Source organism: Phacochoerus africanus, chromosome 12 (assembly GCF_016906955.1).
Source record: "Phacochoerus africanus isolate WHEZ1 chromosome 12, ROS_Pafr_v1, whole genome shotgun sequence".
NCBI classification, from domain to species: Eukaryota; Metazoa; Chordata; class Mammalia; order Artiodactyla; family Suidae; genus Phacochoerus; species Phacochoerus africanus.
This window is the reverse complement of record NC_062555.1, coordinates 19,756,165-19,826,648: the sequence shown is the minus strand read 5'-3', so window position 1 is coordinate 19,826,648 and position 70,484 is coordinate 19,756,165. Positions and strand designations below refer to the sequence as shown.

Below are 70,484 nucleotides of genomic sequence, written 5' to 3'. Positions count from 1 at the left end.
TGTGCCACGACGGGAACTCCTGTAGAGAATTTTAAACCAATAATAAAACCAACTAAAACTGAGTCTGCTTTTTGTTTTGTTTTGTTGTTCTGCTGCTTGTTTGTGGGGTTTTTTTTTGTGGGGGAGGGGGGGCTGTTGGGCTGCAGCTGTGGCATATGGAAGTTTCCAGGCTAGGGCTTGAATCAGAGCTACAGCTGTCGGCCGACACCACAGCCACAGCAAACACCAGATCCGAGCCTCGTCTGTGAACTATACCACAGTTCAAGAAAATGCCAGATCCCTGACCCTCTAAACAAGGCCAGGGATCAAACCTGCATCCTCAGGGATACTAGTCAGATTTGTTTCCACTGCACCACAATGGGAACTCCCTGAGTCTGTTTGTGGTTATCACCGGGCACCAGCTATTCTAAACAATGTCAGTGATAAAATACCCCTTTCCTCCAGACTGTTCCTAATGTTCTCCATCCTTGATACACCACTGCCTGAATCTAATCAAGTTTCTAGCCATAAAAAACAGCTTACAGAAAACAGAGGATATAGGAGAATAAGGAAATGACATCATAAGGAAGCATTCATGCCAAATCAGAATATGGAGCATTCTACCTGACAGATCACCCAGGTTCTCTAGCAAATCAAAAGGATGAAAGGTAGGGGAGAGAGCTGTTTAAATGAAAGAATGGACAAGGGAGTTCCCGTCGTGGCGCAGCAGAAATGAATCCAACTAGGAACCATGAGGTTGTGGGTTCGATCCAGGGCCTTGCTCATTGGGTTAAGGATCCAGCATTGCTGTGAGCTGTGGTGTAGGTTGAAGACTCAGCTCAGATCCTGCGTTGTTGCAGCTGTGGTGTAGGCTGGCAGCAACAGCTCCGATTGGACCCCTAGCCTCCCAACCTCCATATGCTGTGGGTACGGCCCTAAAAAGCAAAATAAATAAATAAATACATGTATAAAAAAAGAATGGACAAGACTAAATGAATGAATATGCAGAGCTTGTGTGGCCCCTGCTTTGGGCAAATCAACACGTTAAAGATAATTATAAAAAAGTTATTAACCCAGCTTTTATCCATGAGGCTGCAGGTTCGATCCCTGGCCTCACTGAGTGGATTAGGAATCCAGCGTTACCGTGAGCTGTGGTGTAGGAAACAGACGCGGCTGGGATCTGGCATTGCTATGACTGTGGTGTAGACCGGCAGCTACAGCTGTGATTTGACCCCTGGCCTGGGAACTTCCATATGCCACAAGTGTGGTCCTTAAAAAAAAAAAAAAAAGGACTGTGAAATGTGACATGAGGCTCTGCCATCGGGCTCTGCCCTCGCCTCTGTCATCTGAGTGCAGGGCTGACTGCCCTCCTCAGCTCTGACTTGATTTATTGTTTTGTCCCTGAAGTGCTCGGGCAGTAGAGTGGGTGTCCCAGAGCTGCCAGAGGTGTGAACGAAAGCTCACTTGGGAAGCCCATTCTGGTTCCTCTCCTCCCACTCACCCCCCGCTGCCTGCGCTGGGCTCCAAGGTCCTCTTCTTGGGGACAGAGGGGTCCCCGTGACAACGCCACCAGCCTCAGACACCCCTGTGCAAGCTGCTAAGGCTAATTCTTAGAGAAACCTTGGCATCTGCATTCCTCAGAGCTCCTTTAATTAGTTCCAAAGCTGCTAATTAAAGACCTGAGCTGCTGCGAACGAGGGTTCTCGGCGTGCCAGGATAAACCACGGCCAGGAGGGAAACCTGGAGTCGCAGCTGGCACTGGGGCGACTCTTCAGTGATGGGCCTGAGAAATAAATGAGCCTCCAATGGCCCTGAAAATTCTCGCGTTTAGTTGTTTGGCTGGACTGAAGCCTGGTGGTGATGTGCTGGGCCGTTTACAGACAAATGAGGGGCAGCCCATCCCGCTGGCTCTCCGGGGTGAGCTTCGGTCTGACATTAATTGGAGGCTAATTAATGTCAGAGAGGCTCTGAGACCTTCATGTGGTTGAAGGGTCACTCCAGTGGGCCGCTGAAATGCCCGTGCCGGCCTGCCTTTGGCCGTGACAGCGTTCACAGGCCCCTCAGGACACAGCCGATGGTTTGCTCAATGGTCCCCCTGGGAGTTAATACGCAGTACAGCCAGCCCCTGCTCCCGCCTGGAATGACACCCCTGGGACGCTGCACTCTTGGGACGGTGGAGTTGAGAGAACTGGAGGCTGGAGCGGGGAGTTGGGGGGGGGGGAATCGAAAGCAGGTTAATCGATCAACACAGTGGCCAGGAGCACCAAGCAGAGAGATCTTGTCCGCTGTTGGGACAAGCGCTTTTTTATAGTTAGGTTTCCTGGGATAGGTCTCAGAGTCTCAAGGAGAATGGGGAAGGGGGCTTGGGAAACACAGAAGGAGGATTTAAGTCTTAAGAGTGAATTTGGTTCATTGGTTTGTCTTTTTAGGGCCGAACCCATGGCATATGGAATTTTCCAGGCTAGGGGTCGAATCAGAGGTGCAGCTGCGGCCTACACCACAGCCACAGCAATGCTGGATCCTTAACCCACTGAGCAAGGCCAGGGATCGAACCGGTGTCCTCATGGATGCCAGTCTAGTTTTGTAATCGCTGAGCCATGATGGGAACTCCAGGAAGGGGCTTTAGAGAGAAGAGGCAGGGCCTAAAACTGAGGAAAGTAAAGGCAGGAGGGGAGAGAACCGGGAAAGGTCCTCTGGTCCGATGGGGGAGGTGTGTTGCCAGAACTCAGCCTCTGTCCACCTGCTGCAAATAGAAACTAGGAGACTGTTTGGGGTGAAGGAGAAAAAGATAGCTTTATTGCTTTGCCAGGCAAAGGAGGGTTACAGCAGGCTCACGCCCTAAAGACTGTACCGCTCTTTGGGAGAGATTAGGAGGTGGTTTTACAGTTTTGGGAGTAGAAAATACTGCTGGCCGCAGATAAGGATCAGGGTGAGGCAAGCCTGCACTGTTTTTAAAGCTAGTGTTTAGTGGCCCCAGGACTGGTTTTGAGAGTCAGCATTTCTGGAGTGAAAAATGCTTCAAGTACCTAACATCTTCCATTTGGTGGGGGTTTCGGTTCTGCAGAAAGGCTCAAAGATATTGTTCTGTATCTTCCTTAAGGAGGAACCAGGACCCTGCCCCAAGGCTGCACTATTGTGTCTTGACTGCTCCTCCCCGGTCTCTGCATCCCCTCCCTTCCTGATGAGCAACTGCTCTTTGGAGCTCAGAGAAGGTCACGGAGGCTGAAGCTTATTCCCTAAAAACAAGAAAATGGGGGCCACAGAAAGGCTTGTGTGCCCGGGAGCCCCACAGGGCCGTGATCGGTTACAGGCTCATACCGACAACACCAGGCCATACCTCCCTGGGACTGTCCCACGGCACTGCCTCCCATCTCAGGGCAGCTGCAGCTCTCCAGGCAAGTGGCCTTGGGTGAGTCACCTCCCTTCCCTGGGCTCACTTCCCTCCTCCATTAAATGCCCGGTGGGCTCACTGGTTGTCCTCAAGTACTGACACCCCTGGGCTGGCTTGGAGGGCTTGGGTGAAGTAAGGTAACAGCTCCTTCACAGAGTGGAGGGCTCAGCTCGAACATCTGGCAGTTTCTTTTCCTGGCCCTGTGGGTAATGTCAATAAGGACCCCACACTGCCCATCAGGCAGCATCAAAACTTTGTAGCCAGGAGTTCCCGTTGTGGCTTAGCAGGTTAAGAACTCAACTAGATTCCATGAGGATGCGGGTTCAATCCCTGGCCCTGCTCAGTGGGTTAAGGATCTGGTGTTGTGATGTGCTGTGGTGTACATCACAGACGAGGCTCAGACCCAGAGTTGCTGTGGCTGTGGTGTAGGTCAGCACCTGTAGCTCTAATTCGACCTCTAGCCTGGGAACCTCCATGTGCCGGGGGTGCAGCCCTAAAAAAATAAAATAAAATAATTTTAAAAATAAACAAAAACTCTGCAGCTGACATCTGGTCCCCAGGGCCGTACCTCCCCTGTCCTCCGAACCACTTGCTGGGCTGGCAGAGCCCTGCGTGCCTGCTGTTCTCTCTGCCCAACTCTGCACTGATGTCCCCCTCCAAACTAGCCCCTACTCCCTTGTCTCCTTCGTCTTGTTTAATTTTTCTTTTCTTTTTTTTTTTTTAGGGCCACACCTGTGGTGTATGGACATTCCCAGGCTAGGGGTCCAGTCAGAGCTGTAGCTGCCGGACTACACCACAGCCACAGCAATGCCAGATCTGAGCCATGTCTGCAAACTACACCACAGCTCACGGTAACACTGGATCCTTAACCCACTGCGCGAGGCCAGGGATCGAACCTGTGTCCTCATGGATGCTAGTCAGATTTGTTTCCACTGAGTCACAACAGGAATTTTTCTTCAAAGCCTGCTTCACCACCAGATATCATCACATCTATAAGTTTGCTTTTCACCTGTCTCCCCCTCTCCCACGGCAGGAACACGGCCACCCTGTGTGTTCTCGACAGGTAGCTCCTCTGCTGCCCTCCCCCTCCCTCCAAGATCCAAGGTCATCACCTCTTCAAGTCTCCCCTCACCTGCCTCTGGGAGCCAGATCAGAGCCCCCCTTTGCCTTCACGCCTGAGGGACCAGGCTTCCCTGCGGGTCATGCAGCAGTGCTAGAGACTCGGGTGTGCTCAGCATGTCAGCCTCGGAGCCAGAGGTTCAGACATGATGGTTCAGACATGATGTTTCAGACAAAGAAAACCAAACGCCATGTACATAATTGGCACAGAAGAAAAAAAAATCTTCTCAAAACCTCCAGCCCACAGAATTCCTTCCACTTGTCCCTTCCGGGGACCACAGATGCTTAGTGACAGCTGAGATCTGTCTTCCAGAAGCAGGAACCAGGGAGTATTTCTGGCCCAATTAAGCTTGCGTGCTTGACAAGTAGAAAATGCAGTCTCACCTCTTTCCCTTCCTCATGCAAGAACCGCATGGGCTCCACATCCATCTGGGCCGTCTCGCTGTGCAGGTGTCACACCAAGGACACAGGTGGCCTTTCAGGCCATGATGAGGGCACTTCTGAAAGGATGTGGCAGCAGCCTCAGCCTCAGAGTACAAATACTGTTTTACAAAGTATCAAGGAGTTTCTGCTGTGGCACAATAGGATCGGAGGCCCCTTGGGAGCACTGGGACACAGGTTCAATCCCTGGCCTGGCACAGAGGCTTAATGATCCAGCGTTGCTGCAGCTGTAGCGTAGGTCGCAACTGTGGCTTAGATCTGATGCCTGGTCCAGGAGTTCTGTATGCGGCAGGACAGTGAAGAGAGGGAAAAAAAGAAAATCAAGCAATTATCTCTATTTCAAAATATGAGAATTCTTTTCTTCACTACTATTACCAGCAACATCAAGTTTATAAGTGCAAACAATGCTTCCAGCAATATGGTTCCTTTTTCTTCCTTTTTTTCTTTTAATGGCTGCCCCCATGGCATATGGAAGTTCCTGGGCCAAGGATCAATTCTGAGCTGCAGCTGTGACCTGAGCCGCTGCAGAGGCAACGCAGGAAGGGATAGGATTTCTATTCTTCTAGGTGTGTCCAATTTTACCCTGTCAGATTTAGCAGGGAGGCCAGATTTGAGTCGTGATCTCTAATTGAACCCTGGAGAGGTAGGTGGGAAGCCAGGTTACTCTATTTAAGTGCACACATCTGAAAAACTCTTAAAGAAACATATGAACCCTAACGTTAGTGCCCATTTGAAACAGGCCCCGTTCGGTGCAGGAAATGTCTGGTTCTCTTTCAGAAAGAACTATAGACAAGCCTCTTGTCCTCAGGGTGGAGAGAGCCTGCCAGCCCGCTCCCCAGACTGGTCTCCACACCGCGCTGAACACCAGAGGCTTGAACTTGGCCTGCACTCAGGGGTCCTGCTGTTCCACCCACTGCCTCCGCCATGCAGAGCCCCCTCCCCAGGGACTGGCCACCTCGGAGGACGTCAAAATCCCCTCCGTGTGGGCCCTGGCCCTGTGTGCACAGGTTCTACTCCCGATCAGCCTCTCTGTGGGAATTCAAGACCATAGACCGTTACAGGTAGGAACATCTTCATGCAAGAGAGGAGATGGGCTGGTGTAAGGGGAGGGAGGCGGTGAACTGCCAGAACCTCGTTCATTTATTTAAATTCCTCATAGGACTTAGTATGTAGCTGCGGTGTTCATTTCTGAAGCTCAGTGTCTAGCAGAGTGGATGGGACACGGGAAGCCCCCAGGAGCTGCCGAGGCAGAGCATAGGCACGGTCAAGTTGGCAAGGGGGAAATGGTCAGCTGGACCCATCAGAGTCCAACCAATTACCATGTGAGTTACTGTAACCGGGCAGGGCCTGTGGGGCTCCTGGGCACACAGCCTTGCCGAGTCCTCCATTTTCTTGTTTTTAGGGAATAACCCTCAGCCTCCAAGACCTTGCTGAGTTTCCAAGGGGCAGTTGCTCATCAGGGAAGGAAGGGAGTGCAGAAACCAGGGAGGAGCTGTCAAGAGACAATAGTGCAGGCTTAGGGCAGGGTCCAGGTTCCTCCTTAAGGAATATACAGAACAATATCTTTGAGCCTTTCCGCAGAACTAAAACCCCCAGCAAAAGAAAGAGCTACCTGATGAAGCTTCTTCATTCCAGGAAGAAGGAGGACCACCAGAGCCAGTCCTGGAGCCACTAAACACCAGCTTTGAAAGACAATGCAAGCTTGCCTCTCCTCTGACCCTTATCTACAGCCCTGATCCTTATTCCACTCCCCAAACAATAAAACCACCTCCTAACCCCTTCCAAGGGGGGCACAGTCTTTAAGGCATTAGCCTGCCATGACCCCCTTTGCCGGGCAAAGCAAAAAAGCTATTTCTTTCTCCTTCACCCAGAACCCTGTCTCCGAGTTTCTATTCAGCAACCGCAGACAGAGGCTGCGTTTCGGCAACATTACTATTAATTAAGTACTGACTCTACCAGGTACTTTACTGACTTTTAATGTAATGAACCCTTATGGGCCTCCAGGGAGAGAGATGGTAGTGGCCTCCTGTTTCACATGAGGAAACCAAGGCTCAGAGGGGTTAAGAAAACTCCCCAAGGTCACACTGTGGCAGGAAGGGGGACCCCTTCCAGGGCCCAAGCTTGGGCTCTTGTCTAACCCTCAGAATGTGGCTGAGAAAGCACGAGACCTTATTGGGAAGGGGCGCCCGGGCCCAGAGCAGCAGGTGAGGGAACCCAGGAGAACAGCTCTGCCATGAGACCCACAGCCTCAGGTTTTGTGGGAATGGGGTTAGTTTCCAGGTTGTCTCTGGCCAATTATCTTTTTTTTTTTTGTCTTTTTGTCTTTTGTTGTTGTTGTTGTTGTTGCTATTTCTTGGGTCGCTCCCGCGGCATATGGAGGTTCCCAGGCTAGGGGTTGAATCGGAGCTGTAGCCACCGGCCTACACCAGAGCCACAGCAACTCGGGATCCGAGCCGCGTCTGCAACCTACACCACAGCTCACGGCAACGCCGGATCATTAACCCACTGAGCAAGGGCAGGGAGCGAACCCGCAACCTCATGGTTCCTAGTCGGGTTCGTTAACCACTGCGCCACTATGGGAACTCCTGGCCAATTATCTTGCTCGCCTATGTTCAGTCTGGCTCAGGGTCCTTCCTGGTGGCAGGAATGATGCCAAAATTTGGCCTCTGTCTGCCAGTGTCAAATTGAAACGCAGAAACAGAGTTTTGTGTGAAGGAGAAAAAGGGCAGTTTTGGTGACATAGCTGTCAAACCCAGGATAGTCTGACCCCAGCAAGACTCCTTGACTGCTTGGTACTTCTCCCCTTCCCTCCCCTCCTCAGAAAGAGCAAACAAGAGCAGGACCAGAAACCTGAGGTCAGCAACCTGACCACTCCCTGGGGAGGCTTTGAGTGTATGCAGCGACCGTGGAGCCTTCAGACAAATCAGCTGCTTCCACAAAGGCCCCTTATAACTGAGGCCTGTTTTTTTACCCAGCTGTCATTCAGCGAAACCACCCAGGACTGCTAACCAGCTGGTGTGCCCCCAAACAGCTGTACCTGTTGGTGAAACATTGAAATACATTTGCGCACGTTGGCAGAGAGCTGCTGTCCTGATGTCCTCCTCTTGGGTCCCATCACTTTGATGGCCCAGGCACCCAGGAGCTTCCCCTGAGGCCACATCCCGCCCTGCACAGGGCCTCCTGGACCCTGCCATGGGGGAGGGCTGGGGCTTGGTCAGAGCTGGGTCCAATGCCCACTTTTTCATTATTTTGTCATTCTCCTTTGGGGCCCTCCCTCTTCTGGGAACTGCTGGTCTGAAAGGGCATCTCCCGCAGCTCCTGGGCCACTGGGATGAAAGAGTCCTCCTTGCTCAGACCCCCTAAGGAAGCAGCATCTGGGCCGGGTGTTGGGGGATCAGGCTCTGCCATCACAGAGAGGGTGTCCCCAGGGCAAGAAGCTGGCCAGGGCAGGCATCGGCCCTTCAGAGACCCCCATCACCAAGATGGACAACTCCCATGCATGCCTGAACTGACTGTGGGACTCTGTTGAACCAGAAGGGCTGGAAGAATGGTCCAGGGATAAGGTCTACAGCGGCCCAGAAGGGACCAAAAGCTCAGGAAGGCAACATTGGAGAATCAGCCGTAAGGATGGGTCTGTGGGATGGGGTTAAGCTGGAAATGATTCTCTGAGACAGACACTGGAAGAGTAAGAACAATTTGGTTCAAGGCCTGGGAGGTGGGTCGGAGCATTGATTTCATTCTAAAGATGTGACTGTTATCAGGTGCCTGAGGCCTGCTGCATGCCATGCTGGTTCATGGCCTTCAGGCTCCAAGACTGGGAAGGGGAGGCCTAGGACCTAGATACATGAAAAGCGATGAGGAGGGGGCTGTGACAGGAAAAGGACAGCACAGGAACCTCCTCCTGTCCCTTGCCAAGCCCCCAGCTAGTCCTGAGGGCGCCTCCCATTCCTGCATTCTGAGTCAAAAAATGTGATCAGGGAGTTCCCGTAGTGTCTCAGCGGGTTACGAACCCAACTAGTATCCATGAGGACACAGGTTCGATCCCTGGCCTCGTTCAGTGGGTTAGGGATCTGGTGTTGTTGTGAACTGCAGTGTAGGTTGCACATTCGGCTTGGATCCCGCGTAGCTGTGGCTGTGGTGTAGACTGGCAGCTTCAGCTCTGATTCACCCCCTAGCCTGGGAACCTCCATATGCTGTGGGTGGGGCCCTGAAAAACAAAACAAAACAAAAAAAAAGTGATCAGACTTTATGTACCAGAGCACATAAAATGACAAAGCCCTGCGGATTCCAGTCCTGCTGTTTGCTTCATAGCCTCCTATTGTGTTAGTGTACAGTTCAATAGATTTTTTATTACAGTTGAAATTAAATAACCGAAAGATGGATCCAGTGGGCTGAGGGAAAACAGAAGTTTAATCAAAGGAAATCACAGAGTCAGTCTGGTTCTAGAATGGCAGGCTGTACTGAGGGCCCAGCAGGGCCTGCCCATGGCATCCATCTCAGCCTTGCCCTTTGAGGCTCCCTCCCGCTGCTTGTGCCCGTGAGGGGGCTTCAGGGGTGACTCACCTCCACGGGCAGGAGAGGCAGGGGTGGGCCAGGCCCGGGCTCTCAGCATATTTTCAAGTTTCATCCCTGTTGTAGCATTATACCTAATTCGTAAAGCAGTCCATTCACTCCTCAACTCACTGGAACCTGGCTTCTGGACCCATCACTTTATTAAAATGACTTGTGTTGGTCACAAGTCATTTCCTTTTGTTTTTTTTTTTTTTTGGTCTTTTTGCCATTTCTTGGGCCACTCCCATGGCCTATGGAGGTTCCCAGGCTAGGGGTCTAATTGGAGCTGTAGTCGCTGGCCTATGCCACAGCCACAGCAACATAGGATCCAAGCCACGTCTGTAACCTACACCACAGCTCACTGCAACACCGGATCCTCAACCCACTGAGCAAGGCCAGGGATCGAACCCGCAACCTCAAGGTTCTTAGTCAGATTCTTTAACCACTGAGCCATGATGGGAACTCCGACCACAAGTCATTTCTTCAGTGTACAGTCTAGAGGCCATTTCTCAGGTTTCATTTTGACCTCATTCAGCACGAACATGGGTTGAACATTGACTGAGTGCCAGTTTCCATGGGCACCACTTATTTCTGTCTCCCCACCGTGCTCCTTCCTTAAGCTGCACAGCTCATGCTCAGTCTCCTGTTTCCCTGTCTAGGTCTTCTCTGGCTGCTTCCTTGGTTCTCCATTCCCTCCATCCTTCCCCTCCCCAAGGCTTGTCTTGGACATTTGTCCACTCCTCTGACATCCTTCCAATGAAATCCAGAGACTTCCAGGGAAATCCAGCCTATGCCACAGCCACAGCAACGCCAGATCCGAGCTGCATCTGCGACCTACACCACAGCTCACGGCAACACCGAGTCCTTTATCCCACTGAGCGAAGCCAGGGTTGGAACCTGCGTCCTCATGGATACTAGGCAGGTTCTTATCCCGCTGGGCCACAATTATTAACTTTTTTTTTTTTTTTTGCAGTTTAGTTACAACGTTCTGTCATTTTCTGCTGTAGAGCAAAGTGATCCAGTTATACATTTATATACATTCTTTTTTTCTCATTAGCCTCCACCATGTTCCATCACAAGTGGTTAGATATAGTTCCTCTAACTCTTCATCAGTGTTCTTCAAAATCCCTGTGCACCATACCTCCTGTTTCCTAGGGGACCCAGATTCGCACAGGAGGGCTGCCCTTTCTCATAGAGTACTCCGGAAGGCCTTTCAGATACTGTAACCCGGAAGCAATTACAGTATTGATTGAGAAAGTGGAGTGATTTGGGTGTTGGTCCTGGTACCCCCTCTCCCGTTCCCCCATCCCCATGCCTGGTAACCATCTCTCCCACATTTGATTTGCTGCGGTGCCAATCCCAGCTCTTTGGCATGTATCCAAAAAGCATTTGTTGCATTGTACAGAATCAGGACCATCTAATGCTTTTCTTCTGCTCTCTAAAACGTGTTCCTTGTTCCTATGAATTCCACTGATGCTCTTTCATTCTTCATTTGAATCATCTGCTGGGTCCATGCCCAGTGAGCCAGTGCTAACAGAAGCTGGTATAAAATCCTCCTACAAAAATTACAGTCCTCAAAAAAAAAAAAAAAAGACCGAAGTCTTCTTATAAAAATTGCTAGATTTGAGGCCAGAGTAGATAATTTACATAGATTGAGAAGATGAATTCAAAAGCCACTGCATCCAAGCGTGTGAAATAGAAATCAGCATAATTTGCCATAATTGTACTTAAATTCAACATGAAGGCCAAGTTGGTAGAATAGCATTCTGAAGTTACACCACCTTATAGTGCAAATACCACCAGTGTTCCTGCTGCCCGGTGGGCCTGGGTCTGAGAATATGATGTTCCTTACATGGTTCTGCCCGCTCCCCCTCCCCCCAGCTATCAATCCCACTGTGCCAAGGCAGGCTGGCTTCAAGAGGCCCATGTCAACCACACCCACTCCACCCACCTACCAAGTGGGCCCCTTGTGTCCTGCCCACCATCCCATTTGCAGAGGTGGTCAGCTTGGTAGGGAGAATGGGCTCTTTTTGGAGAGGATTAGGATTAGGGCTGGGATTTGGGTTGAGATGTATTTCTTTTTCTTTTTTTTTTTTTTAGGGCTTCACCCACAGCATATGGAAGTTCCCAGGCTAAGGGTCAAAATGGAGCTGCAGCTATGCCACAACCACAGCAATGCCAGATCCTTAACCAACTGAGCAACGCCAGAGATCAAACCGGCATCCTCATGGTCACTTGTCAGATTCATTTCCACTGTGCCGCAATGGGAACTCTGGACTTGTGTTGAGATTTGTGATGGTTAATTTTATGTGTCAACTTGGCTGGGCCTTCGTGCTCAGATATATGGTCAGATGTTACTCTGAATGTGTCTGTGAGGGTGTTTTTGCATGATATTACTGTTTAAATCACTGACTTTAAGTAAAACAGATTGCCCTCCATAATGTGAGTGGGCCTCATCTCATAAGGTGACGGGCTAAACAGAACAAGACTGAACGCCCCCCAAGAAACGGGGAATTCAGCCAACAGAAGCCGCTGGAACAGGACAAGCCAGGCAGACTTCCTGCAGAGCTGGGATTGAGGGTAAAGTGAGGGGAGCTGCCTCATTCTTAGGTGGTTGGCCCAAGACTTATGTCCAAGCAGTGTTCACATTCTGACTCCCAAGTGCTTGTGCAGAGACAGTAAACAACAATGGCGACAGTTATTATTACCAGGGCTTAAAATATGAAAAACCATTTTAAATGCGGTACCTGGATCATCTTATCTAATCTTTACAGTAGCCCTACGAAGTAGATGTTATTTTCCCTTTTTCACAGATGAGAAATGGAGGCACAGAGCTGTAGCTCCGAGTTGCCCCCTAGCCTGAGAACCTCCATAGGCCACAGGTGTGGCCCTAAAAAAAAGACAAAAAAGACAAGAAATTACTCATTTGGAGTTCCCTTTGTGGCTTAGCAGTTAACGAACACAGCTAGGATCCATGAGGATGCGGGTTTGATCCCTGACCTCGCTCAGTGGGTTAGGGATCCGGCGTTGACCTGAGCTGTGGTGTAGGTCGAAGTCGTGGCTTGAATCCTGAGTTGCTGGGTCTGTGGTGTAAACCAGCAGCTGAAGCCCTGATTTGACTCCTACCCTGGGGACTTCCATATGCCATGGGTGTGGCGTCAAAAAGACTATATATATATATATATACATGGTATGTATGTGTATACACGTATACACTAAGACCTAATATTTGTTCTCTGTGTTACTTAACATTTCATACTGACAAAGGACTTTGTTCTACATTAGCTCCCAAGCTCTACATGCTATATCAGGGATGGTGTGTGCTTGATGTGATAAGTGAAACAGAACAGGTGAACACCAGGGGCCGTTCCACTTCATCCGGCAGTTCCCAGGCAGCTCCCAGGGAGGGTTGTCAGCACATTCCTTCTTGTTCTACCTGCAGGAGAGGAAGATCTGGACTCCCTGAAGCACAGGCAAGCACACCTCACCCGAGAAGATATACAGATGGCAAATGAGTAAGTGAAGAGATGCTCTAACTCTTGTGCAGCCAGGTAAAGTGACACCACAGTGGGATGGCACCACACTTCTGTGAGAATGGCCCTCTCTGGAACCCCATCAACATCAAAGGCTGGAGAGAATGAAACAAGAGGAAGCCTCATTCACAGCTGGTGGCAATGCAAAGTGGTACTGCCACTTGGGAAGACAGCTTGGCTTCTTACAAAACTAAACATACTCTGACCATATGAGCCAGCAATCGTGCTCCTTGGTATTTACCCAAATGAGTTGAAAACTTATGTCCACACAAAAAACCTGTACGCTGTTTATAGCACTGTAAAGCTGTTTATAGCAGCCTGATTTATAATTGTCAAAACTTGGAAGCAACAAAGATGCCCTTCAGTAGGTGAATGGATAAATAAACTACTGTAGTACATCCAGACAATCGAATGTTATTCAACGCAAAAAAAAAAAGTTGCGTTCCCACTGTGGTACAGCAGAAACCAATCCAACTAGTATCCATAAGTATTCGGGTTCGATCCCTGGCCTCATAAGGATCCGGCATTGCCATGAGCTGTGGTGTAGGTCACAGACATGGCTCAGATCCCACATTGCCATGGCTGTGGGGTAGGCTGGCAGCTGCAGCTCCGATTTGACCCCTGGCCTGGGAACTTCCATATGCCACAAGTAGGGCCCTAAAAAAAAAAGAAAAAAAAAGCTATTGAGTGGTGAAAGGATGTGGAGGAATCTTTCTTAACTGTACATTACTAACTGAAAGAGCTAATCTTTGAAAAGGCTGCATACTGTATGATTGGAATTCTATGACATTCTGGGAAAGGCAAAACTCGAGGAGCCAGGGAAAAGATCAGTGGTGGTCAGGGGCTGGGGAAGAGGAGGATTTTAAGTCAGAGAAAATGCCCTGTATGATACCACACTGATGGCTACATTTGGCCAAACCCATAGGGCGCACACCACCAAAAATGAGCCCCAGTGCAAACTCGGGACTCCAGGTAATGATGCTGTGTCCATGGAGATTCATTGGCTGTAACAATGTACCACTCTGCTTTGGGATGTGGATAACCGGAGGTGGAACCTGTGTGGTGGCAGGTGGATAAGGGGACTTCCAGTACCTTCCTCTCAATTTTGCTGTGAACCTAAAACTGCTCTTAAAAAAAAAATCAATTGTGAAGATGATTGTACAACTATAAATATAATAAAATCCATTTTTAAAAAAAATTAAGTCTGGGAGTTCCCATTGTGGCTCAGTGGGTTATGAACCTGACTAGTATCCATGAGGATGCGGGTTCCATTCCTTGCCCCTTCTCCCCCTGCCTCCCACATCTCTCACGTCTCCCACATCTCCCTGTCTAGGGCCAGACACACTCAGCGGTGGGAGGGTATATGATGGTCATGAAGTCAGGGAGGGTATATGACGGTCATGAAGTCAGTGACCTGGGTGCCAAGGGTGGGTCAGGACAAGCCACATACTTGCCCAGCCGCTCTGCTAGGTTCCTGGCCTGTCAAGACACCTAGCTGTTCCTACCTTCTGAGGATCCAGGCCAAAAACAAAGCGCTGGAGTTCCCGTGGTGGCTCATCGAGTTAAGAACCTGACTAGTATCCATGAGTTTGCAGGTTTGATCCCTGGCCTCGCTCAGTGGGTTAAGGATCTGGCATTGCCATGAGCTGTGGTGTAGGTCACAGACACAGCTCAGATCCCGCAATGCTGTGGCTATGGTGTAAGCCGGCAGTTGCAGCACCGATTTAACCCCTAGCCTGGGAACTTCCATATGCCGCAAGTGCAGCCCTAAAAAGAAAATAAAAGAGAGAGAGAGAGAGCAAGAGAAAGGGCTGGCCCTGAGCCCTTGGTCAGCCGGGCTCTCAGACTGGGCTCCAGCCACAATTCAGACCCCTCTGAGCAGCCGAGGCGGAGGACGGGGGAGGAACAAGCCTGGAGGCTTCCCAAGAGAACTCTTCATTGCCCATTGAATTAATTTTCTCAGCATATGTCTCCCCAAGTTTTATGAAAACCTCCGTTTTGACCTGGGAGACATCAGTAAGGGAAGCTGATGCTCCCTGGGGCTCTGGCTCTGCGGGAGGGAGGGGACCGCCCCCCACATTCTCCCCAGCAGCTGCGCTGGCGCACGCTGCCAGCTGCCACTATTCGGTGTCTGGAGGGGTGGGAGTTCTCAGACCCCCTCCTTTCCTGTTACTGCAAATAGGTGCTGTTTGGTCTGCAGAGCTGGGGCCTGAGACTCGGTCAGACTTACTGTCAGGGACTCTGAGCCGCCTCTATCGCTCAGAAGGGTTAGTTTTCCCTAGGTCCCCCAGACAACACAGCCCCCCACCCAGGCCCCTCTCCAGCCCTGGGTCCCCAGTGTTCTTCCCTGTTACAAGCCCAAGATGACAGAAAACTCCACAGCTCTGTCCCAAGCTCCTGCTTGCTTCTCTGCTGGGAGTTTTTTCTTTTTTTGCTTTTTAGGGCTGCACATGCAGCATATGGAAGTTCCCAGGCTAGGCTTAACCTGGAGCTGCAGCTGCCAGCCTATGCCACAGCCACGCTGGATTTGAGCCACATCAGTGAGCTACACCACAACTCAAGGCAATGCTGGATCCTTAACCCACTGAGTGAGGCCATGGATCTTACCCGCATTCTCATGGATACTAGTCAGGTTCTTTACCACTGAGCCACAGTGGGAACTCCTCCAAGCTCCTGCTTGCCTCTCTGGAAGGAAGACACAGAGCCATGAGGCTCAGCTCCAGGGTTACAAATCTCCCACCCCCAGGATCCCCAGCCCAAAGGAAGATGTTGGGCACAGCCTGCCTTCGGTACCGGAGGAAATTCCAGCCCTGCTAGAAGTCAGCTGACAACGCCAAACCAGATCCTGGCCATCCTCCTATATGGATAACCTAATTTGGTCTCCATCCTTGGTCAGCACTGTCTCCAGCAGGGGCAGTGCCTTCATTAATATGGTGGAGTCTGGAGCCCACACTTGCCTGCCAAGCCTCCAGCTAATTGGAAATTGATGACGGCAGCCTGAGGTCCGCACCCTGGGCTGTGTTCCCCTGGCTTGGCACCTCCCATGGTCGACAGCGGGTTCATCCTTCCCGCCCCCCTTCCGATGGACACAGCATTGGGAACCCTTCCCAGAGTTTCAGGTGCCTGAACAGGGAGCAACCCAACCCCACCCTCCAGGCCCCCTGCCCCTCGCCCTCTGTGTGATTCCAGGATCTTCAGGGTAATGTTAAATCCTTGACCGGAGGATGCAGACAACCCACTTCCTCATTTAGAGCTGGAGGCGTATTTTTCACTTCCACTTATGTAAAGAATACGCTTTTAAATATGATGCAGGAGTTCCCATTGTTGTTCAGTAGTAATGAACCTAACAAGTATCCCTGAGGTTGTGAGTTCCATCCCTGGCCTCACTCAGTGGGTTAAGGCTCTGGTGTTGCCATGAGCCGTGGTATAGGTCACAGATGCGGTTCAAATCTGGCGTTGCTATGGCTGTGGCATAGGCTGGCAGCTGCAGCTCTGATTTGACCCCTAACCTGGGAACTTCCATATGCTGTGGGTACGGCCCTAAAAAGAAAAAAATATATATTTTTATATATATGATCCAATCAGGGCCGTGACTCAATTTAATAATTAGCCATCCCCAATTCTGGCAATTGTGCTGTGAAATTTTGAGTGCCATGGAAGGACCATCTAACCGAGTGTTTGTTCTGTCACTGGTGTCACAGAAACACACACACACATACCCTACCAAGATGCAACTGCAGTCATGTTGGGAGTCACACTGCCTTCCCAGGGTTGTCCAGAATCAGAACTGGAGACCCCAGAAGGGGTTGTCCTTGGGGTGTTAGGGCTTGAGGTCCTATTTTTGGGCATCTGACTCTCTGGTAAGTGGGAAAGGCCTGCCCAAGTCCCCTGGCCCATGGCACAGATGATGAGCTGCTGCCTAGGGACGCATTGGTGATGGAGCAACAGAGCGAGCAGGGCCAGGCAGCAGCCCCCTGCCTGGCTCACCACCACCACGCCTAACGGGCTCTCTCACCACATATCTTCGAGACCCCACGGACAGGATGGCCTCATGGGGGAATCTGCGGTCCTCAGCTGATGTCCCCGCTGGCAGTTTCTGGGCAAAGGCACAGATACTTGTTAAAGGAGAAAGAGAGCCACATTTAAAGATGCATCCCAGGGAGTTCCCATCCTGGCTCAGAGGTTAGCGAACCCGACTAGCATCCATGAGGACTCAGGTTCAGTCCCTGGCCTCACTCAGTGGGTTAAGGATCCCTCATTGCCGTGAGCTGTGGTGTAGGTCGCAGTCGTGGTGTTGCTGTGGCTGAGACGTAGGCCAACAGCTGTATCTCCGATCTGACCCCTAGCCTGGTAACCTCCATATGCTAAAAAAGCAAAATATATAAATCAACACCCTATTTTCATCTGCCCACCTTGAGAAGCCCCCAGTCTGCCCAACCCCTAAGCGATAGCCCCCCTGTGCCCTCCCTGCTGGGCTCTGGCCTCCACACCCCAGACAGGGGTCTCCTGCCCCAGCCTTCCAAAGACAGGACTCAAGGAAGGGGCCTCCTCGCTGGCCCCATTACCACGCCCACAGCACACTGACTGCCCTCTTCCCTCTGTCTCAGGGAGGCAGCCCTGGGAGCTCTCCACGCCCCCCCAACCCCCACCCCGTCATTCTCTCCAGGGGCTGAGAGTCTCTCTGGCCTTGGCTCTTGGCCGAATGATGGAACATTTATTGGCCAAGAGCTTCCTTGCAGCTCCCGCCTCAGCAACTCACACCGCAGCCATCTGCTGGAGTGGGTGTGATTCAGGGCTGAGAAGGCTCTGGGCTGAACTGCTGGAGAGGAAACTGCTGGGAGGGAGGCTTGGAGCAGATCAAAGCCGGCTGGCAAGAGGCCTCGTGGTGGAGGCCAGCTCAGGGCTTCTCTGTGCTGGCCGGGCCTTAGAATCACGGGAGGAGCCTTGAAACAACCAGGCTGCCTGAACTGTACCGCAGACCAATTAAAGAAAGCATCAGTAATTTTTCAAAGCTTCCCTGGTGATTCTAAAGTTCACCCAGAGATGAGATCAACATGCTCAGCTGTGGCTGATGGGAGTGGGGAGAGGAAGATACCCCCCCACACACTGGCTTCCCCACTCCCCCCAACCCTACCCCCTGAGAAGAGGTGTCAGGCCTGCTACACACCTCCCCCTCTAAGGTCAGAAGACAAGGGGACATGGGTGTGGACCCTGGGCGTGTGACCCGGGCCCTAATGGAGAAGGCTGGCCTTGTGTGTCTTGGCTGGAGGTGGAGTGGGGTCCCTGGTGCTCAGATGCCCCAGAGAGGACCCAGGGAAGGGGGCACTGAAGTAGCCAGGCCTCTTACAGTGTTTCCTTTCTTCCTGATCAACCCCATCCTGCCCCCTACACTCCAAATCCTCCACGTGCACAAAGGCCCAGCTCAAAGGGCACCTCCTATTCATTCAACATGCAAATATATAACACCTACTGTGTGCCAGGCCCCGATTTCTGGGATGGAAAGCAGAGCCCAAGCTTCTGCCTGAAGCTGCTCATAGCAGAGAGGGAATCACGGCTCTCCATAACCAGCAATAACAACCCAGGGAGCCGTGCAAGGTGGTTGAAGTTTTCTGGGGGAATGTGATAATTGGACCAAGGTTTGAGGGGCCCCAGGGTTCCCCGGAGGCTTTCTCAGACTCTCACGGCCTCAGTGAACATCCCTTTTCCTGGAGTTCCCGCTGCAGCTCAGCAGTGTCTTTGGAACGCTGGGATACAGGTTCGATTCCTGGCCTGGCACCATGCGTTAAGGATCTAGTGTTGCCGGAGCTGCCCCGTAGGTCACAGCTGAGACACAGCTCTGAGCCCTGGCCCAGGAACTCCATATCCCAAGGGGCCACCAAAAGAAAAATTCTTTGGGAAAAAAAATCCTTTTTCCCTGTGACCAATGCATGGGCACCTTTTCTCCTTTCATGGCTGCATTTGTGAACGGAGGCAAGGCGCTGGGGTGGGAGGAGGATGTCTGCTCACCGTGGTGACTCTGGGCCTGGCTCAGCGCGGGGTGTGCACGTGAACGGTGGTTGATCTGAATGCAGCTATGGGTCTCATTTTTGTTAGGGAGGGAGTAGCAAGCCAGCCTTTTGCCATGGCCGTATCCTCAGGCCTCTGTGGACCCAGAGCCACCCCCACCTATGTGCTCCAAGCACGGATTGGGGAGCTGTGTGGAGGCAGGGAGGGCGTGATCCGTGGAGGTTACCGCAGAAGGCCAGCAGCAGCAGCAGGGGTGAGGAGGTCCAGGTGCGAGGCTGTGGGCACCGAGGTGGAGTCCAGACACTGCCTCTGCGAGGAGGTCGGGATCCAGGCTGTGAGGACGGCCCCTCTGCAGAGCAACGAGTGGACAGGGCTCTTCACCTGACCGGACCAGGCCCGACATCTCAGATGTGCTCCAGGGCTGTGCACGGTTCACAGGAGGGATCGGGGACAGAGAGCAGAGTGGGAGCAGGGCCTGGAGGTGTGCTGGGAAGAAGAAATCAAGAAATGAGGAGAGGGCGTGTGTGGTGTGTGGCACACTGAAGGGCTGCGAAGGTCAAAGTGGAAGAGAGACACCTGGCCCAAGGCCACTGGGAGACCTTGACCGGAGGTTCTGCCAGGCGGGAGCCCCAAGTCCCCCTCATCGGACAAGCCTGCTTGGGCCTCAGCTGCTTCTCCCACCAGGGCCAGAAGGATTACCCCAGGGAGATTTTTCAAAATACACTGGCTCAGGCCCAGAGATTTTTGATCTTGGTGGGGCACCAAGGTGTAGATTTTGGGGGGAATAAGGGAAATCAGTACATAGTGCTTAGAGGGGCTCACAGAAATGCTTGAAAAATCTTAGCACTTTTATTCATTATTATCCAAATTGTTCAACATTATCTGTTGTGGCTCAGCAGAAATGAACCTGACTAGTATCCTTGAGGATGCAAGTTCGATCCATGGCCTCTCAGTGGGTTAAGGATCCAATGTTGCTGTGGTTGTGGTATAGGTCGGATCTGGCATGGCTCTGGCTGTGGTGTAGTCGGCAGCCAAAGCTCTGATTCCACCCAGAGCCTAGGAACTTCCCTAGGCCGCAGGTTTGGCCCTAAAAAGAAAAAAAGAAAAAAAAAAAAGTCTATGTATATTAAGTATCTACTCTGAGCTGCAATGAAAATATCAACACTGATAAGCCAACCCCTCTTCCATCTTGTAGAAAGAGAGATTGAAACTAGTAAATTCAAAGAGTACGAGCTATATCCAATCCTCCATTAAGGCCTGTCTTTCCTACCACCGGATCCATCCTCTTCTCTGCATCCCCATCACCCATGGCCATGGTCCAGGCCACCATTGCCTCCTACCTGGATGGCTTCAGACAGCCCCTATTTTTTTTCTCTGCCTCCTGGCTTATAACAGTGCAACTGGAGAGATTGTCTGAAGACATATCTTCCTCGTCTCCTGCCAGTTCCCAAATCTCTTCTAGAGCGTGTGGTCAGCCCACAAAGCAAGACACCCAACCTGGGATGGATTAGATCTGGTCGGTTCTTTCATTGATTGCATGCTTAGTTGTGCGATTCCAGTGATGTGTGTGCAGGGGTGTGTGTGTCTTGGACACCATCTAGTGGAAAGTAGGGCGACTTATTTCCAGCTGCAGGATGAACTCCCCAAGCCCTAGTCAAATTCCCTAATACCAAGGATTTAGTACATGGCCAGACTTTAAAAGCAAAGATTGCCCTTGACTCCACAGTGGGGTCAGTGTGGCCAAGGCGACTTAACAGCTTGCTTCAGGGCAGCTGCCTGGCAATAGGCGCAGGAAAGGGAAGAGTAGGGCTGTTCCACACAGACGGTGACCTGGCCTCCAAGGCCAGCAGTGCCACTGAACGCCTGATCATGAGCAGTTCTGGTGCCCAGGGCCTCTGCTGTCTCATTGGTAAGCAAGAGGCTTAGACTAGATGAGTCTGAAATCCCTTCCCACTCTAACAGCCTGTGGTTCTATGAAATCACACTCTTCCTGGAGTTCCCATGTTGACTCAGCAGGTTAAGAATCTGATTAGTATCCATGAGGATGCAGTCCGATCCCTGGCCTTGCTCAGTCAATTAAGGATCTGGTGTTGCTGTGAGATGCAGTGTAGGGTGAAGAGGAAGCTCAGATCCTGCATGGTTTGTGGCTGTGGCTTGTGGCGTAAGCCAGCAGCTGCAGCTCCAATTCGACCCCTAACCTGGGAACCTCCATATGCCACAGGTGCGGCCCTAAAAAAAAAAAAAAAAATTTGAGCCAGATACTACCTTTGTCCTCAAGGATTCACAGGTTCGATGGAAAAGTCTGCTATGTGAGCAGATTATTATAAAACAGAACTCCGAATGTGGTTGAGGAGAGTCCGTGAGTTTATTTCCTTTCTTTTTTCTTTTTTTTTTTCCTTTCTTTCTTTTTTTTTTTTTAGGACCGCACCTGCAGCTTATGGAAGTTCCCAGGCTAGGGATCAAATCACAGCTGTATCTGCGACCCACGCCACAGCTCATGGCAACGCCGGATCCTTAACCCACTGAGCGAGGCCAGGGATCGATCCCGCATCCTCATAGATACTTGTTGGGTTCCTTTCCACTGCACCACACTGGGAACTCCCCAGAATCCATGAGTTTAGACTTTGCGAGAAGGCTCTTTGGTTGTGTCCCCAGGGCACAGTGTCTGGGTCCGGAGAGGGCCCTTGCCCTCCTTGCCCCCTCTGAGGTAGAATCCAGGTAACCAAGCTGTCTGGGGTCGACCTGGCTCCCTGAGTCTGAATCATCACTGGTTTGCCCACTGCTGATCCCCCATGCACAGCCCACGCATCCATCTCTCAATAAGAGAAAGCTTCTTTCCAGAACACCAGCCCACAATCGTATAAATTAATCGTGCTCCTACTGGGGCAGAGTAGAGAAAGCAAGGGCCAGAACAGCTGTGTTCTGCCCCACTCAGTTGTCACTAGGTGGGTGACCTTTGGGAAATCACATTACCTCTGGCTTCAGCTGTGAATTGAGGGGACCAGACACAGCTCCAGGATCCCTGCCTGTTTAAAAAGTCTGGGGGTGGCCAGTGGGGGTGGTAGGTTGCTATTATTGTATCCTAGGGAATTAAATCCAACTCAGTTATTTCTCAGTATGTCAAATAACAAATCACACTACAATAGGGTTCTACCGTCATTCAAAACATCAAACTTAAAACATTAAATTATGTCTGTGTATTGAGTTCTAACTAAATTTTCTGCCCTCCAAAATTGTACAGAAGGGAGAACCACTGATTTTGATGCTATTAAAAAAAGAAGAGGAGTGATTGAACAATAAACCATAACAGTTGAAAAGTGTCTCTGTGGGAGTGCAGTTAGGAAATCTGTACTCTGATTAGAATTATGTAATTTCCAAAACAGCTCTGTTTCATAAACACAAAGGTCCCCCACTGCATCGTAAAGTAACTGCAGCTTGGTGAAGCTATTTCCTTCTTGAATTGGTGAGCTACCTGTGGCTTTATTTTCTCCCCTTTCCTTCTTTATGTTTTCTAAAAGAACAAAGGGGTAAACTAAGATCAGCCCAGTCACTGAGAGAGCAAGGACAGAGATCTTCAGACTAGGAGAGAGGGCATGAGAATGTCCATTACTGCGGCGTGGCTCTCCCTTGAGAAATGAGCTTGCATTTCAGTTCCTGCATCGGCCGGAGACCTACGGACGAAGCTGTGATTTCCTGGCAGCTCTTTCTAGAACATTTCAGTCCCTCGCCACAGAGCCCCATTCCTGACAGAAGATCAGCATCCAGGACAATTTTGAGGGCTCAGAAGGAAACATAATTTTCTCAAGCAACTGCGATTAGGTTCTTTACGTCAGACTCGTGGTTCAAAATAACTACACTTATTTGCTCTGTGATAAATGCACTCAGGAGAAACTGGCCAATGTGGGTGGCGAGGTGCGGCAGCGGCCCAGGCACAGCGCTGGGCACCAAACGAGACTCCACCTGCCCAATGAACTGAGCTTGTCACCACAGGGCTCTGCTCTTCACCAGGCCTTGCTGGACTTGCCCTTACTTCTGTAAAACAATTTTTTTGGCTGCACCACAGCATGAGGAAGTTCTCAGGCTAGGGACCGATCCAGCACCACAGCAATAACACTACCAGGTCCTTAACCCACTGAGTCACCAGGGAACTCCCTTGCCCCCACTTTTTGCTTGCTTGCTTCCTTGCTTGCATTTTAGGGCCACACTCGCAGCATATGGAAGTTCCCAGGCTAGGGGTCCAATTAGAACTGCAGCTGCTGGCCTACACCACAGCCTCACTGACATAGGATCTGAGTATCGTCTGTGACTTACTCCATAGCTCACAGCAACACTGGATTCCTGACCCACTGAGCGAAGCCAGGGATCAAACCCACATCCTCATGGACACTAATCAAATTCGTTTCCACTGTGCCACAATGGGAACTCCTGCCCCCACTTCTTCAATGGCAAGTCAAAAATATTTTTATATATGTATATATGTATCATTCATTCATTCAACAAATGTCTGCTAAGTGCCTACCATGGGCCCAGTGGGAGGCTAAGGGTTAAGAATACCAAAGAATTCATGTGTTCAATGAAATTATTTACAGAACAAAAATAGTCTCATTTTAATATATTTATAAATATATAAATATATTTACATATATTTTATATATGCATGTGAATCACTTTGCTATACAGTAGTCATTAATACAACATAGTAAATCAATGATCCTGCAATAAATTTAAAATTAAAAAAATTCATATGCTAAAACAGACCTATATTGCCAAGTAGGAATGCTATGTAGTTTACTCATTCATTCATTCACAGGGCACTGGAGGTGGAGTAAGGGTAAGACTCTCCAGGAGCAAGTGCCAGTCCTCAAAAAATGTAGAGTTCAGTAGGAAATGCAATTGTCATGATAAGGGTTATTGGGGGGGCTGCCTTCCTTCCATCCATCCATCCATCCATTCATTCCTAGGAAAGCTGTTTTATCTAAACTGCCTGTCCCAGGGGTCCCTTTGGAAGAGACTATGTTCCAGTGCCGATCACTCAAAAATCCCAGGCCCCCCAAGACTCCTTTGGAGGTGCGGCCTCCAAGGGGGTCCTGCTCAGTACTTGGCATGTAGATCTGGTTCTGGGAGGTGGGAGGAAACAAGACTGTAGGGGGCCAAGGAGACTCTTGGGAAAAATAGGCAGACCACCTGCTCACCAAAACGTCTCTGAAATGGTTCCATCTGAGGGCCACAGGCAACAATGGCCATGAGGGCCCAAAAGATGCCAGGGCTGACCATTAGGGGAGGGGTACTGGCTACAGCACAACTGTGGCCTGTATTTTGCCTTTTTTTTTTTTAGGCCTGCACCCACAGTATATAGAAGTTCCCAGGCTAGGGGTCGAATCAGAGCTGTAGCCGCCAGCCTACACCACAGCCACAGCAACGCCAGATCCAAGCCACACCTGCAACCTACTCCACAGCTCATGGCAACGGCTGGATCCATAACCCACTGCTCACGGCCAGGGATCAAACCTGCATCCTCATGGATACTAGTCGGATTCATTTCTGCTGCACCACAAGGGGAACTCCTGTGTCCTGTATTTTGAATTAAACAGCTAGATGCTCATGAACATTCCCCGTTTCCCACTGGGGGCCCCATAGAGGCTCTGGGCTCAAGGTGTTCCTTCAGCTCAAACTACACTCCTTCTTGTTGCACGAGGCCAAGGAGGCCATCCTGGGAGTGAGAGGGACCCCTGTAGTCATCCATGCCACCCCATTCATGCCAGGCACCTGCTCCAGGGCCAGGACACAGCAGTGAACAAGAACCAGACCCACAGAGGCCCACGGGCACGGCCTTCTAGGGCAGCCACCAAAGTGGTAACAAAACTGGAGTCTTGCATCCTTTCATCCGCAAAGTCATGTGGCTTTTTTGTGTTTCTACAGGTTGCATGCATTGCTTATATAATCGGGGAAAACAACAAGGCTGTTTATATTGTGCTTTTTAAAAAGGAAGACAAGAAAAGGAGGGCGAGGCCCCATGCGGTGGAGGCGGCCATGGAAACAGCCCCTCTCTGCCTCTTCCTGGCACAGATGCCTGGCTTCCACCGCCCACCACAGCCTCCCATCATCATTCCTTCCTCCTCCATCAGGCAGGAGCTTGTTTTTCTCCAGTCTCCCTCCATTAATAACCCAGCCAATATACTGTACAGTAAAGAGGATTTGGAAGTTAAGAACAAACAGGGCAATAAAGGAAGACATGTTTATATCATTTAAAGAGAACTGTGGGAGTTCCCATCATGGCGCAGTGGAAGCGAATCCGACTAGGAACCATGAGGTTGCACATTCGATCCCTGGCCTCACTCAGTGGGTTAAGGATCCAACGTTGCTGTGAGCTGTGGTGTAGGTCGCAGACTCAGCTTGGATCTGTGTTGCTGTGGCTGTGGTGTAGGCCAGCACTGGGAGCTCCAATTCGACCCCTAGCCTGGGAACCTCCATATACCACAGGTGCAGCCTCAAAAAGACAATAAATAAATATAAAAAGAACTATGACTCAGAGTAAAGAGTGTGGGGAATTTTTTTGTTTATTTGTTTGTTTTTTGTTTTTTTCAGGGCCGCACTGGTGGCATGTGGAGGTTCCAAGGCTAGGGGTCAAATCAGAGCTGACCTACACCACAGCTCAAGGCAATGCCGGATCCTCAACCCACTGAGTGAGGCCAGGGATCGAACCCGAAACCTCATGGTTCGTAATTGAATTCATTAACCGCTGAAACATGACGGGAACTCCTGGGAAATTTTTTTAATGGGCAAAAGGTAGAAGGAGAAATTCATAGATGAAGAAATTGAAATAGCCAATGAATCTAAAAAAGATACTCAATTTTCTTGGCAATCAAAAACTACATAAATAAAAATAATAAATATAAATAAAAATAATATTGGAGAGTTCCCAATGATGTTCCCTGATGGCATAGGGGTTAGGATTTGATGCTTTCACCAGGGTGGCTTGGGTTCAGTCCCTGATCTGGGAACTGAGATTTCCCATGAAGCTGCTGCATGCTTTGGCCTAAATAAATAAATAAATAATGAACCTATCTATAATGAACAGAAACAGACACTCAGACATGAAGAACAGACTTGTTGCCAAGGGGGAGCGGGGAGGGAGTGGGATGGATGGGGGTTCAGGGTTAGTAGATGCAAACTCTGACATTTAAAATGGATAAGCAATAAGGCCCTGCTGTACAGCACAGTCTCTTGGGCCAGAACATGATGGAAAATGATATAAGAAAGGGAATATATATGTACGTATGACTGGGTCCCTTTGCCGTGCAGCAGAAATTGGCATGACGTAAATCAATTATACTTTAATTTTAGAAAAAAGTAAAATAAATAAATAAATAATTTTTAAAAAATAAAAACAATACTACAAACTAGCAATAGTAAGTATTGGTGAAGGTGTAGAACTAATGGAACCCTCAGACACTGCTCTCGGGGGTGTAAATTGGAACAACCATGTTGGGAAACTGGCAGCGTTGACTCAAGTTAAACATATGTAAACCCTATGGTTTAGCAACCCCAGCCCTAGGTCTACCTCTAACATTGGTATAAAGGAGCATCAAAAGCTATGTGCCTTCCAAGGGATGGTAATAAGACTTGAACTAGCCAAAAACGTGGAAACAGCCTAAATATCCATCAACTAAAGAACCGAAGTATATTGAGATGAGGTCACTTGATGAAATAGTACACAGTGATCAGATGAACAAACCGTAAATGCACACAACCAGGGGGTGAATGTCCCAGACAGTGTCGAGTAAAAGCGATGAGCACGAACGAACACAGAGTGTGTGATTCCATGTGTGAAGCTCAAGAGCAAATCAAACTACAATCGGCTTTGGGCAGGAAGGAGCTCTCAGCAGGGGCCCCTGTGTCTTGTCACTAACCCTAAACCAGACACCCCCATGTTCGACTCTCCCGCCCTAGCACAGCTTTCAGATCTCTTGATCATACAATACCCTGCCTAGGGTGCTGGTTCTTTCTGCAGATCAAAGACATAGAAATGAAGAATAAGTCATTAACAGACGACCTGATCTCTTTCCTAGCTTCCCCTCAAGTAACCTCGCAAACAAACAAACTGTGTGAACCAGACAGCATCTAAAGAAAGATCACCAGTCAACAAGCCTAAACACAGTCGGGCTGGCAATGACCCTGACTCCTGTCTCAATGATTAACTAAGATGACTTCCCTTTCTCCCTTGAAAAACTTTCATGGCCCAGGTGAATCTTCGGAGGTGGTTTTTGGGAGGGACACTGAGTTCACCATCTCCCCAGATTGCCCGTATTATGATTAAAAGCAACTTTCCTTTCTACCAACATTGCCTCTTTCAAGTATTAATTTTTTTTTTTTGCCCCTTTTTTTGTCGGGGGGGGATGCTGATCCCACAGCATATGGAGATTCCCAGGCTAGGGGTCCAATAGGAGCTACAGCTACTGGCCTACACCACAGCCACAGCACTGCCAGATCCAAGTTGCATCTGCGACCTACACCACAGATCATAGCAACGCCGGATCCTTAACCCACTGAGCGAGGCCAGGGATTGAACATGCAACCTCATGGTTCCTAGTCCGATACATTTCCGATGCGCCACAACAGGAACTCCCCAAAAAGTTTTTTATTTTTTTAATTTTTTTTGTCTTTGTTGTTGTTGTTGTTGTTGTTGTTGTTGCTATTTCTTGGGCCGCATATGGAGGTTCCCAGGCTAGGGGTTGAATCGGAGCTGTAGCCACCAGCCTACACCAGAGCCACAGCAACGCAGGATCCGAGCCGCGTCTGCAACCTACACCACAGCTCACGGCAACACCGGATCGTTAACCCACTGAGCAAGGGCAGGGACCGAACCCGCAACCTCATGGTTCCTAGTCGGATTCGTTAACCACCGTGCCACGACGGGAACTCCCCAAAAAGTTTTAATACAGGAGTTTAACGGAGGGTTTTGAACAGGGTAGAAGTCACAAGCAAGGAGTTCCTGCTGTGGCGCAGCAGAAATGAATCTGACTAGTATCCACGAGGATGCGGGTTTGATCCCTGGCCTTGCTCAGTGGATGAGGGATCTGGCTGTGGTATAGGTCAAAGCTGTGGCTCAGATCCCGTGTTGCTGTGGCTGTGGTGTAGGCCAGCAGCTATAGTTCTGATTCGACCCCTAGCCTGGGAACTTCCATAATGCCTCAGGTGCAGCCCTAAAAAGAAGACGAAAAAAAAAAGGTCAGAGATTTCATTGCCCCCAAATAGCCTCCTATGGCCTCTTTTTCGAGCTCTGAGTACCAGCTGAAAACCAAAGGAGATCTTGGTCTCTTGGTCTGTCTACTGGCAATGATGCAAAGAAGCCAGGAGAGAGGTGAATGACAGTCCTGCAGATGGACAGTAGCCTGAAAAGAAGGCAGTGCAGAGGAAGGAAAAGTACCAAAAGGATCCTGCTGTATCCTGAGCCAAGGAACGCTCATGTGGCAGGGGGAAAAAAAAAAAAAAAAAGGATGCTGTCAAGGCTGATCCAAACAAGAAAAAAAGGGAGAGGAGAAAGACAAAGAAGGCAAGAAAGATAAGGAAGGGGACGTTAAAACAACAAAGTTGAAGATGATGCTGATGAATGAAGTGGTACAAGGACAAGAGTATTTTTTTCTTTCTTGTCTACGAAGGATTTAACCTTCCTGGACACAAGTAATTCATTTTAAATTAAAAAAAAAATTGAAATGTAAAGGTGTGTAAGATTTGTTTTTAAACTGCCTCTTTGGGAGGAGGCATTGTTAACAAGAATCCTCCAAGAACTTTTTAGAGCGTCCTGGTGGTATTTTCAACAGCTACTGACCTCATCAGGTATTGTGTACAGGTTACAAATCAGCCCAGGAATTCAAAGCAGGTTCTTGTCGGTACACAGTACAAATTAATTATATAGGTCATGGTCGCTTTTTCATTTGTCTGTCATGCAGCTTATATGAAAAAATTGTTGTTCTGTTACTGAATACTATTCTGTAATGGGGGAATTGCAATAGTGTTGTGACAGTGAATGTGTCTAAGTAAATATAATAGTTTATTCGTCTTTATTTTTTTTTACAGCCCTACTGCTATTTTATGGTATTATAATGAGGGGCAAACGAAATAATGTTTGGGAAAGTGCTTTGTAAAACATACAAATCTAAGCGTGAAAGAACATTATTATTAAACAGGTGGGCTGTGCAGAGAAAGTGCCAAAGTGGATTCATTCATTGAATACATTTGTTTTTTGGCTGCACCTGCAGCATATGGAAGTTTCTAGGCCAGAGATCGAATTCTAACCACAGCTGCAGCCCATGCCACAGCTGCGGCAATGCCAGATACTTAACCCACTGCAATGGACCAAGGGTTGAACCCACATCTCTGCAGCAACACGAGCCACTACAGTCAGGTCCTTAACCCACTGTGCCAGAAATTCTCAGCAAATCTACTGAGTGCTTGGCACTGTTCAGGCACTGAGGATATTATCAAGGAGTACAACAGATTAAAAAATCTCTGCCCTGGAGTTCCCATAGCGGTTCAGCGGTAACCAATCCGACTAGTATCCATGAGAATGTGGGTTCCATCCTGGCCTCCCTCAGTGGGTTAAGGATCCAGTGTTGGCTTGGATCTGGTGTGGCTGTGGCTGTGGTGTAGGCTAGCAGCTGTAGCTCTGATTCGACCCCTAGCCCGGGAATTTCCATATATCACAGGTGTGCCCCCCCAAAAAAAAAGACAGACATAGGAGCAAGTACACCTGGTCACAGATGTAGCTCCCCAATCAGCCTGCTGAACAGAAATTGATGGGTTGTTTGTTTTGTTTTGTTTTTTTGTTTTTTGTTTTTGTCTTTTTAGGGCTGCACTCACAGCATATGGAAGTTCCCAGGCTAGGGTGGATTGGAGCTGTAGCCACAGCCACAGCCACAGCCACAGCAACACCAGATTCCAGCCTCATCTGCAGCCTACACCATGGCTCAGGGCAACGCCAGATCCTTAACCCACTTGGCAAGGCCAGGGTTCGAACCTGCGTCCTCATGTATACTAGTCAGATTCGTTTCTGCTGAGCCATGACAGGAACTCCAGACACTGGTTTTACCTGCAGTTCTTGGGCAGAGGATATGGAAGCCATGGAACCACAGTGTCATCACCCATGACTGGCCTTTAGGGATGACATAATTGTCAACGCAGAGGTTGAATGATCATAGCCTTTGATTTGGTTACTAAAATTCTTTGATTTGTTCTATTACATACTTCACTTACTCTATTCGCCATCAACATATCTAACAGCTCACTACTTAAGATTCTTGCTGGAGTTCCCCTGTGGCATAGTGGGTTAAGGATGCGGCATTATCACTGCAGTGGCTCTGGTCACTGCTGTGGTGCGGTTTGATCCCTGGCCCTAGAAATTCCACATTCCAATTCCCATGGGCAAAAAAACACCCCAAAACAAAGCAAAACAGGTTCTTACCTATGTCTCACAACCTACTTGCTTAATCAATATCCATCTCTCATAAGCTACTAGCTTTCTTCTCTATTTAACAAGTTTGTTTCATCCTGTTTCTTTTTCTTGTCTCTATAGCAGAACTGAATATTCTCAAATACAACACACTCCATTATAATGATGTTTTAAATGAATAAAATAAAATGCATAGAACTTTAAAAGAAACTAGTTATATTAAAATATAATTCTCCATTAAGTAACAAGATCTAGCAGCAACAGGTTTTGTTTTTTATGGAAGTTCTGGCCCGGGATGGAATCCCAGTCGCAGCTGCCACCTATGCTGCAGCTGCAGCAACTCCTTAACAGACTGTGCCACAGTGGAAATAGGTAAGCAGGTCTCTTAACTACGGCAACTTAAGTGGTGATGAGCTTGATGTTGAGTGCTCTCCAACAATCATAAAGTGATATGAAAACGTCTTTGGGGAGTTACCATTATGGTGCAGTGGTTAACGAATTCGACTAGGAACCAAGAGGTTGTGGGTTCAATCCCTGGCCTCCCTCAGTGGGTTAAGGATCCGGCGTTGCAGTGAACTGTGGTGTAGGTCGCAGGCGCGGCTTGGATCCCGCGTTGCTGTGGCTCTGCCGTAGGCCGGTGGACCCCTAGCCTGGGAACCTCCATATGTACCGAGAGCGACCCAAGAAATCGCAAAAAGACCAAAAAAAAGTCTCTGATGATTGTTGCTGAGAAAGTCACAGGAGTCCCAGAATCTGTACTCATGCATTAAAATTCATAGTGAAAAATGCTAGATTTCAGTTAGTTTTCAGTACCCACGGCCTGCAGATTGCAGTTAGAACCTGCCCAGGTGGAACCAGCCCAGCGCCTCCCAGACCTGTTCGCCTCCAGGGAGAGAGGGCACACTTATTAAAAGGGGACAGGGGTGGGTTTAGTTATAAGAGCACGTAAGTGTTCCTGGGGACAAATGATTAAGAGCACTGCGGCCGGCCCCGCCAAAGAGCTACAGGCGGAGCTCCAGCCAGCCTGGACCCCCAGCAGCTCCGCCTCGCTCACGCGGCAGCAGCAAGCGCTAGGGAAATGCCGCCCCCAGCCCGCAGGGGGCGTGCGCGCCGGCGGCCCCGCCCCGTGAACGCGGGTGGCGGGGCGTGCCCCCCCGCCAGGCATCAGCAATCTATCGGGAGCGGCGGGTGGTCGGCGCGGCGTGCTTGGCGGCGGCGGCGGCGGCTCTGGGCACTGGGGCCCTGCTGGGAGGAGACGGGCAAGCAAGGCGGCGGCGGCGGCGGTTGCGGTTGCGTGTCTGCAGGTCGCAGCGTCAGGCTTCGGGAGCTGCATCGGCACAGGGAGGAGGATGGCGGAGTCATCGGACAAGCTCTATCGGGTCGAGTATGCTAAGAGTGGGCGCGCCTCCTGCAAGAAATGCAGCGAGAGCATCCCCAAGGACTCGCTCCGGATGGCCATCATGGTGCAGGTGCGGGCTGAGAGGCCGCTTTGTGCGCGGCGGGGGCTTCCACGCGTCCGGGGAGGGTTGGGGGAGGGCTGGCCCAGAGCCGCGGGCCAGGCCGGCCGCTCGGAGCCCGCGCTGGGCCTGCGGGCGCTGCTGCTGCCGCTCCACCCGGCGTGTGGCCCGCCGGGTGGACTCTTCCGGAAGGTTTTGCTGATGTTGCTGGAAAAGCCCGGGAAATACGGTGTGGAGCTGGTGGTGCCTTTTATTTTGTAAAAAATAAGGAGCTGCTTTTATCCTTATTCCGGGGTGGTGCTGTTCTTGTTTGTGTTATTGCTATTCGCCTTGGAAAGAAAATGTACGCGTGGTCTCTGGAAGTTAGTTTGGTTTTGACCTACATTGCGCTGGAAGATTTTTATCTTATATTCGTGGTGGCGACTGGCAAGTGAGGGGTTTTTTTTTTTTTTTTAAGCTATTTTTGACAATCTTCTACATTCGCTCACTCTCATTTTTTAAAATTATGCAAAGCTATGCAAGTCGGTGTCGTTTCAGTACGGTGCTCCCTCTTCGAGCTTAATTTGTGGTTTAAAATAACCTTTTCCCCAAACTTTCCAACTTCGCAGACTTGATGCACTTGCAGCTAATCCGATTTGAGTAAGAATGGCTCCAGGGGTTCCTTATCTGGATTTATTGGCTGATTAGGGAAATCCCTCTGGTGGTCCCCGAGGCCTCCAGAGATGGCCAGAGGCTGTTGGAATGAGGTGTTTATCTGGACCTCAAGGTCCCAGTAGCTTGATTTTTCCTTCCCTCCGAGAGGCAGTTTGTGTTGTTGTGTTCCCCCCCCCCCCCCGTATTTTTAGGGCCACATCCTTGACATATGGAAGTTCCCAGGCTAGGGGTGCAGCTTCCGGCCTACACCACAGCTCACAGCAACGCCAGATCCTTAACCCAGTGAGTGAGGCTAGGGATTGAACCTGTGTCCTCATGGATACTAGTCAGGTTCCTTATCCCTGAGCCATGACAGAACTCCCAATTTTCATGTTTTGTTTGTTTGTTTGTTGTTCTTTTTAGGGCTCCACCTGTGGCATATGAAGATTCCCAGACTAGGGGTGGAATCAGAGCTGTAGCCACCGGCCTACACCACAGCCACAGCAACACCAAATCCAAGCTGGTCTGCGACCTACACCACTGCTCACGGCAACGCCAGATCCTTAACCCACTGATCAAAGCCAAGGATCAAACCTGTGTCCTCACGGTTACCAGTCAGATTCCTTTTCGCTGAGCCACAGTGGGAACTCCCCAGTTCATTTTTAGAAACGACCAGAGAGCACTGCTGGCTTTGGGGTGGAGGGGAGTGGGTACCAAGTGTGCTTAGGCGATCTCATTTCATAACTGGGCAGGGACTGGGGTTGTCACCCTGGTGTCCTCAGGGCCACCTAGCTAAGTACCCGGCACACAATACTTCTTCATTCAGTAAATACTTGCTGAGCACCTGGTAGGTTCCAGGTGTTGTGTTAGGTACTAGGGGCAGAAGGAGAGACTCCACTCCTGGGAGCTTCCAGTTGGGTTACAGGGCTGAAGACTGGTAAATGTTGCTGTACAGGGGTAGGTGCCACCTGATGGAGCTGTGCACTAGGCGTCATATGCCCAGGGTGGGAGCTTTGCCACAGAAGTAACAGGAAGTTGAGGAAGGAAGAGGAGACAAGACCTATCATCTGAAGAGCTCTTATCTCCTATGGGGCGTCTTTTCATTTTACCCTAATGTTTGGGCCACTGATCTTAAGAAGCTCCCGATAGTGCAGGGGTTCTTTACCTAGAGTCTTTGGGATGGCAGGTAGAATTCAGGAAGTAAGTCCATGAGTTTAGATGAAAAAAAAAAGCATGTGCATCCCTGGCATCCCTGTAGTCTTTCATTACAATCCACTGCTTCCTCCAGTTAGGAACAGAAGCAACAGAGCAAAGGCGAATTAGCAGTACCTGGGGTTTTTGTCATCAAGGCTAGTTATTTTCATACAGCTGTTGGGGGTTTCTCAAAAATTTACCACCTACACTCATCATTAGAAAATTGCAGTAGTTATTAAAGTGGGTACTTAACTGTATTTTGTTGTTTGATGTTTGAAGCTCATGGATTATTATATCCCAGTAAACTTTTTTTAATGTTTTGATAATTATTTCAATGTAATCGATTTCCTCTGTGAGCCTGTGTATTTTATCGTGCATTTTGAAATGTTAGTCTGAGAAAGGGACATCCCTAAGGCTTCACCGACAGCCAGAGAAGCCCCTGTTCTATTGGGAAGGACAGACAGAAAGCCTCAGTCCAGCCAGTGTACCGAGGCAAGGATGCCAGTGAGGCATGAAGAGGAGGGTTGGCTCTGTCTCCTGAGTCATCATTTCCTGAACCAAATCAAATCTAGCAGCAGCCCAAGTAACCATAGCCTTGTAAATTAACTGTACTGCAATAAAAATTTTTAAAAAATGATAAAGTCGGGGTTTCTGGGCCCTCCTTCTGCTTACCTCAAAGAAAGAATTAGTATTCAGAGTTAATGTGGTGGAGCTCCTGCTGTGGCGCAAAGGATTGGTGGCCTCTTGGGAGTGCTAGGACACAGGTTTGATCCCCGACCTGGCACAGTGGGTTAAGGATCCAGCATTCCCGCAGCTTCAGCTCTAGCCTGGTCCCTGACCCACGAGTTCTATTTGTTGAGGGGTGGCTGAAAAGGGGGAGCTGGGGAGTTCGTGTGGTTTTTTTCTAATTGTAATGGGAGGTGGAGTTTTCATTCAGAATATAACTTTAGTCTTGGCTGAGCTGCTGAAGGCCAGAGAGAAAGAAAGAAGCCTTTCTTCACCACCCCCACCCCCACCCCCACCCCACTCCCCTGTGGATTGGAATTCCTTCTTTTACATTTGTATGGGCAGTTGGAGTCTGGAGTACCTGATACTTTAGCTGGCGGGCCCTGGGGCAGCCTCCAGGGAGGCTCTGTGCCTTCCAGCCTTTGGACTGGGAGGAGCTGTGATGGGCCCTTCTTGGGATGGCCTGAGGCAGGCAGACAGCCTGGTGCTCTGTGGTTCTGTTCTTTGGGGGGTAGGCCAGCTGTGGTGTGGGCAGTTTCTCAGGAAGCTGACTGGGTGGCTGGTGAGGCCCCTGGGGCCTGGTAGGTGCTCACGTGTGCCGAGTATGCAGCCAAAGCTTCTGCTCCTGGCTCAAGTGTGGTGGCTCCCAAGTGCAGTCGGTCGTCTCGTGACCTTGGTCTAGTTCCCTTCCTCCCATAGGGGTCTCAGTCCTGAGTTCACAAATAAAGCCTGGTCTTGGTCAAGGGTTCTTGCAGGGAGCATGGGGGCCCTAACATCCCGTGAGCTTGTGCTGGGAGTTCTGACAGGCCTGTGGGGCCCCAGCCCAGTCAGGAAGAAATGCCATGGCCATGAGTTCCACTCGGGGGAAAGCCACCAAGCCGCCCTCTCCCCTTTGCACTTAAGAGGAGGCTTAGACAGGAGTACCAAGGCAGAGAGAGCCAGGTCAAGGCCACTGCAGATGTTATAACAGGACGTCAAGATGCTTGAGGCTGCCTTGATAAAGTCTGAGCCAGGACCCAAGTCTACTCTGAAAATGGCCATTTGTTATGGGAGGGGCGGGGGGGCTGTGTTTTGTTTAGGTTGGGAGGGAGCCTCTTTTCCACAGCAGGACTTACTCCATCCCTCCCTCCTTTTCCCTCCAGACTCCACAGACACTTTTTGACCACTGCCAGGAGCAGGAATTGCCGTTTCCTGCCAAGAGAGGCCCCGTGGTCCTCCAGGAGCTTCTCACCCCATGCAGGACAGACATTGAGCAAATAATCTTAACTCTGGGGGACTGTGGAAGAGGGTCTTGGGGGGCCCGAGGAAGTGCAGTTTTGCTCCCAGCCTCATTAACCCTGCATTTTATTTAACACTGCAGCGTGAGGCCCCACACCTAGCAGAAGGTCGTTGGGAGACTTCCCCTGTCCCCCACTCCATCCTGCCTGGAGTTTATTTTTAACGCTGTTGTAGTAGCTTTATGCCAGCCTCTTGACGTGGAGCTTTATGTTCCATCAGAGCAGGTGTTTGGGGCTTGCCTTGCTTCGGTCAGAACCGTTTGTGTGAAGTACCCCTTCCTGCCAAGCGGTGTGGAGCAGTGTAGGGGAACCAACAGTGGTCGCAGGTTCAAGTTGGAGCTGAGTCACTTGCTGCCTGTGTGACACCCCCCCCCCTGCAGCCGTGAAGTGGGGGTGCTGGGTCCCCAGAGGCAGTTGCAGGTGTCCCGGGATGGCTTGTCTTGAAGGGCAGCAGGGACTGAATGTGGCCGGACCTCCCAGTTGTTGGGGTGGGGGTGGCCTACCCGTTTCCTCTCCTTAGAGAAGTCACTCCTTGCACACATTCACTTGGCTGCTTCAAAGCGTGACACTTTTCTCTGACATGTTTGCTTGGCCTGGCGCCTTATGTGGGACTCATTCCCGTGTTGTTCTAAGTGCACGGAGCCCTCCAGGCCACAGGGACCCTGGTGAGATGGGGCCTTGCATCTCCTGTGCCCCCACGGAGTTCTGAGCTGAAATGCCCCCCCGCCCCGCCCCCATCCATCTGAGGGTGGTCCGGGTCCCCATCCTAAGGTGGGGCCGTTGCTGTCCCTTTACAGCTTTTCCCCCTCCAGGTGGGGATGAGGAGGCTGTCGTGGGTTTACAGTTAAGCAAATGGGTTAGGATGTTGGGGTCCCAGGGCCAGACCTGAGGCTCACCCCTCTCTTCCTCCTCTGACCCCGCCCTTCTAGTCGCCCATGTTCGATGGGAAAGTCCCGCACTGGTACCACTTCTCCTGCTTCTGGAAGGTCGGCCACGCCATCCGGCACCCTGACATCGAGGTGGACGGGTTCTCCGAGCTCCGGTGGGACGACCAGCAGAAAGTCAAGAAGACGGCGGAGGCTGGAGGAGTGACAGGTGTGTGCACATCAGGGGAAGGTTGGTGTCGCCCCCCAGCCCCGAAGCTGCACGGGCGAGGGGCCTTTCCCAAGAGAACAGAAGCAAGGTCCTTCGGTTCACCCTTTCTTGTTTTAGCAGCACCCAGTGACCCAGTGTCATTCTGATGTAGGGTATTTTATTTCTCCAGATGCTTCCGATGTAGCTTTTAAATGTGTTGTGGCTGTTTTAATAGACTTTGTTTTATAGAATAGTTGTAGGTTCACAGCAAAATAAAGCAGAGAGTTCCCATATGCTGCTGGCCCCCACAGAGGCATGGCCTGCAGCATCAGCAACATCCCTCAGCTGATGGTCCACTTGTTGCAATCGCTGAACCTACATTGATGTCAACATCACCCAAAGTCCATAGTTTCCATTAGCCGTAACTCGTGGTGGTAGAGATTTTATGTGGGTTTGGACAAAAGAGCAACAATACATAATCCATTTTTATAATATCGTACAGAAATATTTTTCACTGCCTTAAAATTCCCCTGCATTCTACCCATTGGCCTCTCCCTTTCCCAACCCCTGGCAACCGAGGATGCTTTTGCTGTCTCCACGGTTTTGCCGGTACATTTCAGTCCTAAGTGCATTCATTCCCATGGTTAGGCAACCATCCCCACCATCCATCTCCAAAACTTGCTCATCTTCGCAGATGGACACCCCACGCCCATTCAACGATAACTTCCCATTTCTCCCCCCACCAGTCTCTGACGACCACTGTTAATTTCTGTCTCTATGAATTTGACTGCTTCTAAGTACCTCATGTGAGTGGAATCATATGATATTTGTCCTTTTGTGTCTGACATATCACTCAGCTTAATGTCTTCACAGTTCTCACGTGTGGTGGGCTTTTTTTTCTTTTTTTTTGTCTTTTGTCTTTTTGTTGTTGTTGTTGTTGTTGTTGTTGTTGTTGTTGCTATTTCTTGGGCCGCTCCCGCGGCATATGGAGGTTCCCAGGCTAGGGGTCGAATCGGAGCTGTAGCCACCGGCCTACACCAGAGCCACAGCAACGCGGGATCCGAGCCGCGTCTGCAACCTACACCACAGCTCACGGCAACGCCAGATCGTTAACCCACTGAGCAAGGGCAGGGACCGAACCCGCAACCTCATGGTTCCTAGTCGGATTCGTTAACCACTGCGCCACAACGGGAACTCCTGGTGTGCTTTTTTTAAGGCTGAATAATACTCTCTTTTACGGCTAGAATAATATTCTCTTGTTTGTCCTTTCATTCACTGATGGACATTTGGGTTGTTTCTCCTTTCTCCCTTTTAGTGATTGTAAAGAAGGCTGCCGGGGTTCCCATCGTGGCTCAGTGGTTAACAAATCTAAGAACCATGAGGTTGCCGGTTCGATCCCTGGCCTTGCTCAGTGGGTTAAGGATCCAGCGTTGCCGTGAGCTGTGGTGTAGGTTACAGACGCAGCTTGGGTCCCGAGTTGCTGTGGCTCTGGCGTAGGCCTGTGGCTATGGCTCCAATTCGACCCCTAGCCTGGGAACCCCCATATGCCACGGGAGCAGCCCAAGAAATGGCAAAAAGACAAAAAAAAAAAAAGAAGAATGCTGCCGTGAACATTGGTATACAAATCTCTGTTCCAGGCCCTGCTTCCTGTTCTCTTGTGCATATACCCAGAAGTGGAATTAAGTGCTGGATCATGTAGGAATTCCATGTTTCATTATTTGTATAAACTGCAGTGCTGTTTCTAGCAACAGCTGCATGATTATCCATCCCTGCCAGCAGCACACAGGGGTCTGATTTCTCCACATCCTTATTGATACTTTTATTTTCTGAGTTTGGGTTTGTTTTGGTTTTGAAGTTTTTTTCCTAAATAATACCCATCCTTGGAATTCCCTGGTGGCCTAGCGGTTAAAGAATTGGGTGTTGTCTCTACTGTGGCTCAGGTTCGGCTCCTGGCCCAGGACCTTCTTCGGGTGAGGCCAAAAATAACAACAATATTAGTAGTAAGACCCATCCTAATAGTTTGAAGTAGTATCTATTGTGGGTTTGATTTGCATTTCCCTGGTGCCCTGGCTGTTGCGTTCTACAACTTAATATTTACTCTATTGACGTTAAAAGTTACAAATTTCCATCATGGTTTTTAAAGGTCTGTAGTATTCATTTATTAAGGTCTTGCTAGATTTTGTGCATATTTGACATGCATTAATTTCACTGAATCCTTGCACCAGTCCTTTAATCAGTTTTACTGTTGAGGAACTAAGATAACTTAGAGGTTGAGGTAACTGGTCCAAGGTTACACCAGTGGTAAAGGCCTGAGCCAGGATTCAAGTCCAGACTCTTGCTTTTTAGACTAGACTCTGACCCATTTAGCTCTATTATAAATAGAGCTGCTGCAGATTTCTTGTATATCCTGGGGCACCTGTCCAGTTGATTCTGTAATTCCAAGAGGGGGAATTACTGCCAAAAGAGCTGAGCTGTTTGAAGGCCACATTACCTGTCAGAAAGGTGGTGACCGCGGTACCAGTGATGTGCGATGGACCCACATCTCCATGTCCACACCATCGCTAAGTGTTTTCTTTTTCTTTTTCTTTTTGTCTTTTTAGGGCCGTACCTGTAGCACATGGAGATTCCCAGACTAGGGGTCGAATTGGGGCTGTAGCTGCTGGCCTACGTCACAGCCACAGCAACGTGGGATCCAAGCCAAGTCTGACCTACACCACAGCTCACTGCAATGCCAGAGCCTTAACCCACTGTGAGGCCAGGGATCGAACCTGCATCCTCATGAATACTGGTTAGATTCATTTCCACTGAGCCATGATGGGAACTCTCCTGAGTATTTTCGTTCCTTTTCGTTTTCCTTTTACTGAGGTGGAACATTTTGTCATGTGTTTGTTGATCAGTCATTTGTGTTACTTTGCTGTGTGTATGTGTCCTTGCCTCGTTTTTTTAAGGTATTTTGTCTTTTCTTAATGAAATGTAGAAGATGCTCATTCTCAGTCTCACGTGTTTGCAAATATTTTTCCTAGTTTCACATTTTTCTTCTAGATATCTTTATTGTATGTTTTGTCACATCAAAGTGTCATCTCTGACTAAATGTTCTTGTCATACCTGTCTTCTCATTTACAGTATCCACTTTTGGTATTTTAAAATCTCTCATCCAGAATTTAAAAAATAATGTGCATACAGTTACAGGCACAAACTTAATATGTACAGTTCAGCAAGTTTGGACAAATGCCTTTGCACATCCAACATTCACCCCATCAAATTTTGCTACCAGGGGTTCTCTTCGTGGCTCAGCTCTTAACAAACCCGACTAGAATCTATGAGGATGCGGGTTTGATCCCTGGCCTGTGGTGTGGGTCGTACATGTGGCTTGGATCCTGTGTTGCTATGGCTATGGTGTAGGTTGGTGGCTACAGCTCTGATTTGACCCTTAGCCTGGGAACTTCCATATACCACAGGTGCGGCCCTAAAAACCAAAAAAAAAAAAAAAAATGCTACCCCCAACCCCACATAGGTCCATTAGACCGTTTCCGAGTTATCCTCCCTTCAACAAGGTAACCACTGTTCTGATTTCTATCCCTGTGCAATTGATTTTGAGTTTTGGAAAAAAGGGAGCAGTGTCTTTCTCTGGTTAGCTGCTTCCACTCAGCGTAACATCCATGAGACCCATTCAGGTTGTCTTAAATGTCATCAGTTCTTTTTTAAGTATTGAGGAGTAGTCCCTCCTCTGTTTGAGTATTATTACAATTTGTTTATCCATTCTCCTGTTGGTGACTTAGGTTGTTAACAGACTGTTACAAGTATAGCTGCTATGTACACTTGTGTACATAAATGCAAGTGCTCTGGTTTCTCTTGGGTAAATGCCTAGGATAGACTGGTAGATGTAGGTTTAGCTTTTACAGCAACACCAGATCTGAGCCATGTCTGCAACCTGCACCACAGCTCATGGCAACGCCAGATCCTTAACCCACTGAGTAAGGCCAGGGATCGAACTCAGAACCTCGTGGTTCCTAGTCAGATTTCATTCCTGCTGCGCCACAGCGGAAACTTGTGTTTTTTTCCAATATGTTTATTGCTAGCATATAGAAATATTTTGCACTAACTTTGTGCTTTGCAAATCTGCTCACTTCACTTGATGGTATTAGGAGCTTTTTTGTAGATTCCTAAGGATAATCCCAGTTACAATCATGTCCCCTACAAATAGAGATGGTTCTAGTTGTTCTTTTCTAAACTTAAACTTCTCTTTTTCTTGCCTTGATGCACTTACTAAAACCTTCAATACAGTGTTAAATAGAAGTGGTAAGAGAAGCCAGGCTTGTCTTATTGTTGCTCTTGGGAGAGAAGCATTCAGCCTTGGAATTTATAAGAAAAGAATCTAGGGAGTTCCCATTGTGGCGCAGTGGTTAACGAATCCGACTAGGAACCATGAGGTTGCCGGTTCGGTCCCTGCCCTTGCTCAGTGGTTAACCATCCGGCGTTGCCGTGAGCTGTGGTGTAGGTTGCAGACGAGTTGCTGTGGCTCTGGTGTAGGCTGATGGCTACAGCTCCGATTAGACCCCTAGCCTGGGAATCTCCATATGCCGCAGGAGCGGCCCAAGAAATAGCAAAAAAAAAAAGAAAAAAGAAAAGAATCTAGCTTTTCCCAAATGTTTGGCCAATTTCCCCTGAGATTTTTCTTTTCTTTTTTTTTTTAGCACCCCCCCCCCACCACTTTTCTTTGTTTTTTGTTTATATGGGGGTTTTTGGGGGGGAGGGGGACCTCATTCACAGCATATGGAAATTCCCAGGCTAGGGGTCTAATCAGAGCTACAGCTGCCTGCTTATGCCACAGCCACAGAGATCGGAGCCACTGAGTGAGTCCAGGGATCGACCCCACAACTTCATAGTTCCTAGTCAGACTCATTTCTGCTGCGTCACGACGGGAACTCCAACTCAGCATTTAACTTTAATAAATGAAAGTGTAATGGAAATTAGAAGGCAGAGTTAGACTTTAGTATGGTACAAGCCTTTCATAGTAAGCACTTAATAAGTTTTCCAGGGGAGTTCCTGCTGTAGTTCAGCGGAAACATATCTGAGTAATATCCATGAGGACGCAGGTTCAATGCCTGGCTTTGCTCAGTGGGTTAAAGTATCTGGTATTGCTGTGAGTTGTGGTGTAGGTCGCAGATACGGCTCCCATCCCACGTGGCTGTGGTGTAGGCTAGCTGCCGTAGGTCCAATTTGACCCCTAGCCTGAGAACCTCCATATGCCACAGGTGTGGCCAGAAAGAAAAAAATGTGAGGGACTGGGCTACAGGGGGAATGAAGAGAAGGGGGTGGGACCCCCAGCAGCTAACACTGTACTGTTACCAGAAGACTGACAGAAGGTTTTTATGTTATTGCCAGAAAAGCTCTCTTAGGCACCCACAATGGTTGGAAACAAGCGTAGATGAGATGGACCAACTGTGGTCGCCCCAAACCTAAGGTGTCATGGTAGAGGAGCCCCAGGAGGTAGAGGCAGAGGTCAGGGACTCTGGAGCCACACCAAGGCTGTTGATTTGAGTGTGGTGCCTTTGATTCTTCAGGCAAAGGCCAAGATGGGGTTGGCAGCAAGGCGGAGAAGACGCTGGGTGACTTCGCGGCCGAGTATGCCAAGTCCAACAGAAGCACGTGCAAGGGCTGCATGGAGAAGATCGAGAAGGTGAGTGAGCACCTGGGGCTTCACATACGGACTTCGGGGATTTCTGACGTTGGATGTCATGGCATATCTCAAAAGAAAAGTAAAAATAGGCGTTCCCGTCATGGCTCAGCAGTAACTAACCTGACTGGTGACCATGAGGATGCGGGTTCCATCCCTGTCCTCACTCAGTGGGTTAAGGACCGGTGTTGCCATGAGCTGCGGTGTAGGTTGCAGACATGGTTCAGATCTGGTGTTGCTGTGGCTCTGGTGTAGGTCGGCAGCTGCAGCTCTGATTCAACCGCTAGCCTGGGAACTTCCATATGCTGCAGGTGTGGCTATAAAAAGCAAAAAAAAAATAGAAAAAGAAAAAATAGGGGCTTTCAGTCCTGGCTTAACATGAGTGGTTAAAAATAAAGTGAAGATGGGACTTCCCGCTGTGGCACAAAGGGATCATTGGCATCTTGGGAGCACTGGAATGCAGGTTGGATCCCTGGCCCGGCCCAGTGGGTTAAGGATCCAGCATTGCTGCAACTGTGGCTCAGATCTGATCTCTGGCCTGAGAACTCCGTATGCCGAGCATCGGCTGAAAAAGAAAAAAAAAAAAAAAAGGATGAATAAAGTGAAGGTCTCCATAAAGACAGGAGGTGGCAGTGACTTCTGGGCAGATCTGACCCTGACTATTCATGGTCCTGTCCTCATGTATGTCACTGCCACCACTCTTGGGAGTCCTGGGAGAATTTGGAAAACATTGACACATGGGGTCTCTTCTGGACCCCTCAGTGGCTGTGGGGAACTGTTGGTCGCGTTTGGTGGGATTAAGTTTAAGGAGAATGTTCCTGGTACCAGCCTCCAGGTCTCTTCCACTTGATCAGGGACTTCCTTAAACACCCCTTCCTCCCAGCGCTTGTCCCTGAAGGATGACAGCTGGTTGGGTGACATGTTCGGTCCTCTGAGCAGTGGGGAGACAGGTGGAAAGTGGGCCTGTGCCCTCTGGCCTTATTACCCAAGATCCTCTGGTCTTTGGTAAACACTCTGGTTGATTAATTTCAGGCATCGATTGGAGGTTTCTACCTCCTCAGAGTATTGTACAGGAAATTGAGCTGAGTCAGTGGGTCTTTAGAAAGGACACAGATGAAATGGCTAGGTCTACTCCAGCCATAAGAACCTGAGGCGAAAGTTAATGCCCAGAGGGAGTGCCAGAGACTGCTGAATGCTGCTCAGCCGGCAGTGGGGAAGTGTTGGTCCCCCTGCTCCGAGCCTTCCCCTCTGGGATGCACAGGCGCAAAACTCAGTAGGAGTGTCAGGGCTGAGAATTGTGAACCTGAGCAGGACTAGCTTACAGGTTTGTTACTGCCCCCCCCTTTTCTTTGGTCTTTTTAGGGCCAAAATCAAGGCATATGGAGGAAGGTTCCCAGGCTAGGGGTCCAATCTGAGCCGCATTTGCCACCTACACCACAGCTCATGGCTATGCTGCATCCTTAACCCATTGAGCGAGGCCAGGGATCGAATCCACGTCCTCATGGATCCTAGTTCTTAACCCCTTGAGCCACAACAGGAACTCTTACTACTGCTTTTTAGGGGCCTTCACATGTGTAAAGAGGCTTGAGAGTCTGGGTTGGGGGGATTTTTGGCAATCCCTGCTGGAACCAGGTCCTGCCCTGGCTCGGTGCAGCCTGCGGCAGCTCAGCATCCCAGGTGGCTTCGTGCCCACGCCAGGTCAGCAGAGCATTCTGAGGCAATGCTGTCTCTTCCTCACTTGCCCAGGCAGCTAGCTAGCTACGTAGCTAGTTGGACTTGACCCCCGTTAAGATTGAGGGTCACACAATCCTTGGTGGCGTAGAAGAGCCCAAACCTCCCAACAGCAGCCCCACCCTATCCAGCCCTTTGTTCTGGGCATGGACCTGGGGGCCCTGGTCACCCCCAAGCCCCCTGATGTTTACCATCCTTCCTTGTCTCTGTGGATTTTCCCACAGGGCCAGGTGCGCCTGTCCAAGAAGATGCTGGACCCCGAGAAGCCCCAGCTGGGCATGATCGACCGCTGGTACCACCCAAACTGCTTTGTTCAGAACCGGGAGGAGCTGGGCTTCCGGCCCGAGTACAGCGCCAGCCAGCTTAAGGGCTTCAGCCTCCTCACCGCAGAGGACAAAGAAGCGCTGAAGAAGCAGCTCCCGGGCATCAAGAGTGAAGGGTGGGAGGAGGGCCGTGGGGGTGGGGTCGGTCCATGGGTCCCCGGTACACTCCTGTGGCTGTGTTCCCCTTGCTGCCCATCAGAAAGCAGTGGGGGCGGCGCGGCAGGGAAGTCCCTGGGGCCTGCAGTGTGCCCTTCTGCAGCCCCTGGTGGTCTGTTTCAAGGCCTGCCCCCGACACAGCCCTTCACACACTTGGAGACTCCTCTGCCAAGCCAGCTGAGCGTCCCCCTGGCCAGCGTCCACCACCGCCTTTTCTCTGACCCCTGCCCGACCCACTTCCCCATCACCACGGTGTCCTCCTGTGGATGTGTCCCTGTGGGTCTGGGTCTCTGAGAGTGGTGGTAGGGATTCTTGACTGTTTTTAAATGGGGGCAGGGGGGTGGCAGTGGATGAGGACTTCCCTGGTTGAGAGTTCAGGATGCCATATGGCTTTTCACGGTCATGGTGTTGAGTCTGAGGCACTTCTTTCTTGTGTTCCTCTGCTGGCCCCTCGGCCCCAGTCTAGAGTTGCTTGGGGCGTGGCAGGGCTGCGCTGCATGAGGATCGAGGGGACCCCACCACCCCATCCTCAAGCAGCCTTCATGCACTGTCTCAGCTCAGAACGCACGCACTGAGTGCGCAGCAGGCAGGGCTCTAATGTGTAGGAAAACTAGAAAGCGAGGCTTGTAGACTTAGACACCCCGAGGGCGCGCTGGCACGTGGTGTAGGTGTAGGAATGCACAAGATCACATTTGTGCCACAGCCACAGTGGGAATTGAGTGAGCGCTTTGAGTGTGCCGGGCACCACGCTAAGCCTTTTCCACGGGGCCCAGAAGAAAGATGGTATGCTTTTTTCTGTTTTTATGAATTGATTTCAATCCTGTGTGATGGCTGATCATGTCTTTGCCACCAAGGCTGACCCGCCCTGGTCTTAGACCCTCCATGCCCTTTCTCAGCATGATACTGCTGAACTTGGTCAGCAGTGTTTGCAAACCCAGCTCAGGCACATAGGTGAGCAGCACCTAGACTGTTGCTTCTTGTTTGGGCTTTTATTTATTGGTTTGTTTGCTTTTTTTTGTCTTTTTAGGGCCACACCCAAGGCTTATAGAGGTTCCCAGGCTAGGGGTCAAATCAGAGCTGTAGCTGCCAGCCTATACCACAGCCACAGCAACATGGGATCCGAGCCGATTCTGTGACCTACACCACAGCTCATGGCAACGCTGGATCCTTAACCCACTGATGGAGGCCAGGGATCAAACGCAACCTCATGGTCCCTAGTCAGATTTGTTTTATTTATTTGTTTATTTAAACTCCTTTTATTTATTTTTTTAATGATTTTTATTTTTTCTGTTATAGTTGATTTACAGTGTTCTGTCAGTTTCTACTGTACAGCAAAGTGACCCAGTCATACATACATATATATATATATACATAATCTTTTTCTCACATTTTCTTCCATCATGTTCTGTCACAAGTGACTAGATAGAATTCCCTGTGCTATACAGCAGGATCTCATTGCTTATCCACTCCAAAGGCAATAGTTTTCATCTATTAGCCCCAAACTGCCGGTCCACCCAACTCCCTCCCCCTCCTTCTTGGCAACCACAAGTCTGTTCTCCAAGTCCATGAGTTTCTTTTCTGTGGAAAGGTTCCTTTGTGCCATATATTAGATCCCAGATATGAATGGTATCATATGGTATTTGTCTTTCTCTTTCTGACTTATTTCACTTAGTATGAGAGTCTCTAGTTCCATCCATGTTGCTGCAGATGGCATTATTTTGTTCTTTTTTATGGCTTAGTAGTATTCCATTGTGTATATATACCACATTTTCCTAATCCATTCATTTGTCGGTGGACATTGGGGTTGTTTCCAATAGGTTGTTGGCTATTGTGAATAGTGCTTCAATGAACACAGTTAGTTGCATGTTTCTTTTTCAGTGAAAGTTCTGTCTGGATATATGTCCAAAGTGGGATTGCTGGGTCATATGGTAGTTTTATATTTAGTTTTCTGAGGTACCTCTGTACTGTTCCATAATGGTTGTAGCAACTTACATTCCTACCAGCAGTGGAGAAGGGTTCCCTTTTCTTCATTGTTTGGGCTTTTCGACAGCAGCACAGCCTCCCACTGACAGCTTCCCAGCCTCAGGGGCATCCCGGTATCTTATCTTGAAAGGCTCAGCGCCTGGCACTTATGCTTTATCATTTTGTGAGCCCCTCTACCCCGCCTCCCCCAGCTGAGGTCTCACCTCTAGAAAGCCCCTGCCAAACCTTCTAGGCCATCTTGTCTGTACCAAGAGATACATGGAGTTTTGGCATCAGATCTGAGCCCTGGGTGCTGGGCTGGGGTGTTCCAAGGCTCTGGGTCGACCCGCTGCCCCCTCCTGGTGACAGAGTGACCTGAAAGGGATGAAGTCAGCAGCCAACACTGCCTGAGCAGAGCTCCTGAGGGACCCAGTGCACATGGTGGGGTGGGAGTCTGGCCTAGCGGTATAAAAATAGCGTTAGGATGCTGTGTCACCTGAGTCCTTGGCTTTCAGGGTTTCAATGGCTCTGGTTCTTTGTCTCATGCCCTGTGTCTTTCAGAAAGAGAAAAGGTGACGAGGTAGATGGAGTGGATGGAGTGGCCAAGAAGAAATCTAAAAAAGAAAAGGACAAGGAGAGTAAGCTCGAAAAGGCCCTCAAGGTGAGTCCAGAGCTGAGCGTCGCTCTGCTGGTTCTCTCTCCCCTCTCTTTCTCATTTTGGGAAGAAAGTTCAAGGATGTGCATATGTCCTGCTCACCAAGACCTTCAAAAGTCCCACATGAAGGAAGTTCCAGTGTGATGCAGCAGGTTAAGGATTTGCTTCAGCCTTGCCATAGCTGTGGCTCAGATCTCAGCTGCCTGGGAACTTCCATGTGCCATGGTTGCGGCCAAAAAAAAAAAGAAATTTTCAAATGGATAGCTGTTGTTAAATAGCCTAGTTTGTCCCCCAGGTTTTCTTCCGTCCTCCCGAAGAAACAGTTCTTAGGTGGAAGTACTCACAGTGGGCTCTGAGCAGACCAGTGGCCTGGCTCAACGAGAGCTGGGCCATCTGTTCCCCCTCAGCAGCCTTGTGCTGGGATGGGCTCTTCGTGCTTCAGCCACATGATGCTTCACTGAGTCCCAGACCTGTAGGACCACTTGCATGATTGATTCCGTATATTGAAGTCAGGGATGCCAAAGTTCTTAGCACGGTGGCTCGAAGAAGTAAAGTTGTTCGATATTTTTTAATGAAACCCTTTTGTTGAAAAGAGAAATAGGCGTGTAGTAAAAGGAGAAAACTGCCCATTAGATCAGCAGTCATTGACCAGAATCCTCACCGTGTTGGTTACACGTGTGTCAGAACAAAGTAAAAATGATTAACCAGAAAATGCTGTCTGTTTTTAGGGCCACACCCTTGGCATATGGAAGTTCCCAGACTAGGGGTCAAATCAGGGCTGCAGCTGCCGGCTGACACCGCAGCCACACCAGATCCATGCTGCATCTGTGAACTACGCCGCAGCTTGCAGCATCACCAGATCCTTAACCCACTGAGCGAGGCCAGGGATCGAACCTGCATCCTCACGGATGCTGGTCAGATTGTTTCCACTGCACCACGATGGGAGCTCCAGGATTCTTCCTTTGAGAAGAGCTGTCTCTCAGCTGCTGGATCTTGTGCACAGGCCCAGAACGACCTGATCTGGAATATCAAGGACGAGCTAAAGAAAGTGTGTTCAACCAATGACCTGAAAGAGCTGCTCATCTTCAACAAGCAGCAAGTGCCCTCCGGGGAGTCGGCGGTGAGCTGCCTTTGCGTTAAGGGAACCGCGAGCCAAGCGGCCAGGCCGTGTGTGGTGACTGTCCCGGTGGCGTGTGGGAGGCCCTCCGGTTGAACACCTGCTGGTATTAATTGGGAGTGAAATTCCACAGTTGTGTTGCATGGTCATCGCCATCAAGGTTGCCATTTCCGGGGGCAGGAAGGGGCAGGTGCTCGAGGACTGAGGTGGGCTGGACCCCTGCCTCATGTGTTTGTGCCACAAACTGGCCCAAGGCACCCTCTCTGCCACCTTCTACCCTGATGCGCCGAGGGCCGTTTTCCCTGCAGGCCCTGCCCGCTCTCTGAAGGGGAGGTGGGTGCTGTTCCTTGTGCAGAAACCGTGGATGCTCTGGGCTCTCCCTTTGTCTACATCGCTGGGGCAGGGGAGCTGCAGGAACATTCCATGCGTGGAAATCAGGGCTCTTAAAGACCCAGAGGCCAAGCTCCAGCTGTCGGGATGGTTAGAGACCTCAGGGCAGTCCCTCCCTTTCTTAGTGTGTGAGGTCAAGGCAGACTCTTCATCCCACATTGGTAACATCCTCCGCTGTAGCTGCTCCTCCCCCCCCTGACGTGCTTTCTCACTGGCTCCAGATCTTGGACCGAGTGGCCGACGGCATGGTGTTCGGCGCCCTTCTTCCCTGCGAGGAATGCTCAGGCCAGCTGGTCTTCAAGAGCGATGCCTACTACTGTACTGGGGACGTCACTGCCTGGACCAAGTGCATGGTCAAGACACAGACGCCTAACCGGAAGGAGTGGGTGACCCCAAAGGTGAGTAGGGGCAGGGGGGATCATGGGGCCTGCTCTGAACGACCTGCGATACAGAATTGGTACTGAATGCTGATCTTGACTGGGCTCCCTACACCCCTTCTAGGAAGGGAAGGGAATGAGCCTGATGTCCTTTCAGGCAGTGATCTTTCTCCAGTGTGTGTGTGGCAGCGGTGAAGGGGGGGAAGAATCGGGGGTGGGGGGTGGGGGGGTGGGCTTGGGGTCGTGGGACGAGCTTATGACCCCAGAGAGAGGCCTGTTGGCTCTTGAGGGGAACCAGTTGAGAATGAGGCCTGGGAAGTTGTAATCAGGTTCCAACAGGGGTTCCCTGACCAGATTATCCACTGGTTGGTGTGTGGGGGGGGTCTTTTGTTCTTTTGTTTTGTCTTTTTAGGGCCGCACCCACAGCAATTGGAGGTTCCCAGACTAGGGATTGAACCAGAGCTGTAGCCACTGGCCTGTGCCACAGCCACAGCCACGCCGGATCCTTAATGCACTGAATGAGGCCAGGGATTGAACCTGCATTTTCTTGGATACAAGTCAGATATTTGTTTCCGCTGAGCTACAGTGGGAACTCTTTTTTATTTGTTTTTAAGGAAAATATTTTTTCTCTTAAAGCTTCACAGTACCAGCACTCTTACAAATGTAGAAGCACTAGAACTAAGTAACTTATCAGTAGTAATACTGTATTTCATACTACAGGCTTCATATTTTCCTTTTTTTTTTTGCTTTGTTTTGTTTTTTAGGGCCACACTCAACGGCATATGGAAGGAAGTGCCCAGCCTAGGGGTTGGATTGGAGCTGCAGCTGTCGGCCTATACCACAGCTCATGGCAACGCCAGATCCTTAACGCACTGAGCGAGGCCAGTAATTGAATCCACAACCTCATGGATACTAGTTGGGTTCTTTACTGCTGAGCCATGACAGGAACACCCCATATTTTCTTATTCTTTATTGTTTTTTTTTTAATTTCTTTTTATTAAAGTATATTTGCTATTCTTCATTATAAGGAGGAAAAAAAGAGAGATTCTTTTTATTCAAGGGAGAAATAACTATACATAGCTAACCAAAACACACATTCTTCAGGAATTCCGAGAAATCGCTTACCTCAAGAAATTGAAGATCAAAAAACAGGACCGTATATTCCCCCCCGAGGCCAGCGCCCCTGTGGCCACAGCACCCCCACCCCCCGCAGCCTCAGCACCCACCGCTGTGAACTCCTCGGCCCCACCAGGTACAGCTCCGGGCGGAGTAGGGCTGGGGCCCTGATCTTAAGGTGAAGAAGGGTGTCTGTCTGAGTTCTTGGTTGGCTCATCCTGTGAGGAAGCCCTGCCCTTCTTCCCCCAGCCCACATCAAGCAGGGGTGGGGCTGGGGTGGAGGCTTCTGAGTAAGGCCAGGGGGACAGCCTTGCCTGCAGGGACAGTTAGAGTAGCCTGTCCAGCCCTGCACTGCAGAGCATCATCCAGGCCTCACGGTCCTGCTTCAGGGCGCCCATGCCCAGCTCGGAGAGATGCTTGGTTTCTTGAGTCCAGAGACCTGCTGTACGTGTTGCCCACAGAGCAAGTTACTGGTCAGTCCCCGCAGGCAGTCCTCCCTGCCAACCAAGACAGTGACATCAGTTCGTGCTTTTCTGGCAGAAGAGACCTGCTGTCTTTTTCACTCCGGCACATGGTGGAGTCTGGTGGTCAAGGCCAGTGTGATGGATGGAGGGTGAGGTTTCTCGTCCACAGCGCACCCCTGCTCTCAGCAGCCTGGGGCCAGGAGCACACGTAGTGGGCTCCCTACCTCGCTTGCAGGTCACAACCGGGTGATTCCTTTTTTCCTTGTTTATTTCTTTATTTATTTATTGGTCTTTTTATTTTAGGGTCGAACCTGTGGCCCAGGGAGGTTCTCAGACTAGGGGTCGAATCAGAGCAGCAGCTGCCAGCCTCCACCACAGCCACAGCAACGCTGGGTCCTTAACCCGCTGAGCCACAACAGGAACTCCTAGAGCCAGGTGATTCTGTTCGTTGTGAAGACCGCCGCCAGCTTCCACTTAAACCCTATGGGTGTCACTGTTCATTTGCCCTCATGGGAACAGCTTAAAGGACTTCTCCCCATAGTATCTCTTCCTCTGGAAATGTGTCACCAGCTCTGTTCGTGCCCATTTTCCACACACAGGAGACTGACCGCTATCCCAGGGCTCTCTGGCCTGGAGGCTGCGCTGGGCGCCTAAAATGCCAGGGATCTTTTTGCCCGAATCCATTATTTCTGCTCGGTTGTGATCACACTGACCAAAGCTTTCAGTGACTGTCGTGGACAAGTCTGACTTTTGTAATGGGTTAATAATTATCGAATGAGAGCTATAGTTTGCTTTTAGACATGGGGCAGGGAAAGAATACTAGAGGGACTTGGGAGTTCCTGTGACCGTGACCGGCCTCCTGGTCCTCCTCCACCTGCCTATGGAGCAGACCCGGGGCCTCCAGCCACCTCTGCTCTCAGCCCGTTTGTGAAGCAGCATCAGTACCCGGCTTCTCCCTGGCCCGTCCTTTCTGCGCTGAGGGCTGGGTGCAGTTTGCTGAGCTGTCCTCTGCTCTGGCTCTCTTCTTCTGCTTATGTAGACTTTCCCCTATGGAGACCCCCTTCTCCCAGATCCGAGAGGCTGCGAGGCTGTGTGAGGGCCTTGTGGCCAGTCCTGGGAGCTTGCTGCCTGGTTTCCTGTCCCATCCCTCCCCCTCCAGGGCAGCAGCCCCGCCTCACGAGCCCCTTCTCCCATCGCAGACAAGCCGTTATCCAACATGAAGATCCTGACTCTTGGGAAACTCTCCCGGAACAAGGATGAAGTGAAGGCCGCGATCGAGAAACTCGGGGGGAAGTTGACAGGGACGGCCAGCAAGGCCTCCCTGTGCGTCAGCACCAAGAGTGAGTTTAATCCGCCCGGGGGCCCAAGGGAACATGGGCTGTCTCGTGATGGTGTTGAGGATTAAATGAGGGGAAGTGGGTCTGACAGCCAGGGACCCAAAAAATGTCACATTGCCAGCATTGCCGGGGTTCTCAGGGAAGGTGTCAGCACTCATCCTGGGTGTTGCAGCCCCGTGTCGTGGTGCAGATTCACGTGTGTAAAACTCCCAGCGAAAGACTAGCCCGCTGTTCTTGTCACCTAGCACTGTTCCCCAAGATGTTGGTAGGTTTGCTGCCAAAGCAAAAGTTCCCAGTTTAAGTATGTCTGGGAAACGCAGGGTTAAGCAAAGGCGCACAGGTTGCTCTGCAGGCTGATGATGCTGGTGACCATTACATGTCCCCAAGACCAGAAACAGTGCACCGCTCTTCTGGGGCTCTGACTTCCTTTTCTCAGGAGGTCCTGTTACCATTTCCTTGCAGAACGCAGCCCTCACGCACTCATAACACCTAGCAAAGGGGCCTGTTGCCAGTGGGTGACGTTTATGGAAATGAAAAAAGCCCCCTAAGGAGTTCCATCATGGCTTAGTGGAAACTAGTATCCATGAGGATGCAGGTTCAATCCCTGGCCTCGCTCAGTGGGTTAAGGATCCGGCTTTGCTATGAGCTGTGGTGTAGATTGTAGACGTGGCTCGGATCTGGCGTTGCTGTGGCTGTGGTGTAGGCCGGCAGCTACAGCTCTGATTCAACCCCTAGCCTGGGAACCTCCATAGGCTGCGAGTGCAGCCCTAAAAAGCAAAAAAGAGAAAAAGGCCCCCCAGCACTCGGTTTTGAAGGAAGGGAGCACTGAGGGGGAGAAGTGTGGGGAAGTACCCAGTAAATGGCGATTCCAGTAATGGACATTGAAGGTTTTTTCCCTTCTGATGTGAACAGAGGAGGTGGACAAGATGAGTAAGAAGATGGAGGAAGTGAAAGAAGCGAATGTCCGCGTGGTATCCGAGGATTTCCTCCAGGACGTCTCGGCCTCGACCAAGAGCCTTCAGGAGCTGCTCTGCACCCACATCCTGTCCCCCTGGGGGGCCGAAATGAAGGCTGAGGTGAAGGCCGAACCTGTGGAAGCCGTGGCCCCCAAAGGGAAGTCGGGGGGTGCACTCCCCAAGAAGAGCAAGGGCACCGTCAAGGAGGAAGGTGAGGCCCCAGCGGCCCCATCCCGCCAGCCCCGCCCAAGCACAGCCTCTCCCTCTGCCCCGAGGGGGTCTGTCCAGTGTGGCCCACACCAATTTTCCCAGTTTGTTACTTTGGGGGTGGTGGGAGGTTGTGCGTGGATACTGTGCTCTTCTGGGTGGTTTTTTGTGTTTTGTTTGTTTTGGTCACACTTGCAGCATGCCCAAGTTCTGGAGCCAGGGATGGAACCTGGCACAGCAGTGATGACGCCAGTTCCTTAACCTGCTGAGCCACCACTCTTCCTGTCCTTTTTTTTTTTTTTTTTTTTGCCTTTTAGGGCCGCACCTACAGCATATGGAAATTCCCAGGCTAGAAGTCAAATGGGAACTGCAGCTGCCGACCTACACCACCGCTCACGGCACCGCAGGATCCTTAACCCACTGAGCGAGGCCAGGGATCCAACCCCCATCCTTATGGATACTAGTCAGGTTCATTACCACTGAGCCACAAAGGGAACTCCTTTTTTTTTTTTTTTTTGTCCTTTGTTGTTATTGTTGGTTGTTGTTGTTGTTGTTGTTTCTATTTCTTGGGCCGCTCCTGCGGCATATGGAGGTTCCCAGGCTAGGGGTTGAATCGGAGCTGTAGCCGCCAGCCTACGCCAGAGCCACAGCAATGCGGGATCCGAGCCATGTCTGCAACCTACACCACAGCTCACGGCAACGCCGGATCGTTAACCCACTGAGCAAGGGCAGAGACCGAACCTGCCACCTCATGGTTCCTAGTCGGGTTCGTTAACCACTGTGCCACGACGGGAACTCCGGGAACTCTTTTTTTAAATGTAATATCTCTATTTCTCTATCTCTTCCCCAGGTGCCAACAAATCTGAAAAAAGAATGAAATTAACTCTTAAAGGAGGAGCAGCCGTGGACCCCGATTCTGGTAAGGAGAGGGGAGTGAGCAAGCAGGCCACACCCCATCCTCCCCTGTCCCAGGAACACCTGCAGACCCCCTTCCCCCCGAGGGGGCAGGATCCCAGGACCCGTGTCTGTGACAGGTCTGGAACACTCGGCCCACGTCCTGGAGAAAGGCGGGAAGGTCTTCAGTGCCACACTCGGCCTGGTGGATATTGTCAAGGGAACCAACTCCTATTACAAGCTGCAGCTCCTGGAGGATGACAAGGAGAGCAGGTGTGTCCTTGGGGGAGGATCATCCAGAGGAGTCTCCACCTCCCCCGATACCCTGGTCTCCCAGCATGGGGGGACCAACCGCCCCACGGAGAACACGGGTGTGCCCCTCATGAGGCCTTCAGTGAGGGAGGGAAGAGGCCGACGCCCCCGGACAGTCTTGCTGTCCTTCCTCATTCATGTTACCAAAGACTCCTCTGTTACCAAGGGGTCTGGGTTTGCTTGAAAAAAAGAAAAACAGTAGTTCCCGTCATGGCTCAGTGGGCCACGAACCCACCTAGTATCTATGAATTTATATACAATAGCCCAGAAAACCAGCAAGAAGCCCCAAATTGTCTTTCCTCCCGCCCCCCTTTACGTCCACACCTGCAGCATATGGAAGTTCCTAGGCTAGGGGTTGAATTGGAACTGCAGCTGCTGGTCTGTGCCACAGCCATAGCCACAGCCAGATCTGAGCCACATCTGTGACCTACACCTTAGCTCACAGCAATGTCAGATCCTTAACCCACTGAGTGAGGCCAGGGATTGAACCCGCATCCTCAGGGGTACTAGTCGGGTTCACAACCCACTGAGCCACAACAGGAACTTCCTGTAACCCTCAGTTTAATAAAAAGTAAAGGTCCTTTATTGTAATAGCTGTTCCTTTGGTTCCTCTGTGCCCATCATCAATATTTTGGGGTGTTTTCAGTTCTTTCTCACTTGAGGGAAATGGCCAGGAAGGGAAACTCATCCTGGTATGTGACCAGCTGACTCACAAATTTGCATCTATTTGGTACTCCTCCTCTTCCCCCCACAGGTACTGGATATTCAGGTCCTGGGGCCGTGTGGGCACTGTAATTGGTAGTAACAAACTGGAGCAGATGCCATCCAAGGAGGATGCCATTGATCATTTTATGAAATTATATGAAGAGAAAACCGGGAATGCCTGGCACTCCAAAAACTTCACAAAGTATCCCAAGAAGTTCTACCCTCTGGAGATTGACTATGGCCAGGTAATCACTTAATCTTCTTATACTGTCTGGTTCTCATGAAAGAAAGGGACACCTTGTTCTTTAAAAAGACATACCGTGTCGGAGTTCCCATCGGGGCTCAGCGGAAACGAATCCAGCTAGCATCCATGAGGACACAGGTTCAGTCCCTGGCCTTGTTCAGTGGGTTAAGGATCCAGCGTTGCCGTGAGCTGTGGTGTAGGTCGCTGATGTGGCTCAGATCCCATGTTGCTGTGGCTGTGGTGTAGGCCAGCAGCTGCAACTCCTAATTTGACCCCCAGCCTGGGAATCTCCATATGCTGCTGGTGTGGCCCTAAAAAGAACAAAGCAAAAAAAAAAGTCAATTTCTTTTCTTTTATTTTTTTAACTCAATGAATTTTATTACATTTATAGTCGTACAACGATCATCACAAAAAAGAAATTGACAAAAAAAGAGCAAAAGCAACTGAGTGTATACCATCTACCTTCTCCTTCATAAAGAATAAAATGGTGACCATTACCAGAAAAAAAAAAAAAAAAGACATACCATGGATCAAATGGCATCATTGGTGAATTCTACCAAACATTTAAAGAATTAATATTGGTCCTTCATAAATTCTTCAAAAAACAGAGGAGGAAGAAACACTTTCCAGCTCATTCTATGAGGCCAGTATTCCCCTGACAACAGAGACGTCACAAGAAAAGGACAGAAGGAGATCCATCTGGGTATAGATGCAAAGTCCTCAACAAAATACTGACAGACTGAATAGCAACACATGAGGACTTAGACACCATGACTGGGTGGGATTTATCCCAAGAGGGCCAGGTTGGTTGTGCAGAAATGAATCAGTGTAACGTAACATGAAAGCAATAAAGAACAGAGGCCAAGTTGCTCCTTAAGCACAACCTGGTTCATAGATTCCAGGTGACATTTCTTGTCTGAACCTATGGTTCATCGTACATAATGCGACTTGTTTCATCACGAAGGTAGAACTGTGGTGACTTGACACGCTCCATTAGGTCACAGGTTTTAGTCTTTGTTGTTGTTGTTGCATGTGAAGGTTGCCAGGCCAGGGAACAAACCTATACCACCACAGCAGTGGCCTGAGCCACCAGGGAACTTCTCAGATTATTTCCTAATAATTTCCTATGATCTGCATTTGTAGCTTGACCATTTCCCTGTGTATCACCAGATAGCAAATCTTTTTTTTTTTTGGTCTTTTTAGGGCTGTACCTGCGGCATGTGGAGGTTCCCAGGCTAGGGGTCAAATTGGAGCTAGCCATAGCAACACCAGATCCAAGCCACATTTGCAAGCTGTACCACAGCTCACGGCAACGCAAGATCTTTAACCCACTGAACGAGTCAGGGATCAAACCCTCGTCCTCATGGATCTTAGTCGGGTTTGTTAACCAATTTGAGCCACAACGGGAACTCCCAGATAGCACATCTTTCTGATTAACACCCAGCCTTTTGGTGCCGGCAGCCGTCTGTCCTGGATCTTTTCTCTGCCTCTCAAGCCCCAGATGCCACCCCCACTGCTCTGCTTGGGTTGTTTCCTTGCAGCTCTTCCCAGTGTTCCTTTTCCCTAAAGGATGAAGAGGCAGTGAAGAAGCTGACAGTAAACCCTGGCACCAAATCCAGGCTGCCCAAGGCAGTGCAGGAACTCATCAAGATGATCTTTGATGTGGAAAGTATGAAGAAAGCCATGGTGGAGTACGAGGTATTGTGTTTTTGTTTGTCTGTGAGCATCTGCTGGGGTTGAGGATTTCAGTGCCCGGCTGGTGCCGAGGCCCAGAGCGCTTGCCCTTCAGGAGAGGCTCAAGGCCTGCTGTGAAATACGTGGTGTGTGGTGGGGGGATGTCCCCTGGGCCCCCAGACCCACCTGCACTTCTCTTATTCTTGCCATGAAGGAGTTTGTGGGCAGGGTTCTTATGCAGCCCAACCAAACGGGCCGCCTGGAGCTGTCAAGCAAAGTGCAGGATGCAGCCCACCTACAGTAAAAGAACTGCTCTGGGGAGTTTCTGTTGTGGCTCAGCGGTTAATGTACCTGACTAACATACATGAGGACACAGGTTTGATCCCTGGCTTAGTGGGTTAAGGATCCGGTGTTGCCATGAGCTGTGGTGTAGGTCACAGATGCAGCTCAGATCTAGCGTTGCTGTGGCTGTGGCATAGGCTGGCAGCTGCAGCACCACTGGACCCCTAGCCTGGGAACCTTCATATGCACTGATGCAGCCCTTAAAAAAAAAAAAAAAAAAGAACTGCTGTGACCTGATTGATAGAGTTGCAAAGAGCTTGACACTCATTTCATCAGATAAAATTCATGCCAGCTGTTTTTCAGAAGGGGTTGGGTCTGAGGCTGGAATGGGGGTGATGGTAGTTGGATTAGTCATGTCTCTGTCCAAGCAGGAATGGGGGCAGAGCTTCCATCCAAGGCCAGGTGTCTTCTGTTTGTTCCCCTGGGAGATGAGTGCAGAAGGGCCTCTTGTTCTTGCTCCCTCTGACATCGGAGTTCTGGGACATTGACCCCAGGAGCAGTCAGAACAGACGTGGTCCAGGCATGGCCGGCAAACAAGCCTTCCCTCCTTCCCCATCCATCGAGCCCAGCAGCATCCAGCTACCCTGAAAACCAAGCAGGGACCAGCAGAGAGGGCGAGAGTTGCAGATCAGCCTTGGCCCTTCTGCCCCTTTGTCCACTGGCTTCCTCCCTGCTGCTTCCCAGCGCCCGCCTAGAGGCTGCCAGACAGCCTGGGACAGGGACATGGGGCAAGTCTGGGTGGCATGAATGACCGGTAGCCTCTGCCCAACAGCATAGTTCCCAGGCGTGGTCCCGCCTGCTGGGGCTGCTCCGGCTCAGCTGTTGTTAGAGAACAAAGTGTTGGGTCACATCCTAGACATCCGCTAACAGGTTTAAAGACGCTAGGGCTCATGCAGGTGCCTCGTTCATATAGATACATAGCCTGACTTGTTTGTTACTTATTTGAACAGGTTGGGGTGGCTCACCAAGAATGTGGGTGCACGAGGAAGAGTAGTGTGCTGGGGCCTGCAGGGGTCATCTTCATTTGACGAACCTTTCAAAAGAAACATCCCACGTGACAGTTCCAGCTTCCTGTGCTCTGGCATATCTACGATTCAGACCCAGTCTCTCTCTGTAAAATGACCTTTTCTTTTTCTTTTTTGGCCGCCCCATAGCATATGGCACTTCCAGGCCAGGGATCAGATCCAAGCTGCAGTTGTGACTTAAGCCACAGCTGTGGCAACACCAGATCCCTAACTCATGGTGTGGGAAGGGGTCGAACCTGCTTCCCAGTTCTCCCAAGACGCCATCGATCCTGTTGTGCCATAGTGGGAGCTCCAGAAGTCACCTTTTTTAGGCTGTTCTACATTAAGACAGGGAACTAGTTGGTTCCCAATGGATGGGCCAGCGTCCTGCTGCTGGAAGGCAGGATATGGGGAGTGGGACCCCCACTTCCAGCCTGATGGGCCCCATGGGATCGGGCAGCCAGGTAGTTAAGTAAACAGTAACCAGGGCATCCGAGCTCCCCCTTGGAGCCAGGTGAGCCCTGCACCCTCATACCAGCGAAGGCACTGGCAGGAGGCACCCTGCTGTGTCCAGGGCCCAGGCTGCAGCCCCCGAAGCCTCCCACTGGCCGTGGCTATACCTCTCAGTGCCCTGAACCCAGGCCTCTCTCCCACTTTGCACTTTCTCCCTAAATGGAGCTGCTGCATCACCCCTGCCGGACAGCTGGTGTTAGTGGAGCCCTGCTCTTGTTCTTGAGGCCTGCGTGTATGTTTTTGAGGGGATAGGTAAGAGAAGCCAGGTCTTTTTAAAATAAACACCAAAATTACACAGCTCAGGGAAACAGCCCCACCCCCAAGCCCCAAAAGCATCTGCTCTCACTCTGGTCACACTGACCTTGGCCAGAAAGCCCTTTGGTGTGGCTCCGTTAGCATTGTTTTAGAGCCAGCTTGTAGTCCGTACCGAGGTCACTTTGCTCTTTTCCTGTACCGTGTTCTCGGCTCAGAATAGATTATCCACCTTCTTCCCTGGACTTAGCTCCAGCTATTTAACTCTTCCCCGAAACCAGCTCTCCCCTTGGGATGGACGGCATTGAGGGTACAGAGACACAGATGTGCCACGGCCTGTGGTCATCATTAGGCATTGTCACTACTGAGCCCTGATGGATGCTGAGGGGCTGTGAGCACCTTTACTTCTCGTGTCATGAGTCACCGTAGAAATTCCATTTCTCAGACTGCCTGTGTGGCTCCATCTTTGTTCCCAGAGCCTGCAGGTGCCAGAGGTTTCAACATGCACAAATGCAGTCCTGGGTGGGGAGCTCCAGGGTCTGCTGGGAACAACCTGGGGACAGTGACTCAGGAAGCAGAGAGAGGAGGGGGAGCACTGTGGCAGGAGGGGTGGGCAGCCAAGCATTCAGGCAGGTGACTCCTGCAGGGAGTGGGTGCTGTTTATAGGTGGGAAACCGTGGCTGAGAGTGAGTGCCCCACCCGCTAGCAGGTGACCAGAGTCCTGCTCTTTCCACTGCAGCCAGCCCATCACCCCCTCGGTGGGTCCCCAAGGTGTTAGGGGCAGCAGCAGCATCGTAGGAACATATTTAACCTTTGAGCTGACTGATTTGAAAGGAACACTGGTGACTCAGTGTCAGTATGGGTGTTCAGGAGGGAGTCCTTTTAGACATAACTTTCAGCACTTCATGGTTCTTGTCTTCCGGCTGAAAACGGCCTTGCCTCTGAGACCCTGGGGAGGGCTTCCTGGGCGCACCCTCACCCTCATGTGGCAATTAAGTGGGAGTCCTGCTGTGTCACCTTCAGGCGCGGAGCAGTTTCAAACCGAGCACAGGTGGGTTTAACACTGCCGTCAATGAAGTGAGCAAGGACCTCTCGCAGTAGGGATGGGCTGCAAAGCCCGTGGGCTTGGCTCAGTGGGTCGCCCCAGGACAGATTTCTGACTGCTACCCTCAGAAGGCCTGGGTGGGGGTTGGGGGCGCTCAGTCTGGCTCTGCTGTCATCGCTGCACAAAGCTCGGCTTTCAAAGGGAAAAATCCCCCTGTCTCCTCAGATTGACCTTCAGAAGATGCCGTTGGGGAAGCTGAGCAAAAGGCAGATCCAGGCCGCATACGCCATCCTCAGTGAGGTCCAGCAGGTAAGTGAGGGACCCTCTTCTCCAGCTGCCCTCCTCCTGGGGGTCTCCTGCCTCCCCCCCCCCCCCGCCCCATCTGGGGGCATGGCAGTACATTTATGAGGTGAGTGAAAGAGACCTGCTGGCTCACGGTTATTCAGATGTTTTTCACGTCAAGAATGACGAGTGCTCCTTGCAGAAAGTTCCCAGTGCTAGTGAATTAACGATGTTTTCCCGTATCAGGGACAGTAAACTCCTATCTTGAGAAATTTGGTTCTCCTGCCTCATAAAAATGTTCTTTAAAGTTAAACATTGTCTTGCTTTCTTGCATTTGTGTTCCTTCAACATCAACTTTCCGAGCATCTGCCAAGGTTCCTCCAGTCCCAGAGCTTCTAGCTGTGCCCTGAAGGGACTGGAGGGTCCCCCTGTGTTTGTGGGCATCATGCATTCTCCATGTGTGAAAGCAGAAGAGCCGGTGGGAGCCCAAGGTGGGACCGCCAGGTGGACCTCTGGCTGCTGCAGTTAAATCCAGTGACAGCTGGTCCTGCACGGGGTCCTTATGCTTATTGCCCACTGCCTGGGGCCTGAAAGTCTTGCCTCAGCTCAGATTCTTTCCTGTTCCAGAGCTTCCACAATGAGGGGCTGGAAGAGTGTTCTTTGCTCCTTGCACAGAGCCAACTGCAGCACAGGCAGCAGTTTACAATGTGGAAGAAGAAGCCCGTCTCAGTGAGATGCAGGCTTGGGGCTTGGTACCTGTAGGGTGCCAACTCATTGCCCTCTTACCATCCTTTAGGCACCTATGAGGCCAAGTATGCAGGGACTAGTGGCCCAGCACTTCCACTTCTGTGCATGTACTGAGCGCCTTCTGCATAAAGCTCTAATTGGCACTGTGGTATAAGGAGAGGCCCGCCTTTCTGTGCCTGGCCTCCTAGACCTCCAGGGTCAATCAGAATGAATTCCCTGAGTGTTCCCATTGTGGCTCAGTGGTAATGAGCCAGCTAGTATCCATGACTTTGCAGGTTTGATCACTTGTCCCACTCAGTGGGTTAAAGGATCTGGTGTTGCTGTGGCTGTGGTGTAAGCCGGCAGCTGCAGCTCCAATTAGACCCCCAGCCTGGAAACCCCCATGTACCGACAATGCTGCCCTAAAAAGAAAAAAAAAAAGGAATTCCCTGCCTTAAATGTAAAGGTCATTGGCTGAAGGGGCCTGACTGAATTTTGTAGCAGTGGGTTTTTTCCCCCCCTTGAAGATATTATTATGAAATGTTTTCAGACTTAGAAAAAGTTGAATTTTACAGCATCAGCCGTGAGCTCACCCCCTAGATGCTGCAGGCAATATTTTGCACAATAGGGGAGGTTTATGTGTCCTGACCCGCTCTCTATACAAATGAGATTCTATACGGGAGGCCCAGTATGTGCTGAGCCACCAGTTTGAGGTCCGGCTGATACCCCAGCTAAGTGACGGCCCCCTGAGAGTTCCCCTGTGTCTCCTGGCTGTGCACGCACCAGCTGCCTTGGGACTTGCCTGCAGCACCCAGCTCCCAGGGAGAACAGCCCGGTGCTGAGGGTTCAATGCTGCCTCAGTCTTGTTCCTCTGTCCCCTCTCCTAAAGGCCGTGTCCCAGGGCAGCAGCGACTCCCAGATCCTGGATCTCTCAAATCGATTCTACACCTTGATCCCCCACGACTTTGGGATGAAGAAGCCTCCACTGCTGAACAATGCGGACAGCGTGCAGGTAGCACCGGGGTTCAGGAGGATCCTGGGTCTCAGGCGGTGCTGGGCTGGGTGTGGCTCTCTTCCAGTGCAGGAGGCACACTCGGGGCCCTCATCTTGAAGTGGGGTTTCTGGGGTTCCCGTTGCGGCCCAGCAGGTTACAAACCCAACTAGTATCCATGAGGATATGGATTCGTTCCCTGGCCTCACGCAGTGGGTTAAAGGATCCAGCGCTGCCATGAGCTATGGTGTAGGTCACAGACATGGCTCAGATCCCATGTTGCAGTGGCTGTAGCGTAGGCCAGCAGCTGCAGCTCCAGTTGGACCCCGAGCCTGGAGATTTCCATGTGCCCTGGGGATCCAAGATCCACTTCTTGGATCGCAAATCCAAGAAGTGCGATCTCTGCCCTTTTGGGAGCCTGAACAGTTGGTTTTCCTGCCCTTGCTAGACCACATCAGGCTGCGGAAAAGGAGCCATGAGGGATGTACCTTCCTCCCAGCTTCAGAAGGGAACCAGGGATCATTCCGCACCTGTCACCTGAGTGCTCGAGAGGAAAGGGATGTACCTTCCTCCCAGCTTCAGAAGGGAGCCAGGGATCATTCCGCACCTGTCACCTGAGCGCTCGAGAGGAAAGGGTTCATACGTGTAGTCCTCTTCTCCCCCAGGGAGTAAGTCCTCGATAGCTGTCCAGAAACCCTGAGGAGCGTTGGCTGTGATGGTGATACACTGGCCCTAAGCAGCTGGGAAGGACCCTTTCACTGTTGGACACTATCTGCATGTGGATTTTCTGTGCCAAAACTGAGTCTTTCTCCCACATCTTGGCTCAAGGTTTTTCTTTTGTTCCTCCAGGCCAAGGTGGAAATGCTAGACAACCTACTGGACATCGAGGTGGCCTACAGTCTGCTCAGGGGTGGTTCTGATGACAGCAGCAAGGACCCCATTGATGTCAACTATGAGAAGCTCAAAACTGATATTAAGGTAACGGGTCCACCCTTTCTGAAACATCCAGAGCCTTCATCCAGGGGGTGGTGGTTCCCAAAATTGAACGTGCATCAGAATCTTGTGGAATGGGCCTTCCCATTGGTGACTCAGCTAGTATCTAGGAGAATTTGGATTCAATCCCTGGCCTCACTCAGTGGGTTAAGCTGCAGCTCCACTTCGACCCCTAGCTTGGGAACTTTTCTAGGTACAGCCCTAAAAAGACAAAAAAAAAAAAAAGGAAAAGGAAGATAGAAATGAACTTATTTACAAAACAGAAACAGACTCACAGATCTGGAAATCAAACTTATGGTTACGTAGGGGAAATGGGGTTGGGGGGGAGGGTTAAATCAGAAGGTTGGGAATAACTGCTTGGGGGGCTGGAAGGCAGGGGGCACTTCCGTGCTGTTGGAGGCTTGGACAGAAGTCATCCGGCCTAGGCCAACAGGAGAAGGAAAGTTTGCCTCAGCCCCTAGCTTGCCCTGGCCTTGAGGCTGGTCTCACACCTCCTGCGTGCCTCCCTTCCCTGCAGTGTTAGGGGGTCCAAAGGCACGAGGATCTGTTGAACCTGGTTTGATGTGTTGACATCACTAAAAAGAGCCTTTACTCCATGCTTAGGACAGAGCATAGGTCTGTGGGTCTCCACAGGGTAGACCCCAGATGGCTTGGTTCTTTGTAAAGGGTTGTTATTCTCTGCATTTATGATTCTGAAACTTTTTAGTTAAGGGGCAGGGAAAAGAGCAGAATTCCTGAGTTCTCTGAACATTGGTAAGAATATGGAAACAGAAGAGTACATTCACAGCCTTCCCCGTAACACTCATGTTTATTTAGCATAGATTACATTTTTTGACCATTATTTAGTGGGTGTTTACTCTGGACCACAACGTGTAAGGATTCTGAAGAGATGGCACACATGTCCCCATCCTCAAAACCCCTGTATTCTGCCAGATCCTTGCTGCTTTCGATTGCAAAAGCCTTTTTTGGGGGGGGCCACTCCACGGCATACAGAGTTCCCAAGCCAGGGATCAGAGCTGAGCCGCAGTCTTGACCTAAACCACAACTGTGGCCAATGCTGGATCCCTAAACCACTGTGCCAGGCCAGGGATCAAACCTGCATCCCATAGCTCCCAAGATGCTGTGGATCCCATTGTGCCACATTGGAAACTCCTGATTGCAGATCTTGACTCTGGGGTGTCCCCTGGCCCCGATGTTTTAACTCCCCATGGACTAGACTGTTACCTGGAGGCAGCTCCTTATTCTGGAGGTCCCCGTTCCCAGAGAGTGAACCCCATGTTGATTGCTTTCCTGGTGTCCCTGAGCATAGGATTTTAAGACAGAAGCAAGGCCAGGATCCTCTTGCAATCCAGATAGATGGGGAAGAAGCTGGTGCCTGGGGAGCTGGGGCTGCTGGCCCAGCCTCTGCCCTGGAATGTGGTGGGGCCGGGAGCATGAGCCACTGGCCCACCTGGGCTTCCACACGGGCCGTGTGTTATATGTGTTGTCACCTGCCTCCATGTGGCTCTCCTGGGGTCTCCTTTGCCCTGATTCCCACATTTCTTCTAGGTGGTGGACAGGGATTCTGAAGAAGCCGAGACCATCAGGAAGTACGTTAAGAACACTCACGCAACCACACACAATGCATATGACTTGGAAGTTATCGATGTAAGGCTCCCCCCCGTCCCTCTTTGCCCTGCCAGCTCTTCTCTGCTCATCCCTCCAGCCTGGGCCTGGGCCTGGGTGCAGGAGAGCAGTTTACTCTGTTTTAAATAGCCAGAGGAAGTGATTCATTTGTTTGTGAAGCAGAAAAATTCACAGTCTTAGGGTTTGGGGATGGCTTTTTGTTCTGTTTTAAAGGACATTCCCTACCCCAAAACCTAGTTTTGGAATAGAACTAGTATCAGGGAGCCCAAGCAATGTGCCTCAGGTGGACGGGGTCTACACACCGTGTAGGTCCCACCAGATGGGACCTAGACCAGCCGTGTTGCTCCACCCCAACTGACAGAAACACCTTACAGACAACAGGCCTCACGTTTTGCAGCTCTGGGGACGCCTGGGCTGTTCTCCTGTGTCCATGAACCCCAGTATGACAGCGGTGCCATCCATCTCTCTGCTTTATTTACTGCTCCGACCAGATCTTTAAGATCGAGCGTGAAGGGGAGAGCCAGCGTTACAAGCCGTTTAAGCAGCTGCATAACCGGAGGTTGCTGTGGCACGGGTCCAGGACCACCAACTTCGCCGGGATCTTGTCCCAGGGTCTCCGGATAGCCCCACCTGAAGCACCTGTGGTACGTGCCCAGCCTGGGGAGCTGGGGGGAGGGCTTGTCTCTGCAGCCATCTCCACTCGAGCTCTATGGGGGCTCGGGTGAGAAGCCCAGACCCCAGTGAATAAGGGGCCTTGGTTAAAGACATGGGTGACAGAGTTCCCGTCGTGGCTCAGTGGAAACAAATCTGACTGGTATCCATGAGGACGCAGGTTTGATCCCTGGCCTCGCTCAGTGGGTTACGGATCCGGTGTTGCCGTGAGCTGTGGTGGAGGTCGCAGACACAGCTCGGATCTGGTGTTGCTGTGGCTGTGGTGTAGGCCGGCAGCTGCAGCCCTGGCTGATCCCCTAACTTGGGAACCTTCATATGCTGCCAGTGCGGCCCTGAAAAGACAAAAATAAATAAAGACATGGGTGTTGGCTCAGCTGAGGCTGATACAGTGAATGTTGCCAGGCGTCCCTCTCCTGACCCTCAGCAAGGCTGTAGCAGTAAGGGTATCAAGTGTAGTTCTGAGAACAATGAAGGTGAAGTCCAGGCCCTGCCCTGAACGCTCATTGGATGTGTTGACGGCTAGAGAGCAGGCTTTGGCCGCAGGCCAGGCTGGGTTCAGACGTGCCTCTCCCACCTGCTGGCTAGTGACCTCCGTGAGCTTCAGCATCTGCCTCAGTACCACGTGCTGAAAAAGAGAGGCCAACCCAGACCTAAGGGATCGCTGTGTCACCTGCTGGGCTGTAGACCTGACCTGCTGGGAAGGAAGTTAAGAATGGTCTTCCAAGCCTCTTTTGTGGTTGTTGAAAGTAGGGAGTGGAGTTCCCATTACGGCCCAGTGGTTGGGAGCCCGACTAGTCTCCATGAGGATTCGAGTTCAATCCCTGGCCTAACTCAGTGGGTTAAGGATCCAGTGTTGCCACAAGCTGCAGCCTAAGCCACTGATGGGGCTTGGATCCTGCGTTGCTGTGGCTGTGGTGTAGGTGGGCAGCTGCAGCTCCAGTTTGATCCCTAGCCTGGGCACCTCCACATGCCACAGGTTTGGCCTTAAAAAAGATGAAAAAAAAAAAAAGATGAAAAAGTGGGGAGCAAAGAGGCTTAACAACTGGACTCATGGCTTCTGGGCAGTAGCTTGTACCTCAGGCAGATATCCTACCCACTCTGAACCTTGTTTTTGTTTCTTCTTCTTTTTTTTCTTTTTGGGTGCCCCTCAGCATATGGGCTTCCCAGGCCAGGGATCAGATCTGAGCTGCAGTTGCAGTTTCGGCAGTGCCGGCTCCTTTAACCCACTGTGCTGGGCTGGGGATCAAACCCATGCCCTGGCCCTGCATAGATGCCACTAATCCCCTTCCGCCACAGCAGGGACTCCCTGAACCTCATTTTCAAAAAAGGAGTAAAAATAATGGTCCTGTTTAGGGGGTGCTGACACTTGCCAGGCCCTAGTCTAAAAAGCAGCTGTCAGTGACGTACTTCGTTTTCACAGTGGCACCGTGGGGTCCTTTTCCCCAAGTTCAGAGAAGAAGCTAGGGTCCAGAGAGTAATTTTTCATAGCCTGTTGGTACCTGGCAGAGCTGGAATCTGAACAGCTTGATCCTGAGCCCAGGCCTCTGTCCCCTGTGGGGGGGATACTGTGGGACTCAGTGATGGCTCCCAGTGGGCTCTCAGTAAGCAGGTAATGCTGCTAGGTTCCCGCTGGAAGGTTCTCAGCTGTCCCTTTTCCACCCTCCAGACGGGCTACATGTTTGGGAAGGGGATCTATTTCGCCGACATGGTCTCCAAGAGTGCCAACTACTGCCACACGTCCCAGGGAGACCCCATAGGCTTGATCCTGTTGGGAGAAGTTGCCCTTGGAAACATGTGAGTAACCCTGGTTTTGGGGTGGGTGGCACTTGATGGGGCTGGATGGGATGAGTGTCCCTTAGCTGGGAGGTGATCCTGGCAATTTCTCAGCACCCACCAGTTAGGCGTGTCCTAGGTGCCCGTTGGAGTCATGTTGGAAATGGAGGAGAGACGGGAATGTGGCCGGGCCTCGGGAGCTGGCAGCATCCATTTTCTGTGTACTGGGAGCACCGAGCTTGGCTTGCACCAAGGATGGTCAGCTCGGGCCCCTCTGCCCGGCTGACAATGTTAATGTTTTCTGTCCGAGACCAACCCACATTGATCTGGAGTCTTAACCCCAGTTCCAGATTTCCCACAAAAAATCTGAGTGGTCCAGCTGGGATTGGTTGTCCAGCGTGGTCCCATCAGCCAGGACCAGAGAGAGCGGGCGGTATAACAGAGCAGACGGGACCCAGCCATCATGAGCTACTTGGAAACCCCCAGAGCAGCCAGCACACCGCAGCTCTGCACAGGCTGTTCCTGAAGCGGCCCTGTGGCAGTGGTCATTGGCACCATCTCTTGAAAGGCATTGCACCTCCAGAACTCCATAGGTCTTGGGGCGGCCAGAAAAGAGATGAAGGGAAAAAGAGGCACTTCGCCCGCAGTTTCTGGAGACAGAGCAGGAGAGAAAGCCTAGCAGCGAAGGTGGACTGCGTCCTCAGCATGTTTTTCTAAACGTCGCCCATGACTTGCTCTGCTAAGCAGACTGTTGGTCTGAGAGCTCGGTGACCTTGAAGGCTCTTCTGAACCTGCTTTCTGTTCAATAGGTATGAGCTGAAGCACGCTTCGCACATCAGCAAGTTACCCAAGGGCAAGCACAGTGTCAAAGGTATGGTGATTGGTGCTCCTAAAGTGGCCCCTACCGCAGCACTGGGAGGAGGCTCTCTTTCCCCCAAAGCCACAATTTCTGTGGCTAGGTTAAAAGTTCATTAAAAAAGAAAAGAAAAAAGTTTTGATGCTGTGGCTGGAGGTAGTGTCACAAATACCATGAAATAGAGTCCTTCCTGATTTGCGCTCCTGTGAGGTGTGTTGGCTTTGAGTTTTTACCTGACTCTTAGCTACATTGGCAGTGTCTGGAGCCTGGATTTGGATTGCTGCAGCTCGTAGCATGCAACAATTTAATCTCCCACCACCTAGTTGAAGCCACTGCTTTGGAATTCCACTCAGGGGGCCGGGAGGCAGGGGGCACTTCTATGCCGTGAAGCTCAGTGAAGGCTGATAACCGGGAACTTGGTGTTTTGTGTCTGGAAGAAGGATACACTATAGGATTTGTATGTCTTTTTTTTTTTTTTGTCTTTTTTGTCTTTTTGCCTTTACTAGGCCCGCTCCCACGGCATATGGAAGTTCCCAGGCTAGGGGTCTAATCGGAGCTGTAGCCTCTGGCCTACACCATAGCCACAGCAACGCCAGATCCAAGCCGAGTCTGCAACCTACACTACAGCTCATGGCAACGCTGGATCCTTAACCCACTGAGCAAGGCCAGGGATCAAACCTGCAACCTCCTGGTTCCTAGTCAGGGTCATTAACCACTGCGCCACGACGGGAACTCCGGATTTGTATGTCTTTTAAATGAACACATAGATCCAACCTAAAACCTCATCTCTTCCCACCAACCCTCTCATTCTGCCTGCTGTTTTTCAGGCTTAGGCAAAACGACCCCTGACCCCGCAGCCAGTATTACTATGGATGGTGTGGAGGTTCCTCTTGGGACCGGGATCCCATCTGGTGTGAACGATACCTGTCTGCTGTATAACGAGTATCCTTTTCTGAGTGTGCCATGAGAGTCCGAAAAGAATGTTCTGGGGCTGAGAGTCGCCTAGGCTGCCGGTGAACCCAGGGCAGACCGACTAGAGCCAGTCCTGGGGTGAGTCTCACAGTGAAGCCTTGCCCTCCATGGTCTCCCTGTTCGGGTGAGACCTGAGCCCCTACCTGGGGGACTTGGCAGGGTGCGGCCAGCTTGGCCAGCAAGCACTTTCTCAAACCATTGGCTCCTTGACACGCCTCCCCCTCAGGTACATTGTCTACGATATCGCTCAGGTCAATCTCAAGTATCTACTGAAGCTGAAATTCAACTTTAAGACGTCCCTGTGGTGAGCTGTGAGCCGCAGCCCCAGGATCGTGGGGTGTCACCCCACGTGCTGTGCACCAACCAACCAGGCAGAAACCTCGGCCAAGTTGCCGAGGGATGGTACCTTCACTGAATCTCCTTAGAAAGGATTTATATGAACACTTGGTCACATGTTAGTGATTTTCCCAACTTTTCCAATCCGTTGTCTGTGTTGGTCGGGGTGGGGGGGCGGTCGTTTGGGGCTTCTTTCCTGCCAGCCATAACCCTGGTAGGTACAACTGACAATAGGGGAAACGTTGGGGAGGGTTTTGTTTTTGTTTTGCGTCTAGACTAGTCCAGCGAAAGAACCTTGCAAGCCACCTTATAACGTCTGCCTTACTGGTTTCCCCAGGGAAGGAAAAAAATAATCTTCCACCCTTATTTCTAAGTGTTCATCTTTAGTTTTGGAAAAACGTTATGCATTTATTTTAAGGTCAAAATAAAAACTAATTTCATACTATTTAATCTTTTTTATTTTGCATTTTATTGTCTCCCTTTAGCTTTTTGTTGTTGTCTGTTTGGGTTTGGGGGGGGGTTGTTTTCTTTGGTTTTTTGGCAAGGAATGTAGGGAGACCAAAAGAAGGAACATTAACAATTTCTTAGAAGCAAAAGGCATTTTCCTTTTCTGGAGACATTTGAATGTGGATGCTTTCAGAATATGTAGTTTTTTGGTTTTTTCTTGTTTTTGTGTCTTTTTAGAGCTGTACCCGCGGCATATGGAGGTTCCCAGGGTAGGGGTCGAATCGAAGCTACAGCTGCCAGCCTACACCACAGCCACAGCAACGCAGGATCCTAAACCCACTGAGCAAGGCCAGGGATCGAACCCGTGTCCTCATGGATACTAATTGGAGTTGTTACCCTCTGACCCATGATGGGAACTCCTTTAAGAGTAATTTCAAAAGTAAATTTTAAGAGTAAATTTAAGTCGCATTTGAAATTCCTAACTTTCCTACGAGCAATTTTGTCTGCTAAATTAAAAATATATTGCC

General features: G+C 50.5%; 1 protein-coding gene across 1 annotated transcript; it reads left to right on the top strand.

Moving 5' to 3' along the window:
- Positions 1-31,643: 31,643 nt before the first annotated feature.
- On the top strand, positions 31,644-69,955 carry PARP1 (poly(ADP-ribose) polymerase 1). The gene is made up of 23 exons (XM_047754788.1): positions 31,644-31,938; positions 36,686-36,851; positions 42,395-42,510; positions 44,463-44,677; positions 47,241-47,340; positions 48,338-48,454; positions 49,063-49,239; positions 50,323-50,470; positions 51,998-52,138; positions 53,048-53,302; positions 54,149-54,217; positions 54,333-54,465; positions 55,259-55,454; positions 57,023-57,151; positions 60,509-60,592; positions 62,181-62,303; positions 63,132-63,260; positions 64,824-64,922; positions 65,393-65,545; positions 67,240-67,367; positions 68,156-68,217; positions 69,030-69,144; positions 69,401-69,955. The coding sequence occupies exons 1-23, from the start codon at positions 31,819-31,821 to the stop codon at positions 69,480-69,482; spliced, it is 3,057 nt and encodes a 1,018-aa protein (XP_047610744.1). The 5' UTR covers positions 31,644-31,818; the 3' UTR covers positions 69,483-69,955.
- Positions 69,956-70,484: the final 529 nt, after the last annotated feature.

Excerpts from the sequence above, each read along its gene's own strand:
- PARP1 (XM_047754788.1), top strand. The coding sequence starts at position 31,819 with ATGGCGGAGTCATCGGACAAGCTCTATCGGGTCGAGTATGCTAAGAGT. Across the intron at positions 36,852-42,394 it reads GGAGGCTGGAGGAGTGACAG|GCAAAGGCCAAGATGGGGTT; the intron begins GTGTGTGCACAT and ends TTGATTCTTCAG. Across the intron at positions 42,511-44,462 it reads GCATGGAGAAGATCGAGAAG|GGCCAGGTGCGCCTGTCCAA; the intron begins GTGAGTGAGCAC and ends ATTTTCCCACAG.